Here is a 64594-nt window from a genome sequence, read left to right on the forward strand (position 1 = left end):
GATACTTGGTGGTTTGCCCCATCTGTCTAAATGAAATTGGACTAAGGTTGAAACATGTCGGCGTTCATGATCAAGTGTTTGAAAGTACTAATCTCATACCTAGTATGGGATGGGGAAGCCTGGTACCTGATTGAACTGGGACGTGGTTTATACTCCTGCTTAGTCCTTGGAACGTCGTTCCCATGGTGCATCATGTGGGTGCAATGGCGGTCACAGTACGACAGAGACTGGGACTGTGGAGCATTGCATGCTAAAGGCAGTTTGGCCCTGACACGTGCCTAAGGGATTGATGGGGACGGCTGACAAATGAAGCAACCCTCCGTGGTGCGTGGATGTCGTGAGATTAGGTTCGCCATGCATGGTTAATAAATTCGAATCGATTCGTCTGCCTCTCACAGTTTGGGACTACTTGATCGCTATTCTACACTGAGTAACGATGAAACATGATTACGAGATGAAGTTGATGCTTGTTATTTAACTGCTTGGAAATCATGTTTGTTTAGTATAAGTTGCTAATCTAGACTGGATAAAGAACGTAGAACCTGAGCTAAAATATTGAAAGTAAGGACTGACATTAGACGCTTTTGGCAAAGAAATCCTAGAGCCAGAAAGCCTTGCATGTCTAGGTCTTGGTCAAGCTTTTCACTCGACGGGTTAGTCTTGCTGAGTATTAGTTGCTCAGCCTTGTTGTGGCTTAATCTTTTTAGGTGATGTCAATAGTTTGGTTGCTGGTACCACTTGGCCTACCCAGCTCCCTCCGGGCTGGACAGTCTAGTGGGATCCCTCCTCGGACGGTGAGGGAAGGGACTTTTGATGTCATGATCGGCTTCGTCGTGATGTCATGTATCGACGTTTAGCTTCCGCTTGTTTTATCCGACTTTTCGAACCCTGCAACTTATTTGGATTTTAGAAACTCTGATGTAATAATTTGTGAGACTAAGTTAATGTGATGGAATGTTGTAATCTTTGTGCTACTCACCTTCGTGTGAGCGATGCTTCTCGATCCTGTTGATATGGTTTATCGGATGAAATCTGACGGTCGACCAGGTTGGCTTGCTTAAAGTGCATGATCGCGTGTCAGACGACTCCAATGCATTTTAGTCAGGTTAATTTGGGCGGTTCCGCCACAGCTGGTATCAAAGCTCGAAGCACGGTACGGAGAACAACAAACCTTAAAACATTTTTTCTAACTAAAATTTGCAAGAAACGAGTCGAGAAAATTGTAAGTTCGTTAAGGATGAGTTGAGTACGAGGAGCCCTAGGGGATTTTTGGGTCTTTTAAGGTGGCTAATAATTATTGGTTATCTTCTGACTTCCAGCACTTGTTGCCACGTCTATCATACGTGTGCTGAGGTCCGCATCGCGAGTATGCGAAGGGTGATAGGAATTCGATTCCAACGAGTCTATCATCACGGTTGTTTCGCCCACGTCTATTATACGTGCGCAGGTTCCGTATGTTAATGCATGCGAAGGATGGTATGGTTCGATTCCAACGAGCCTACCATCACGGTTGTTCGCCCACGTCTATTATACGTGTGCATGATTCCGCATCACGAGAATGCGAAGGGTTATAGGGTTCTATTCAAAGGAACCTATTTCCACGGTTGTTGCGCTGTCCATGCAGCGTTAAACGTATGGGTGCCGTTTCTATAGTGAACGGTAATGATTGTAAATGCTTTCGTGAGTGCTGGCACGGAAGGTTCAAGCTGTGATGTGTTTTTCTGCAGGTACACTAACAACGTTGCGTACGAAACGATACTAGTAACTCGACTAGTTATTATAGTGAGAGTCGTATTGTTGCCTTGCCACCGGCACTAACCACGTAAGTCCAAAGATTTTTGGAAATTATTTTTGGTTGAGAGGACGACTAGGACGTGCATGCATTAAGAAATAAAAATCGCAACCTAAGGCAATAAAACCAAGCTCGAGTGCGTCGTAAAAAGAAATGCACTGCGATAAGGATTGTCTAGCTGTCCTTTTTCCGCCATGCACGTTTAAATAAATCTTTCAGGTTGATCCGCATGATAACTCCAGAAACTTTATATAAGAAATTTGTGTTAAATCTCCCAAGTAAACTGCTAAAAAATTTTTTCACAAAGAACTACCACTTGGGTTGAGAGTTGTGACCAGTTTTGTGACCCCTGTTGGCTGTTAGCCCTAAGTGCACACCAGTTGAAATTCTGCTGTTCGACCACCTTAAGGACTTTTTCTGCTAGGAGTCCCTTAATCAAAGTTTCTCAGAACTTAATAAGTAATTGACTGGTAAAATTTCAGCTTTATTAGGTCTCTGGTTTTGAAGTTATGTTCAGTTTACTTTGACTCGGGTCTGAAAAATTTCAGCATGTACACTTAATGGGAATCTGAGATTATCACCTTGTTAGGTTCTGTTCTAGCCCTACCTTTGAATACCAAACTTGTTACACACTATCTAAAGAACATGCTGGTAAAATTTGAGAAATTTTGGATGAATATTTGCTGAGTTATGAGCTTTTCTCTAACTGCCAGAAATCTGTTTTGATTTCCAAGTGTTAACTCCGTTTCTCACTTGTCCCTTGGTTACAGATGGCTCAGCCCGTGCACGTTGCAGTCGGTACGGATGGCACCACCTACTCACGGTGCCTTCACTACGAGGGTTTCCCACCCATACTGTGGGACACCTTGCGTTCTTTTGGGTACCTGTCACTGCCGGTTTACGCGGGATGTGCGTACCAGGACCGCGGGATTCCGCGGAGTCGCGTGCACGTACGGGTGCCCCCGCCTCCAGATCAGCCACAGTGGCCGCTGTTGGAGGTGGTGGCCGAGGGACACACGCTATAGGACACCTGGGAGTTCGCAGCCTTGCAGACCCTGACACAGTTCTGCCAAGCACACCCTCTTGAGATCGTGCTGGACCCGATTGGGTTGTTCCCTGCCCGGGATACGAGGGACCAGGACTGGTTGGATCGTATGGAGCATATGGACTTGCTCGGGGTTATGGATCCACAACGCACGATTTTTGTTTCAGCTCGTTGCTTGAACGTGTTCTACAGGATGGTCGAGATGCAGAGCCGAGCGATGGCTACGATCAGGATGGCAGTGGCCAACCAGGTCGCTTTATCTGCCGTGCAGAGTGGCATGGTGGACCAGTCGCTCGAGCTAGTATAGAAGGATGTCCAGATTGTTGAGATGCAGGACAAGATCACTCATTTGGAGGAGGAGATCGTGGATATGGAGCACGATATGGAGATCTTGGCTAACTAGTTCTATGATGTGAACATGGAGCTGGCGAACGCCAATGAGCACCTGCAAGAGCATCACGATGAGCTTAATGCTATTCACGCTTTAGAGATGCAGCAGGATGAGCTGATGGCCCAGGAGGAGGAGCCCGAGGAGATCGAGGGCTTTTCGAGCATGGACTATGAGGAGGCCTCTCCGCAGCCTCCAGTTGGCAATGCTCACTCTCCGGTCCTTAGCTTTGCCTCCGTGGGCAACCTCGACGACTTCTAGTTGTGTTGACTTGTTGTTGAGCGGTTCTCTTTTGTTTTTGCTCCTCGCCGACCTATATTTTGGCCAGTGATGTAATAGGTTAGCTTGAGTTGAGTATTTGGATGTTGAAAAACTGATTCTATGTAGGATTGCCATTGCTATCTTTAGTGTAATGTCTGAAATTTATGGCAGAACTGCAGTGACTGTTTCTCCTCAGTTTTAACCCTGTCTTCACTCATTTTTGAGCCAAAGTTTGAATACCAAAGTTGTGCAGAAACTTCTGTTCCAACTACTCGTAAATTTTCAGCTCCTTAGGATGTGTCAAATGCCCGCTAGAGCCAAAACCCCACTGCTCAGCTTGCTGAAAAATCAGCCGGACAGCAACTTGCTAGAACATCTAAACGACCCCTTTCCCTTCCTTTTTGGTCAACAAGCGTAACATGAAAGTGGTGGTGTACGATATATTCTAACCCTCGCTTAAGGATGAGGACCTTGTGCACTTCGAAGAAGAGATATGCACCTACTCAATAAAAGTTTTGATTGTTGCTTTTGCACCATCGGCAAGACTAGCGTTTATCATTTCCACACATAATGTTTCCTTATGGTTAAACAAGGTTTTGGGGCTATGTGACTAATGGAAAGGTGAATCTTGTAGATGGCGCATTGCACACGCTCCGGCTCCGTTCCCAGTGGCAGCGAGGTGCCTCCCCCACCTCTGCCTCCAACCACCCTCGAGGCGATCTTGGCGGCTCAAACCGAGCTACTGAGGCACATCGCTCAGGGGCAGCAGCAGCAGCCCCAGGGAGGAAGGGCCCATCAGCAGCCTCATGTTGCTCGCTACGAGGACTTTCTGGGGACCCAGCCTCCTCTGTTCCACAAGACGGAGGACCCGCTTGACGCCGATGCCTAGATTCGTTCTATCGAGTCCAAGTTCTCCCTTCTCACCGCCCATTGCCTGGATGAGAATAAGGTTCAGTTCGCCGCGCAGCAGTTGCATGGTTCTGCTCTCCTGTGGTGGGATCACTACCACGCCATGCAGCCGGCCGACCACGTCGTCGGCTGGGAGGAATTCAAGACGGCGTTCAGGGGCCATCACATCCCTGAGGGTCTTCTGGAGCGCAAGCTCAATGAGTTCCTGGCTCTCACCCAGGGAGGCCGCGATGTCCTGCACTATGTGCAGGCTTCAGGCTTTCAATGACCTGTGTCGCTATGCAGGCTACCATGCGGACTCCGATGAGAAGAAGAGGGACCGCTTCCGCAGAGGCTTGAGCCTGGAGCTCAAGGAAAGGCTGAATCCCATCAAGGTGGATTCCTACAATGAACTGGTGAACCTGGCAATTTCCTAGGAAGATTGCATGAGGGCCCTCAAGGCCGACATGAAGCAGAAGGATCCAATGCCGGCACCCGGCCCACCTGCCCAGAAATACAGAATGGTTCCCCCACAGGTGCCTCGCAGGCCCGCCCAGCCTGGGAGATGGGTTGCTCAACCTCCACCGCAGGCAGCACCTCGTTTCCCCGGATTCCAGCCACAAGGGCCCCGACCTGCTCTCCCTATGCCGCCGCGCCCAGTCACTAGAAACCGCTGTTTCACCTGCAGGAACCCAGGACACTTTGCCAAGGACTGCCCCCACAACAAGAATCAACGACCCGGTCAGAGCAATGCACTGGGCAACAAGGGGAAGAAGCCGAGGGTTCAGGTCCGACAAGGCAGGCTGAACTTCACCACCCTTGCTGAACTTCCAGAGGGCGCACCAGTGATGACGGGTATCTTCTCTGTCCATAATCAACCTGTCCTTATTCTGTTTGATTTGGGAGCATCTCATAGTTTTATTGGGTCCAAAACCTGTGCTAAGTGTGGCCTAGGGTTCTGTCATACAAAAGGGCCTTATATAATCACTACACCCGGTGGGAAAGTATCCTCATACCAGTTGACCCGCCAGGTACCTATAACTCTAGGAAAGAGCCTTTTTAAGGAAAACCTTCTTATCCTGGGGATGGAAGGAATAGATATTATCTTGGGTATGGATTGGATGACTCGGCATCGAGTGGCACTAGACATCCCTGCCAGAGCCGTCCATATAAATTCACCCATTTATGGTAGCTCAATCATACACTTACCCCACCGAGAGTGCCAAACTTCTTGTGCCTATCCCGTGACTGAAGCTCGTTTGGAAGACATCCCAGTGGTGTGCGAGTACCCCGATGTGTTTCCAGATGATTTGCCGAGTATGCCGCCTGATAGAGATATGGAGTTTGCTATTGAGTTGCAGCCAGGTACTGCCCCAATTTCGAAGAGACCGTATCGGATGCCACCAGCCGAGCTGACAGAAATGAAAACTCAGTTGCATGATTTGTTGGAAAAGGGTTTTATTCGTCCAAGCACATCACCTTGGGGTTGCCCCGCCTTGTTCGTGAAAAAGAAGGACGATAGTCTACGTATGTGTGTGGACTACCGACCTCTCAATGCGGTGATGATAAAGAACAAGTACCCACTACCCCGCATTGATGTTCTGTTCGATCAGTTAGCTGGAGCTAGAGTGTTTTCCAAAATTGACCTCCGTTCTGGCTACCATCAAATCAAGATCCGCTCGTGCGACATTCCTAAGACTGCCTCCTCTACACGGTATGGACTCTATGAGTACTTAGTCATGTCATTTGGGCAACGCTTAAGAGATCACCAACTCTATGCCAAATTCTCTAAGTGTGACTTCTGGCTGGACAGTGTTAAATTCTTGGGGCACACCATATCTAGAGATGGTATAGCAGTAGACCCAAGCAAAGTGCAAGAAGTAATGGACTGGAAGCTGCCCACTTCAGTTCATCAGATTCAAAGTTTTCTCGGGTTAGCAGGTTACTACCGTCGCTTCATTCCTGACTTCTCAAAAATAGCTAAGCCAATGACGGAACTGCTGAAGAAGGAAATTAAGTTTGTGTGGAGCGACAAATGTGAAGAAGCCTTCCACACCCTGAGACAATTGCTGACCTCTGCGCCGGTTTTAGCTCAACCCGACACCACCAGGCCGTTTGACGTATATTGCGATGCCTCTGGCACTGGACTTGGTTGTGTTCTTATGCAAGACAGCCGAGCCATTGCCTATGCCTCGCGAGCGCTACGGCCACATGAGTTGAATTACCCTACCCATGATCTCGAGTTAGCAGCAGTCGTTCATGCTCTGAAAAAATGGAGGCATTATCTTATGGGAACTCGATGCAACATCTATACAGATCACAAGAGTCTTAAGTATATCTTCACTCAAGCAGACCTCAACATGCGTCAGAGAAGATGGTTAGAATGAATCAAAGATTATGACCTAGAAGTGCATTATCACCCAGGCAAGGCCAACGTGGTTGCGGATGCTCTCAGCCGCAAGATCCATTGTAACTGCTTATCGGCGATTAATTATGCTGAGACCCTATGTCATGAAATGGCTAAGCTCAACTTGGAAATTGTTCCCCACGGTACCTTAAGTCATATTTCTCTGGAGCCTACCCTGCTTGACCAAATAATTCTAGCACAACTAGAGGATGAAGAGATAAACCTTATCAAAGAGAAACTCGCATAGGAGGATGAGGGATATAAGCATTTCCAACAGGATTGGAAAGGAGTGGTACATTATGAAGCTCGACTTGTAGTTCCAAATGATCCCGATCTTAAGAAATAAATTCTGGACGAAGCACACCTTTCCAAGTTCTCGATCCACCCTGGTAGTACCAAGATGTACCACGACCTCCGACAAAATTTCTAGTGGAGTAGGATGAAACCTGACATTGCACGATATGTTTCAGAGTGTGATACCTGTCAGCGAGTCAAAGCAAGCCACTTGAGGGTAGCTGGCCCCTTGCAGCCGCTGCCTATTCCCTCATGGAAGTGGGAGGACATAAGGATGGACTTTATAGTCGGACTACCCAATACCTCTCGCAAGCATGATTCCATATGGGTTATAGTAGACCGACTTACCAAAACAACGCATTTCCTTCCAGTACACACCACGCACGCCATACAGAAATATGCAGAACTGTACCTTGACCGGATTGTTTCCTTGCGTGGTGTACCTAAGATGATCATCTCTGATCGAGGTAGTTAGTTCGTAGCATGCTTTTGGGAGCAGTTGCAGTTATCACTTGGCACTAAATTGATTCGTAGTTCCACATATCATCCTCAAACCGATGGACAAACTGAAAGGGTTAACCAGATTTTGGAAGATATGCTACGCACCTATGCTATTCATTATGACAAGAACTGGGATAAGTGTTTGCCATAGGCGGAGTTCTCATACAACAATAGTTATCAAGCTAGCCTGAAAATGGCGCCTTTTGAAGCCTTGTATGGACGTAGATGCCGAACCCCGCTAAGTTGGTCGCAACCCGGTGAGCGAACAGTGTATGGACCTGACCTGGTCATGGAGGCCGAAGAAAAAGTAAGAGTTATCCGCGAAAATCTCAAGGCCGCCCAGTCTCGACAAAAGAGCTATTCCAATCAAAGAAGAAGACCTATCCAATTTGAGGTTGGGGATTTTGTATACCTACGGGTCTCACCGACCAAAGGCGTACAACGTTTTGGAGTAAAAGGAAAGTTGGCTCCGCGCTATATTGGTCCCTATGAGATTGTAGAAGTTTGTGGACTCGAAGCGTATCGAGTTAAACTTCCAGAGAAGATTGCAGCGATACACGATGTTTTCCATGTCTCACAACTCAAAAAGTGCATTCAGGTTCCAACTGAAATCATCTCCTCGAAAGAATTGGAGATCGAACCCGATTTAACATACAAGGAGTATCCTGTTAAGATCCTTGACCGGAAGGAAAGACATACTCGTAGGCAAATGGTAAAAATGTACAAAATTTAGTAGAGTAACCATATGGAAGACGAAGCGACATGGGAGACGGAAGAGTATCTCAACACTAACTTCCGCGGTTTTCTTTTCGACCAGGGAGGTACGTTGCACCGGCCACACTAATTCCTTTCTGCACTTGAATCTCAGGGCGAGATTTCTTTAAGGGGGGTAGGCTGTAACAAATCTACCTAAATTAAGTGATTTGAAAAGTAAACCAGTGGTTAATCCCTAATTAAAGAGGTGAAATGACCATTTTAACCCTAAGAAGCTCTTTTTGGAGTTTGAAATAAAACATGGAATTTTATATGCAAACTTAAAATTCTGCCCAAATAAGAGTTGTAAACTTTTAATTTCAAACAACTTTTGTTAAAGGCACTTTGACTAATTCGGAGTGCAAGGAAGTCAAAAACAGCAATCAAAACTGGATTACTAAGGAACCCTATAAACCTCCCAAGTCGTGGAATTCAAGTTTTCCTCCAACTTTGCAAGCCTTTATCTCACGATTTCCTATCTAAAATCAAGTCAGGCCCTAAATAAAAGTTGTAGTCCCCCGAGTTTGTTCCAACTTTGTTACACTAACCCAGGTCCAAATCGGGGCAGAACCTGTTCAAAACCTTGGTCAAAGTGAGGCAAAACAGTCAACTCACCCCTCATGCCCCAAAATGCTAAGTCTGAAAAACTGCGCAGAGTGCACCTCTTGGCGAGGGCGTTCCTCCAAATTTCTGAACTAAACTCAAGAAATACCCTAAATAAAAGTTGAATTACTCAGTCTGGAGAGCAACTCATTCAATAACACTTTGATATAATTCAACATGGAAGCTGCCCAAAAATTGACTCAAACATAGCTAAGTTCCTGAAATTCCACCTCTCTGGCCAAATTTGGCTAAGTCTGGATTTCCAGATTTTTAGCAAACTTTGGCACGAGATATCTCCAAATCCTTTCACAATCTAAACCGGCACCTTAAACCAAGTTTGAATGCATCCAGAGTTGAATAAGTTTGTTTAAAAGAGTTTTGGAAGTTGTGTTGCAAAATCTGGAGTAGGATCTCCCAAAAGCTGGTCGGGCTTGCTTCACGAAGGGGGCCTCGACGCCCGCGTGCCAGAGCACGTTCGCCCGCGCGCTGCGCGCCGCGTGGCTGCCGGCCACCGGCAGCTCGCCAGTGCCCTATCACTGGCGAGACAGCGACAGGGTGAGGGCCACGGCGCCCAACCCGCGCCTGCGACAGGACGGGGCGAACGCCGGGCTGGCCAACCGCCGGCCGCGCGCGTGTCCTTCTCCCCCTGCCGCGGCTCTGCTCCGCCAACCGCGCTCCGCCCGTCCGCTGGAGAAGCCACCACGCCAACGATGTCCCGCGCCTCCGCCCGCTCGCCCAACCCCCACGGTAGCCCTCCGTTTCGCCCGCCCGATAGACCGGAAGCCCCAGATGCGCATCGCCTAAGGCCAATCACCACCGGAGACCACCCGGAGCTCCGCCTCCTCTACCCAATGGCGCCGCTGGCCAATGGCCACCTCGCTCGCACACCCGCCGCATCCGGCCTTATCCACCTCGACCCTCCGCTCCATCGCTGCCCTATAAAAAGGTCCCCCTCACCGGCAGCGCCACCCCTTTGCCACCGCCCACAATCGCACCACCGCTTCCTCCTCTGCGCCGCCGCTAAGCTTCCGTGGAGCTCACCCCTCCGTGCCACCCTGCACTCCGGCGACTTTACCGCCCACTTCGCCACCCCTCCGCGCACGTCTCTGAGCAGCTCGTGGCCTCCCGACACCGCCGGTGCGCCGGAACGCCGCCTGCACCGCCGCCAGCCAAGCTCTGTCGCCGCTGCCACGTTCCGATCCCCGCCGGTCATCTCCGTCACCCCAACCCCGCCAAACCGAGCTCAGGTGAGCCCCCGCACCCCTCCGGCCACTTGTTGCCCCATCCTCGCCGGCGAACCGCCGGGAATTTCCCCGCCGCCGCCGCGCGCGCCCCGGGGACTACATTGCATCGTCCCTGTTCTTTCCAGGGGCCTGGGCGCAAAACTCAGGGACCCCTGCGTAGTTAAACCTTAAACCCAGGGGCTTGCTTGCAATTTGCCACGGCTTTTCTTTTATATAATAGGTAGAAATATGGTTGAACTTTGGAAATGCCTAGTAAATCGTAGAAAAATCATAAAAATACCAAACCACTTTTGTTGGAATCCTTGCTCTGTCTAGTTCCTAAGAAAAATAAGTTTGCTCATGTTACTGTGGTAAATAATATCCTATGCTTTTAATCATGGTTTAGGCCTTTTAAATCCTAATAAATAGAAGAACAGTGGGAAAAATATGAAACCAACTCTGTGATGCTTGTTTCTCTGTGTAAAAGTTTAGAAAAATGGTTAGGGCTCTTGTCTAGCACTTTAAATCACTGTTTTGACTTTAAATTGGGAATCTAAGTATAAATCTTCCTTTTTGCATAAGTTTTGATCCAGAGCTCAAAAAAATGTGGAACTAGTTGGGTTAATTTTGTTTTGCTGTGAAGTTTGCAGGAAAAATATAAATTGTTGTGCAAATCAGAAAGAAAAACACCTTCCTTGCTAAGTATGTTTTATTAAAAAGGGAAATAGAGTAAATAGTCAACCTTCTCCAAAAATTATTAAAAATTCACCAAAGCTCCTGTAACCTACCCTTAATACACTGGTTATGTTTCACCCCCTGTTGCACAGTAACTTTGAAGATAGAAAAAGTTAAGTTTATTTTACCTTTAATAGTAAAATGCATGTAACTTCTTTTTAAGTCATCATTTGGCCCCCAAGCTTTTACAGTAACCTAGTGATGGCTTAATTGAGGTGCTGTAATTTTATCAATGCCTTTAACCACTATATGGATATGAAGTCATTTCGGTTAATTAATCAACCTAAAGGAATAAAAGGAAAGCACAAATTCTAATTCGATAAATAAGTGGAAATTGAAAGAGGTACATAAAAACATTCAGAAGTAAGTAATTATTCTAATGCACCCAAACCACCCAAACACGACCTCTCACTCTCTTTATGCAACTCTAAATGCAAGAAAACTATATATGTACACAATCCTTTCCCTGAGCTGTGGAACTACGAGGAGGGGCTTAAAGTTTGAAGTTAAAAGAAAGTAAACCTCACCAAATTGTTGTGGCTGTTGTGACTCTTTGTCTTAAGCCATGCCTTGTGTCGTTGAATAAACGCATGAGTCCAACTAAACGTTTGCATGTGCATGTCGTATAGAAGCAAATCTCGCCGACGGAACCTACGAGCTCCACCCGACACCGGAGAAGACCCCGCTGCGGAGATTCACCACTTGGAAGGCGAGCCCGAACCGGAGCAAGATCCTGAGGACCCGCTAACTTTTCCTGAAGGCAAGCCCCAGTGCATGAATTCCCTGTTTTACTTTTATGCCAATTACAATGCGTATGATTGTGCATTTACGTTTGTAGGAGTTGATTGAAACCGTAGATGCATGAACTTAGTACCTTGATCTGAATACTAGTTGCTAAGGTCGAGTAGTTGCAATGCTTAATAGGTCTCGGTAAAAGTCGAGTGATTTCCTGTCACTCGTGAGTTATAGGAATTGAATGTTTTATTTATGTTGCAACTATAAGGACGACGGACGGGGTCGGGCTTATGTTCGATACTTGGTGGTTTGCCCCATCTGTCTAAATGAAATTGGACTAAGGTTGAAACGTGTCGGTGTTCATGATCAAGTGTTTGAAAGTACTAATCTCATACCTAGTATGGGATGGGGAAGCCTGGTACCTGATTGAACTTGGACGTGGCTTATACTCCTGCTTAGTCCTTCGAACGTCGTTCCCATGGTGCATCATGTGGGTGCAATGGCGGTCACAGTACGACAGAGACCGGGACTGTGGAGCATTGCATGCTAAAGGCAGTTTGGCCTTGACACGTGCCTAAGGGATTGATGGGGACGGCTGACAAATGAAGCGACCCTCTGTGGTGCGCGGATGTCGTGAGATTAGGTTCGCCATGCATGGTTAATAAATTCGAATCGATTCGTCTGCCTCTCACAGTTTGGGACTACTTGATCGCTATTCTGCACTGAGGAACGATGAAACATGATTACGAGATGAAGTTGATGCTTGTTATTTAACTGCTTGGAAATCATGTTTGTTTAGTATAAGTTGCTAATCTAGACTGGATAAAGAACGTAGAACATGAGCTAAAATATTCAAAGTAAGGACCGACTTTAGATGCTTTTGGCAAAGAAATCCTAGAGCCAGAAAGCCTTGCATGTCTAGGTCTTGGTCAAGCTTTTCACTCGACGGGTCAGTCTTGCTGAGTATTAGTTGCTCAGCCTTGTTGTGGCTTAATCTTTTCAGGTGATGTCAATAGTTTGGTTGCTGGTACCACTTGGCCTACCCAGCTCCCTCCGGGCTGGACAGTCGAGTGGGATCCCTACTCGGATGGCGAGGGAAGGGATTTTTGATGTCATGATCGGCTCCGTCGTGATGTCATGTATCGACGTTTAGCTTCCGCTTGTTTTATCAGACTTTTCGAACCCTGCAACTTATTTGAATTTCAGAAACTTTGATGTGATAATTTGTGAGACTAAGTTAATGTGATGGAATGTTGTAATCTCTGTGCTACTCACCTTCGTGTGAGCGATGCTTCTTGATCCTGTTGATGTGGTTTATCGGATGAAATCCGATGGTCGACCAGGTTGGCTTGCTTAAAGTGCATGATCGCGTGTCAGGCGACTCCAATGCATTTTAGTCACGTTAATTTGGGCGGTTCCGCCACAACCTTCCTCTTCAATAGCTTTCTTTCTAGTTCTGAGTGTGTATTAAAAACGGAGTTTATGCTACACACATCATAACTCACAGCCTATATTTACATGCTTTTTATGATAGAACTTTTCATAGCCAACCTACTTGAAAGGCCTAGCCACAAGAGTGCCTCCCCGATAAGTGGTTGTCTACTTCCTTGAAGCCCTACTTCCCTTGAGAATTTCTTTAAACAAGTATTGGCATAGGAAAAGGGGATTCTATAAAATTAGAAAAAAAAAGCATGTGCTTGACACACAACATTTACATTCATCACTGAATAAATTTTAGTAGTTTCAATATTCCACAATATGCTACATAATGTATGCATATTTTTTTTAGGTGCAGCTTTGGCGACGACTCTCCAGGACGTTCAGCGTACCTCCAATGGCTCCGCTAGCTCCCAGGCTCGGGAGCTAAACGCCAATTACTACTCGGAATATCTCCAGTGGCTTAGCTAGCTTCCAAGCTCAGGGGCTAAGTGCCAAATAACTACTCAACGTGGCTTCTACGGCTCACCTGCCGCATAAGCTCGGGTGCTAGACGCCACAATACAACTCGGATGATGTCAGTGTTTAGACCCGGCAACCTACCGAGGGGGGTGGCCGAGGTAGTGTTTTGGTTAGTGGGGCTCGTCGAGATCTAGAACTCGAAGGTAAATACAGACACACGATTTAGACAGGTTCGGGCACCTGAATAGCGTAATACCCTACATCCTGTGTGAGGATGTAGGTTCGATTGAATTGCTTTGGAGGGGGTCCCTACCTCACCATATATTACCGGGGGCACGGTTACAGGTCCGGTTACAAGAAAACTAGTCGGATTTGACTAGAGGAGTTTTATTCGCATTATTACGAGTAATTTTCCTAATCCTCGACTAGTTCTTATCTTTCCACGTAGACTACGCCGTCCTGCGCCATAGTCTCCATATCAGATACGTCTCGGTGTCCAGCTCCATATTTAGGACTGTCCAAACCTTTTGGTGGAAAAATAGGAATAAATATATTTATAAATTCAAAATATTTCTAAAAATATAACTAATAAACATATTTATACATTCAAAATATGTAAAAACAAGAAAATTAGAAGCTAATTTCTATATGGTTTGGGAAGTACAAAAGCTAAATAAAGAGTCCACTCAAAATACAACTAATAATAACTAAATTTATTTTTAAAATAATGAGAAAATGCTTTTCCAAAAGCCCTCGATATTGGTAATAAAAATCCTTAAATAAACAACCCATTTAGAATATAATAAGTAAAAATACAAGTTTCCAAATAAAATAATATAAAATATGTTCATGTAAAAGGTCAAATAATCAAATCTATTTAAACCAATCGACACAAATAATATAATAATATAAGGTAATTTATCATCATAACAAAAATTCACATTAAAAAATGTACATCTTCATAAAAATCTAAAAATAAATTATATTCCTATAAAAATGTATAAATCTTTATGTTGCTTCAATAAATACCAATAAAATATATTCCTTTATAAGGTATCTGTGTTCTCTTTAATTTATATTCATAAAGAAATTTCACAAAATATGGCAATAGAAAAATGTGATAATAATTTGATCAGTTACAATGACAGGACTAACACAACTGTATATATCCGTTTATTTTAAATAAAGCATCCGAATATTAACAATAATAAAAAGCTAGCTACCCATATTATTTGCGTGGGCATCTTGCTAGCTATCTTAATACAATAGTGTTAAAAGAAACCATCACATTCGTCGAGAGAGTTTAGAAATTTCCACGTTAATTAGAAAAAAGAGAAGAATATAGACCGTTGGATTTTATAATGATCTAATAGACCCAAAGAGTTAATGTCAATACAATGAAAGCTTTATATAAAACTAAAGAATCCGTATGATGGCCAAATCATATATATGTTTGTCTCCCTTATCCAAGCAAACGAATATCCGGCCAAATCTCCACCCAAAATAGCAGCTCAATCTTCGTCTCTTTTTACATGTAGTGGGAAACGGAAATATATGGAAAGATATAGGAACTGCCCCTTGATACATACACGACCATCATCCCTCTACATCAAGTATGCATGTCTCAACTGTCTTTCAATCTTATTTTCCTTTGAATCTTTTTATCTCTCAATTTTTCTTCAAATGTCAAGTTCGTCCCTTAACTTTCACAAGGGTATTTTAGTCCTCCAACTTCTCTTTCTTTGGTTCCATCTAGTCCCTCGTTCTTGATAGCCCATTCACGTTGGTAGGGGCGAAGCTAAAGCTTGCTGTTGGGTATAAAATTCTACTAATCCTACATAAAGTACTGTTTGTTATCGTTTATTAGCCTTGATGACCCCGGTGGCCATCATTGCTGGCTTAGCACCTGCACGTTGGCATGTTATGTCATCCAAATATGCTTAAGGAAAGACTATTCTTCTTTTGTGCATGCTTCATACTACAACTCAACGGTGGACGACGGTCGTTCCTTTTTGTTTAAAATGATGGGTGTTTTGTTCAGACAAACAATTGGTAATTGAGAATCACATTTTTTTGACAGTCACCTATATTTTCTTTTCTGTTGAAGTGAGTGATCTGGCATGTTAGAGTGGATGGTTAGTCGGGACGAGGGATGAACCTGAAAATAAAAATTGGGGAAAGAAGTTGGGCCCATTAAAGTTGAGGTACGAATGGGACACATGATATCTGACCTTGGATCAGTTATCAGTATAGAGCTACAAACTTCTTTGTAAGACAGGTACGGCGTACCCTCAAATATCCCACCTATCTCGCCCAACGTTGACACCTGTCTTCCTTCGCTTTTTCTTGACATGGGTGCGTTTGTGTGAGGCTGAAACGAAAGGAGAAACTGCATCGTGGGCACGGCCGAACCGTCTCCGCGTCTCGTTTTCAGCTCGCGGTTACGTACGAGCTCTCGATCAACACTCTACACTCTAAATATGGTTCCCTCTCCCTTTCTCCCACCAAACCCCACCACCCCAATACACAACATCCATTTCACATGCTTCCAAAAAACCCATCACAAACAACTTTTTCGCCTCCAAATACATCATGAAAATATGCTCCCGTATATGCATCTCGATAGATACACATATAAACTGCCAAGTAAAAGTTTCCAATCATTCAGCGTAATTGATCAGCGTGCGAAATCGCCGATTTGGTTCACACTCTTAACGCGAACAAACCACAAGATGATCGAGTTATAGAAATGTCAAAAAAAAAAGGCGTACCTAATGGAGAGAATATACATCATATAGTTCTTCTATCATGTCATGAGAGTGACTTGCCCTCACAAAAAAAGCACTTCTTTCGCCATGATCACAACATCGCAACTCGATCTCTTCCAAGCACAAGCTAGCTCGTGTGCTAGCTATCTCAGCCCAGCCAGGCAGCCGTTGCATTGCCTGGTTCTTCTTCCTCCTCTCGTCGAGTGTTTAGGCCGTTTGAGCAATGCACTGATAGCCAGATAACAGAGAAGCCTGTATTTATTAATTTATTATATTAATTATTATATATCGATCCATATTTATCTCGTGTCCATGGAGTCCTACGGCGGCGGGTCCCCGCGGCCGCGGTCGTCGGCGTCCTCGCGGCGACCCTGCGCGGCGGCGACGACGGCCTCCCGCGCCGGCTCCGGCGCCTTCGTCTACGACGGCATGCGCGCGACGCCGCTTTCCACGTCCGCGGCCAACTTCACGCGGTCCCTCCGCAAGGCGGCCTCCTTCGCCCACAAGAAGCCGCTGCCCAGCGCCGACGCGCCGCCGCCGCGGCGCACGCTGAGCAGCAAGGAGAATAGCGGCAGCAGCCCTGGCGACGCGGCGCTCCTGATGATGTCGCCGCGCCGGTCGATGCCCGAGCCTGGGGCCGCCGCAGCGAGGGGCCCTTGGGAGCCGACGAGGCGGAGGCGGAGCACTACCGGGACGACGACGACGGATGACGCGGGGGCCGGGAAAGGGCCGTCCGGCCCGCTGCGGGAGATGATGGCGCCGCGCAGGAAGGAGGAGCCCGAGAAGGAGGAGGCCGCGCACCGCGCGCGCATGCTGACGGCGCGGCTGCTCCAGTGGAGGTTCGCCAACGCGCGCATGGAGAAGGCCATGGCACGCGCCACCTCCGCCGCCGAGGTGAGCCATCAGCATGCCGCCTGCAGATTTCTCGATAGTTCCGTTTGATTTCTCACGGGCGCGGCGCGTGCACGCAGAACAAGCTGTTCTACACGTGGCTGCGCGTGGCGGAGCTGCGCAACATCCAGGCGGCGAAGCGGATCGTGGCGCAGCGGCGGCGGCAGAAGCTGAAGCTGGCCCGGCTGCTGCGCCCGCAGCTCCCACTGCTGGCGTCGTGGGAGCCCCTCTCTAGGCCGCACGTCGACGCCACTGCCGACCTCGGCCGCGTCCTCTCCGCGGCCTGCACCAGCGTCCCCTTGGCCGCCGGCGCGGAGGCCGACGTGGAGTCGCTGCACGAGACCGTGTTCTCCTGCGTGGGCACCGTCGACGAGATCGAGGCCATCGTCGACACCTTCTACGCCAAGGTACGCAGCGCACGCATCTACTCTTAGGACACGCATTGCGAATCCGCACGCTCATCAGCTAGATCGATCACGATTTCGTATACAACACACGTGTGCTTGCAGGCCGGCGCGACGAGCGGCGCGCTGGGCGAGCTCGCGCGGACGATCCAGCAGGAGGTGGAGTGCCTGGAGGAAGCGACGCGGCTGTCTAGCATCGTCACCGGCTTGCAGGTGGGTGCCCGGTCATTCTCGAGAGATGATGTCTCGGCATCTCGCCGTAGCCAAGGCGGTACTAAAACTACTGGATATATTGATTGCCGGATACTCCATTATTCGCTTTCCAAGCTAGTGTCTCGCAGCTTCCAGTACTTGTTCTTGACTCACGCTAAGGAGTGAAATCAACACGACACACCACCAGCTACAAGTAGGGCATTCAGCATTGTGTTGAGCTTATTTCTCTTGCCATTTTGTGCAGATGCAGGAGGTGAGCCTCAGGGCAAATCTGATCCAGGCAAAGCAGAGGCTTCGCCTGGGGCCGGCCGTCGCCGCACCGGCGTTTGCAGCTTCCGGTTGGTGTTTTTGATCGGACCGGACATGAACAGAAGCCAGAGTACAACTACTCACCCACTATAAATTAAGAAAATTGATTAAGGCGCAAGACTTGTGTTCGTTGCCATCTGATTCGACGCGTGATTACTTGTGCGTGCGTGTCTGAAAATAAGTTAAGCGGTACACAGAGAGGTGCGCCGTGCGCGTGTTCCACGTACGCCCAGGTGTGCTAGTTTATTGGGGGTATACATGCATGAGGTATTTATTCATTGCCTTCGCAGGGGCATTTGTGGTGTATTTGTGCGTGTGCAAATTTGTTTATGGTTGTAATTTGAGTTATTCATGGGATTTGTATGTATGTTCAAAATTTGTTATTTGAGTTGTCAAGTGTCTATGTAAACTGATTTATGATTCCCAGCAGAAGAATGAGCTCGGCTACTTACGTACAGCAAGGAAGTGTCTTTATTAGATTACAGAACACAAAATTTCGAAGGAAAACCATCCATTTTTTAAAATTTATTTGAATTTGACCTTGACCTGTTATAATCTGATAGTTTCGTTAAGTTGTGTTTACAACCATCCCGGTGTTGTAGAAGGCCCATGTCCATCGAATGGATGGAATTTGAGGCCCGGCAATGGCCTACGCGATGCCCAATTAGTGGGCCAATAGGCCCAAGAAGGAGGACCAATGTCTTTTTCAAAGCAATGCAAGAAACCATTTCTTTTCTTGTTTAGAGCGCCCCAATTATTCCAAGAATTTTGAAAACAAAAAAAGTAAGCATCTAGAGAGTAGGATAACAATAGGATGCTTATAGATTGCAACTTGTTGCAAATTCTTGATCCTTTGATCCTATTTAAGGTGCACTTGTGCCACTGTCGTCCTTCGTCCAGCGACCAAGAGCCCCCAAATTGCCTTCTCGAACGTATCCAACCTCCTCGCCTCCAGGAGTCTAGGTGCGGCTCCCCCGACTGGTCCGCGACCGCGAGCCAGTTGATGTGCTCCTCCTGGCTCCTGGTCGTCATAGCAAACCATCCGCAAGCATAAATAGTTTCAGTCTCAGCCACAATCGTTGAATCTAGCCTGAAAAGTGAAAACTTCCGGTTGCCCATTGATCGGCAACGTGCGTCGAGTCTTTCGGAGTTCACTGGCTTACCTACTCAAGCATGATCATGCGTGTGCGGGCATGCGGTGCTTGGGTCTCCCGGCCTCCTCCCGGCCTCCTCCATTATGCCCTCCTCGCTCGACAGTGTCGCCTGCCCCGACAGGACGGTGGCCACCCATTTAGACTCCCGCTCCGGAGGGAGCAGACAGCAGACGACACGTTGGATCTTGGGGACCAGAGTCACCATGTAGTGCCCGTTGCAGATGACGATGGCATTGAACACCTCCTCTGCCTCAGCGCCGTCCTCCCCACGCCACGCCACTCCACTGCTCCCCCTGGTCAAAGGGCGCCATGCGCAGCACCTCGACGCGGAGCCTTACGCGCACGGCGCGGCGGACTCCTCGACGAAGACGAGGTACGCACGTGTCGCCCGCGAAGGCCCGGCCAGCCATCGAGAAGCCTAAGAAGCCCATGAGCTTGCGCAGCAGGTTGGTGTGCAGCGACGCGTGCATGGCGCCGGGGGAGGCTGGGTCGCGGCCCAGGGGGTCGGTGTTCGCGCGTGGGTCGTGTTGAGATAAATGGCAGCAACAATGTACCAATTAATCACTCATCTTGGGATGAACAATGAGGAGAACATCTATACCAACAGATACAAAGCGGAATAATAGCAATCACATGCACAAAGATACATAAATTTACATGGGAAAACCTCTTCAAGGTGAGGAGTAAAAACTCTCGGGATCAATCGGTCCACTCCAAACTTCCACTATAATCAAATGATTATAAGGAGTCTTCTCTAGGACCTCTAGAGGATTACACCAGTAGCAACACATTCACCATAATGCAACTTGGCATTTGCAACAACAACCACAACCACTAACAAGAGGTGTGGCTACTGTCAAATAGAGAATATGCAGATTCTATCACCTTAGGTAATCAGATTGTATCTCACAAACTACATTTCCACTGTGCACAGATTTTGGTAGGAATGTAGTTCCACGAGTCCTCAAACTACTGACAAAGTTTTAGATCAATCGGACACCGTTTCACCATCCAAACTGATCATCTACCAAAACTGCTTAGTGCTGAAACTAGAGTCACCCGAACTGACAAAACTACTCTCAAATCTGATGCTCTGCTGAACCAAACCTCAAAGCAACTGACCAAATCAAAGTAATCTAAGTGTAGAATGAGCTCACCAAGTTTAGTGTAAATCCAAGTACGTTTGAGCCTGCAATCATGAGCTTGAGGTTGATCTGCCCGGAGCAACCAAATCTGGACATATTTGGTTCTCCTTCTTCTTCATCTCCTCTCTTGGTTGTGTTGTGTGTGTTATGCTCTCCCTCACTCTCCAAGTGATGTCTAGAACTTGGGAGAAAATGGGGGCTAGGGTTTTCTTGCTTGCTACTTCCTCTCAAGGAGCAATCTCAACTATTGATTCAAGCAACAAATCAATGGTGCACAAGAGCTAGGCTTGTAGGCTGTTTTTCTTGAACTTTGCTGGGATCAAAGTCATCCTCCATTGGGAGGAATAGCCCAATAGGTCGTATGCCCAGGTGCCCTTCGCGCGGCTGGACTGCAGGAAGATGGTCATGACATGGTCATCGCGGTCGCAGAGGAGCTCCCGTGCGGCCACCAGCCCCGCCGCGCTGGCGCCCACCACGGCCACCTCCATGCACCGTATTCTGTTCAAGCTTTCCCCCGTCTGGGTTGAGGCCTCGACCTCTTGCGGGCTAGTGTTGTGGTGCAGCAGCGCGCGGAGCATGGGATGTCCAGATGTGATGGCTGGGTCCTAGTTGCCGAAGAACGTGGTTGTTTGCGCTTGGTTAATCGGTGTGCCAGCTGATGCGACATAATCAGTGGGTGGCTAGTGAACGGAGGGATATGCAGCATACAACGCGACATGCGACGCCACAAATTTTTTGGAGTGAAGGGTTGTGAAACTTGTGAAACAAGTCCTAACTCTTCCCTTTCACCCTAGGGGCAACTCGGGCGGCGCTACCTCCCTCACCTCCAGTGCCGCTCCTTCCTCCCCTCTGACTCGCCGTCACTAGAGCTTGTCGGCGGAAGCTCGTCCATCCATGATGAGGGCGGCGGCGGGTGCATCTCCTTCCCCACAAAGCCCCCTCCTCCCCCTCTACATCCCCCCTCACCCTCACCTTTCCTACTGCTGCTATGGAAGCTGCCGGCGATGGCCGACGCCTCTGGGCTGGTGATACCCTGATCCGGCACCGACATCCCCGGATATGGCGCCACCTAGGCCGTTAGGCCTCCCATGGAGGATCCATGGGAGGGCACTAGTGGGGGGCGGAGCTCGCTTGGTCAGGCCCAGCTTTACTAACGGCTACTGCTTCTTTGTCGGCTCACCGGGTTGGGCTTCCACCTCACCAGCGCGGCCCTGCTGCTACCCTGCGTCGACCTACAGTGGTCCATGGGGTGAGTACCCCGTGGTCACCGGGGGCGCAGGGAGTGAGGGCCCTGTGGACTCTGGCATTAATATCGGCATTGCTGCATGCGTGTGGCACTGTTGACGGCTGTTAGCACGCCAATTGTGAACCGCAAGCGTACAGATCATTTGTAGCTCTTCCCTCAAAGTATTCCCCCAAGGTTTATCAATCATGGAACTTATAGCATAAGATCTATTTCAACTAGCATTGTTAGTATTAACTTTATGTTTATGACAGATTCAGATCCAATCTACTAAGCATGTACAGATAGATAATAGATAGAGCAGAGGTAACCAATCTAGAGCAACCTAGATTATGCATATGTTGTAATTCTGAGCATGGATAGCAAAGAAACAAAGATATGATCCTAGTAAAAGCATCTTCAAATCTACACCTCCGGTCCAGATCCCGAAACCCTCCACCTTACATAAGAAAGATTGTGCCATGATCACCTCTATCAGTGCAAGCAGGTTAAGAGCACAATCAAGAGAACATGTCATACTCATTGGTAGATCAGTCATGCAAATCTGGTCACCATGACCACAAGAACACCCTAAGGTTGTGATTGGTAGGGTGGCTAATCTATAGGGACGTTTGGAACCTTTACCGGAGCTTGCCTAGCCTTGATGGGCAAGAATTTAGCACAGTACATATTGTTTGGATCCTTTGCTCGCTGCCTCGATGCTTGTGAAAGCAAGTTTTTCCTTGCTTCCTTGGGCAAGCCAATCTGACTCTCCTGAGCTAGCAAGCCTAGCCTTGCTAGGCGAGGCAAGGTGAGGTGGGCGAGCAAGAAAACCAAAGGTGCCCTATATCTAGGGTTATAGAGTGCAATCTACCTATGATTGGTTGCCTACTCAGGCAACTAGCTTGGCTCCGGTAATGCAAAAGGAGCCCCCGAGCCTAGCTAGCTGGAGATGCAAATGAGCTGTGTTTCCATGTATGCAGGTTGTGCAATGGTGTCAGTGGCACAGGTGATGCTTTGGGGCTTCGGGTCGCCTCCAGTGTCTACATCGACCGTGTCCTTTTGCTAGCGCATGAAGCTCCGATCATCTCCCTCCTTGAGACAAATTCCTTGTAGGCGCTGCGCTCATGCGACTTGAGGGCTGAGGCTGCACTGCGGCAGTGCGGCGGCACATTGACGGCCTGTCTCACATCCATTTTGACTCATGCTGTGCCATAGGTCGTGAACGGCATGCGACAAGGGTGGTGTGCCGGTGCAGTGGATCCATTGCTGTCGGGGGCACCGCACTTGTGCTGACTCGAGGGCCGAGCCTCCGCTGCAGCAGCGTGCTAGCAGCCTGGCTCACCTCCCTCTTGACTCAGACAGTGATGCTGATTTGCCGTGCCGGAGGCCGTGGAAGGCGTGAACAGCGACAAGGGCGTCGTGCCAGCACAATGGACCTGCCGCTACCACGGTTCAGGTGCTAGGAGTGCCACATCCCATTGATTACGGCATAGAGGACACATCCTTGTCCTGGTCCTCATTAACATGGAGCAAGCCAAGCGCCATGGCCACAGAAGCAGGTGAATCACAAGCTTTGTGATGCAGCAACCAGGCAGCAGGGTGCGATAATTCACCCTCGATTCTTTCTCCACCAAATCTAGTGTCTTAGTACACAAATTCAACTCACAAGATATCAAATCGAGTTTTTTCCTAATCCAAATCGATCAGTTACCAATCGTGGGATCACATGACCCTCAGTTTCTGACTCCTTGGACATTATTCTTTGTTTTTTTGGCACTACTCCCATTGAATGTACTCTTCATTTATCCTCTTGCTTTGCTTGAGATTCAGGCATTTAGGTGATCATTTTTTAGATGTAAGAATGCTGAAGAGTTCAAAATTAGATCAAGCTCTGGAAATGCTGTTGGACAATCTAGTGTTTTCAAAGTTCAGAAAAATCTTTGCATGAATCTCTCTCTTAGAAGGTTCACAACAACAGCAATGGCGGTTGCAACATCCAGAGTCCGCAGTGCTGTCGCCAGCAACCGGCGAGGTCTCGGACCAAAAAATTAGTAGCCATAGATGCTGCAGCAGTCGATGGTAAAGAAGGTAGGGGATATAGATGAATGAGTGGTAACTTCACCTCCAACTAATACAAGGTCACCATATCACACTACACACCCAACCAAACACGAGCTTCTGTCGATGCAGGCTATCTTAAGCCACTAAACCAATCACAGGTAACTTGCATTGAGTTAGCCTGGTGAAGCTTGGCTGAGTTAGTCTTAGCTTGGCTAGGAACTCTAATGTAGCCAACCAATCACTACCTAAGCAATCTATCATCGATTCATAAATTGAAAAGCAAGCAAACTTGATAAAGCATAAAACCATCGAAGGAGATATTTAGATCGCTAAGAACATGAACACATCTATTACTTCACCATGAATGATTGTATATCACAAGATCACCACTGAGATCCTAGCTTGATCTTGATGACTCCTAGCTCTAGAACTCCAGTGTGATCTTCCTTGTAGGGTGATCACGTCGGCAGAGGATCAACTACGCTAACCCCTGACAACTGCACGACCATCAGCTCTTTGAAGAGGTGTCCCTCAAGGTCCTCCTCCTTCTTTGCTGCTTCACATCAAGTACATCATCTCGAATATGGGGCTCGGTGGATTTTCGGGGTATTTATAGTCTAGAGAGCACATGGCAAAAATTGGAAGACAAGGAGGCAAAGGAAACCCCGAGGCCGATCAGCATGGGAGGGTCTAGGCCAATTAGTCTGGGCCTTCCTTTTGGCCCCTCGTGTCCTGCTTCATCTCCAAGTCTCCCTTGATGCTCTGGAGTCTTTTTTCTTCTTGTATGTGGGCTTGGAACGTCAATAGCTTCGGGATGAGATTGATCTTCAACAACTTTTCAAATCTTCACTTGATCTTCTCTGATTCTTTTTTGATCCCGAAGCGATCCTTGCCATATCTTCACAAACTTAGCCCCTAAGTCTTCATGGAGGATTGCTTGCCAAAGACGAGCTCGAGGTGGGATCGGGGAGCCTCTGGGCGATCAGCCTGAGCCCCAATAGGCCGATCAGCCTGGGCCCTTTCTTGGCCTGTTGGCCTTTGTCTTCGTATGGTTCATTGCTCGTTCAGGACTTTATCCAAAAATATGCTTTTAGGTTGCAGAATATCCTTCAAAATACAAAGCACAAGTTTAAATGACCGGTTTATTAGGTGTGATCAATAGTTTAGGTATTAAATCATGTCATTATTGAAGATAAATAGGGGTAAAAGTATGTCAATAACGAGTGCCAACAATCCCCCCTGCTGAAACCTTGCTCGTCCTCGAGTAAGTCTTCACTAGAAATCAGCGTTGACTTTCGGTGTTCTATCCTGCATTTGGTTACACATAAGAAAATATAATGCTCTCATAGAATTTTTTAATTAATATTCAAGTTGCAACCAGGCTTCTATAATATGGAGGGTAGATATCATTTAAGCACATTCCACAATAAATTTATTCTTTTTCTCTCAATTTTAAACAAGCCTCAGAAGATTTTCAATAAAACTTTTTCAAAAGAAACTGAACCAAGATCAACAAATTAAACTTCATTGCAATTGCTCAGGTTCTCTAAGCTCATCAAGTCTCTCAAACCTATGCTAGAACTTCTCCAACCTTTATGTGTGAGGCTTTATCTGGATTTTTAGGAAGGTTAGTCCTGGCAAAAATATTATGATCAGGATATTATCAAAAGAAGAAAGACTTCTGATGGATCTTATAGAGACTTGTCAAAATGGTCATGGAAAATAATTGATTATGGAGAGGGACAGAATGAACACACACATTTATATAATGGACATGTGTAAGGGCAAAGAGTGATCGCGAGATACAGATGAAGTTCTCGTAATCGGATTGCACATGGTTGGAAAATGAGTATGGAATAACCCTTAATCTTGAATTCACTTGGGATCTTTATGACGCTCAAAAACTGAGAGTACTTTATTCTCATTTTGTTTTTCTTTCTTTTTTTCCTTTTTCTTTCTTTCTTTTTCCATAATATGTTTTTTTTCTTATCAGACCTCTTTGCAACATATTACTTGCTCAGCAGTAGTCAGAGATACTGCGATGGCTCTCCCCCATGCTTAGACAATGCTCGTCCCCAAGCATGAAAAGGAAGAAAGATAAATTGCTAATATAAGTACCAAAATCTTTGATTGTCTAGAAAAAATTATTTAATTCCTCTGGAGGGACTTCCACAGCAAAATTCAGGGTCAACAAAGGGGGCAACACCCCAGGCCGATCGGCCTGTGGGTGTCCAGCCCGATTGGCCTCCTTTGTTTCCTTCACTTTTTATTCCACGCACTGGTGGTTGCCTCTAGGTCTTGATTTTCTTAAAAAGGTACTGAATAATCTTCTGAATCTTCATCAAAATAATTTCCATACTCATTTGGGTTGTGGTCAAGGAGGTAGTCACAAAAATGATGTATTTGGGTTTAGGTTTGTATGCCCAACGAGGTTTGCAAGATTTCCAGTGTAGAAATCCATAATGCATGGACAGAAAAGCATGCAATAAAAGGTTACACAAAAAGGAATGGCCAGCTTCTAAGTCTCATACCACAAAATTAGATCCTGAATCAATTCACCCAAACATATATTTTGCAATCTATGGCTGCAATTGCAAGAAGGATTATTGACAAGGTCAGCATAATTTTTAACAAAAATAAAAGAGCCTTTGATCCATTTAAAAGAGAGAGGAATAAACAAATATATGGGTCCAAATTATCATAACCTCCACAAAAAGATAAGGTCATGTTTATGTCAATTTCAGGTCGTGTTAGAGAGAATATTAGTTCAATAGTGCAATAACCATATACGAAATTTAAACAAAGTGGTAACGATCATCATCTTTCAACATGACAAGAACTTAAACCATCATAATTAATAACATATCATTAGGTTCAGGTGATGCATATTTTATTAAGCATGACATGGTGAAATAAACACACAAACTTAAAATAAAGAGAAAATAAGACAGAAAATATTACGGACACCCAACACACAATGCTGAAATAAATAAATAAAAGAAAATTCAAACCACACGTGTGCGTATTTATTCGGTCCCTTCGGTATTTCATCCAGGTCATCTTGTGGAAGCTCATAATGTGGCTATCCTTGTTGCTGGTGCTAGTGATATCCCTGCTCGTAGTGTTCCTGCGCTCCACCTTGATACTGATCTTGAGGCACAATTCCCATCATGCCGAACTGATAGGTGATGCTTGTGTTTCCATCCTCAATCCTGTCGGTGGCTTGATGATGCGCGCACTTCTTTGTGGCTGTGGCAGGTGGCTGAACTGAGTAGACAATGGAGCATATGATGGGGGTCCCTGAAAAGGAGGTGGTATGTAACCATGAAAAGCATATGGTGGTGGCGGTAGTGAATGTGCCAGTTGCTAAAATTCCGGTCGTGGTTGATACGCCGGCTACTTAAAGTGTGGTGCAAACGGGCCTTGCAGCCATGCTTCTACCAATGTCTCTGGCCATTGCTCCTACTGCCATCCTTCAGAAACTCCCTCATAGCTTGGTGCATTCTGGAACTCCGTCTGCTAGTAGCTTGAGCTGGGTGGTGGTGGTGGTACTTCTGGAGCTGGTTGCGAAGATGAGCCTTCTTCAATTCCTTGCCCTCTTTTGCCTTTCTTTGCTGGGAATAATACTCCCTCTTCTAGCTAGTTGGTTTTGCCCGCATGATAAATTCCAAGTCTTCTATCGGGCAGTTTAGAATTGGTGATCCCAACTGTATAGCCATTTTCTTCATCGCCGCCGATCAAATGTGCATTCTTCATAGTCTTGGCATCGATGCTTCTAGCTTTTATAAACCAACTAGGGAGCCTTTCAATATCTGGCTTTAAGCACGCCGCTATTATAGTGAGGTAGCATCCTGACCCAACAACTCCAGTTCCATACATAGCCTCAGCGAGCCATCTTTTGATCATGATGTAGGAGGGGTCAATGACTTGCTTCTTCACAATTGCGCAATAAAGCCAGTTCATCTCTAGGTCTGTAATTTTGGTCTCCTTCATCCTCCCAGAGACATGATGACACATCCAAAAATCAAATATTTGCAGGATGGGATTGCAAATATTTTTCCTTTGCCGATTATCTTTCTTGGAAATTTTCTTCCAAAATTCTTTCAGCTCTTCTTCTTCAACTTCTCCAAGTTCTGGGGCCTGTGGATTGAAACCAAGAATATCTGTGATGCCCCCATATGTGACAATATTTTCTTCATCTCTTATCTTGAAGGATAAACATGGAATTTGCTCGGTCATCTCTTTATTCCACCTCATGACTTGTTTCATAGTCATGACATCTCGACAGCCACATCCTTTTATACGCTGACAGGACCGTTGAGAGCAAATTGCATCCAACCAATGTTGCTCAGAAGCTTGTAGATATCATTGTGGAAACCAATCTTTTGAAGAAAATCTTCATCAAAATAGCGGTTGGCAACAAGTTTTCCTTCAATATTCTTGAGCCTATCCTCTTCCTCCTTGCTCTTTATTGTGAAGCCGTATATCGACTTTTTTTCGATGTAGCCACTCTGAGAGCGAGTTGCTCTCCTTGAAGGTTGTGGTGGCTTCTGGAATTCCACGTGGTTCATCGAACCACATGGAAGAGCTTCTAGTGTTCATCCCACCGAACAGCATTCGGTCGCTGCGCGGTGCCTCCATGTCGATGTCACCGCCTCTCGGTGACTCGGAGCCCAAGTATCACCGCGAAGCACTCGATGTAGATGAAGCTTCGGTCAACGATCGCGACTTCTTCAACCTTCCAAAAAGCCTTCCAATGCTCTTCATGTCTGCACACTTCAAGAAAAACTTCTCGTCGGGGTTTCTTGCCGACGAGAATTTGCACAAGAGCAGGAACTAGCAAGAGGTGCTTGCTGAAATTTTTATTTGCTGGAATTTTGTGTGGATAGAGTTTGAAATTTTTTTGAGGCTAACCAGAGGTGTTCCTGGTGCTCTTGGTGGAAAATATGATGAACAATGAGCTGAGTGACTTACCTGGCAAAGGGCACCATGAGGGGGCTTAAAAAGACCCCAGGCCAATCAGCCTGAAGCACACCAGGCCGATCGGCCTAGCTTGGTTTTGCCTCCTCTGGTCCCCATCTTTCTTCACATAGCCACTTGATCATTATTGCCTCCTCTGGTCCCCATCTTTCTTCACATGGCCACTTGATCATTATTGCACCAAAAATTCAAGTTTTCACATAAAGGGCACCGCCAAATCAATCTCCTCCATTGCTTTGTGTTGTCACTTTGTTGAAAATCATGCACTTATGTGTCATAACCTTTGTTGTTTTCTCAATTTCACTGAATGCTTTAATCTTTAAGCTGCAACAAACAAGCATGGCAGTCCACTCTTTGTTTCTTTATGCACGTGTGGTAGGTGAGAGTGCCTCCATAATCATTGCCGTGATCACAAATCAAGCCATTAGTGCTAATGAAGCTCATAAACCCACCAAATCATATTTAGATGCTTAATCCTCCTCTATTTCGAAAATTAAAAATTAAATTAGAGCTAATAATGAGTTTAAATATATTTGAGAGGAGTTTTGAAGCATCAAAAATATTTGTAAGTCGAAAGGATTTCCTACTACATTAATTTTTGTTGCACCGGTATCGTCCATTCTTATGAATTGAGATGAAGCAATTTCGATTTCAACCGCGGGATAGTGGGTTTAGGTTCTAATTTTGGCCAAAAGTGAGACAAGAATTTTGAATGAAATAAATTAAAGATAGTTGAGAAAAATTCTAATTCTGGGAAAACTGATGAGTTTTTCAAGTTTTAGTAAACAAAAATCCTAAGGTCACACGAGTCCTAGCATGCGTCAAAATTTACAAAGTAAGAACAACGCGGGCTCTACTCGTGTGTTTATCATGAAAATAAGTTAGGCTAATCATCATGGTCAAGATGAAAAGTCTTGATAGGATGTGGATACTTGGTTATGGTTTTCCAAGAAAAATCGAATAAAAACATGGGATGGCTCATGTAATTGGTTTAAAAAAAAGAGAGGAATAGAAAATGACTGAGCGAATAAAATTTCAAAAATTGTCTTGACTGAAGCTGCCACTTATTAAATGTTTACCAAGTATGACGTAGCAAAATCTTGGCTCACTTATTTGAAAATCCAAAAGTCTTTAGGGTTGTCCTCAGAGTAGCTTATACTTGTCTCGATGGGTTGTCTCCCGCAAAGCGTTTTGTTTATAGTCTATAGCTAGACTCTTCAATTCTTCACTTCGGACCAACGCTCAGTGTCGGAGCTGCAGTCTTTGGCACCCACTTCTTCAATATATTTGGCTTCGACGTAGGCACAAGCTTGGCTATCTTTTTGGTCTTCATAGGCTGGCGTTCTTTCTTCTTCTGTATGATAGTAACTTGTGCTGGCTTCTTTTCTTCTACCTTCATGTTCTTCTTCTCCTGCTTGACACGATGGTGTGGCGGCATATACATACGAGAAATCATGTTGCATGTCTCAAAGTGTAGGTGAAACTTTTACGCGCTCATAGTGCCATTAATATCAAACTTGATCTCGCCATTCCCAACGTCTATGTTCACTCTTGTGGTCTTTAGGAACGGCTTTCCTAGGATGAGTGGGGATTTAACTCCTTCTCCCATCTTGAGTATCACAAAGTCAACAAGGACAAAGTGATTCCCGATCTTCATAGGTACATCTTCAGCAATGCCTTCGGGATGGCGAACGGTGTTGTCCGCCAACTCCAGGCACATAGCAGTTGGTTCTGGCTCTGGCAGGCGTAGCTTCTTGAACATAGCTTTAGGCATGACGCTCACACTTGTGCCAAAATTACATATTGCCCTTTCGAACATCAACGCTCCAATTGAACACGGGATGGTTGGAAATCCTAGGTCTCTTTTCTTCTCCGAAGCTTGATTAGCGATAGTAGCACTGCACTCTTCTGTCATCTTGATATGGTCTATAGTGAACTGCGGGATCTCTCGCTTGTTCATTAGTATATCCTTGAAATAGCGAGCGTAGGTTGGAACTTGTAGAGCATCCAGCAGTGACATATTGATGTTTAACCTGTGCACAACTTCAACAAATTTTTCAAATTGTTCGTCAGTTTACCTAGACAATGGCGTGGCTTTCCCGGAAGAATCTTGGTGTCATCTTGATCAACCATCTCAAACTCTAGCTCTTCTATTTCAATTTTCAGAGCTAGGGTAGGTGTCTTATCCTTTGAAGTCATCTTCGCTTCACCAGCTGGTTTTGGCTTCCTAGCTCTCGCCGGACGTTCAGGATCTTCAATTTCCCTGCCTGAGCAAGCTTGAATAGCTTTAGCTAACTCTGGATTCCTCGGTTGTCCTGGAAATTTCCCTTCATTGCTTGTAAAGTGCCTAGCTAACTATGTAACTTGAGTCTCCAGCATCTTCATCATGTTCATCACTTGGTGGTTCAAACTTCTGACCTGTGTCACCTTGCTATCAATATTTTCCAAAATCTTATCCATATCTTTGAACTTAGTGACAGTGTCTTTGTTGATCCTGCCTTGCTCCTCCATTAACTCCTTCAACTGAATGCATAGAGGCACTGTGTTCTGGATAGATGAGCTTGCATTGAATTGAGATCTATTCTATCCATACCGATAGTTGGATGGTGGAAACTACTCTCCCTTCATGTAGTCTAGAGACCTTGGTTCCTCTGGACATTTCTTCCTGACATGATCGTAGTCACCACACTCTTCACATGTTGATCTTGCTTCTGCTGCCTTAGGTCTATAGCATGAGCTTCTTTTATCTCCATCTTCTCCAGTCTTCTTATCAGCGAATCGATCTTCCCTTTGAGTAATTGATTAATCCCCACTTGCAACACACCTTGAGAATAACTGGGAACAGGCATCCAGATGATACCCATACATCGTTGTCTGCAACCTTCTTGAGTAACATGAAAGATTGAGTTGGGGTGAGGTCGATGATTGATCCTCCAGCCGATGCGTCGATTATTACCCTTGATGCCGGTGTTAGCCCTTGATAGAACTTCTGGACTAGATCCTCCTTCAGGAACTTATGATGTGGAACTGCACGGACATAGTCATTGAAGCGCTCATATGCTTCAGCAATGTTCTCAGTAGAATACTGAGCAAAGTAGCCATCCTACTTCTCTAGTTCTAAGTCTTGGCTGTTGAATAATGTTCTGCTATGTAGGCCTTCATCAACTCATCCTAATTCTGAATTGTTGCGAATGGTAGAGAATAAAACCATTGAAGCGCTCTTCCAAGTAGAGAGTAGGGAAATAACCTTGCTCTTAGTTGATCTTTGTTAACTCCATCCATATCGAAGGTGTTGCATAGCTGTGTAAACACTTGTAGATGAAGATTAGCATCCTCCTTGCCTGTGAAAGGTGAACTCTGCACCATCCTGAGTCTTGAAGTATCAATGGTGAATGGTGCCCCAATATCATTTAACTCATGGATAGGTAAATCAATGATGTTTGATATGCATTGTCCCGATCATATGCTCTTCTTCAGGTTGATCTCCCACTGCAGGTGCTTCTGCTACTTCTGGCGCAACTGGCACAACTGGCGCCCCTCTTGGACTTGCTGGTGGTGTCAACTTTGAAGAAGATGATGATGACGATGATATTTCTAGCACTTCCAATTCTCGTTAACAGCTGAAGCCTTGATCTCCAGCTTTCTTGCTTGTGCTTCCTTGTCTTAAAAGTTTTCCTGGATCATCCACAAAAAATTTTAGTTTGTTAGAGAGGTAGTTGTCCATCTCTTGTTAGCGTTAGTGAAAGAAAACACATATATACAAGAACTAGATCTGAAATTTTGATTGAGATTGCACAAAAATAAAAATATTAAAAAGAAATGACTGAAAAATTATGAACAAAAAGTTATATCTATAGATGCATAGTTAAACTGGAACTTGACTATTAGTTCCGTGGCAACGGCGCTAGAAAAGCTTGTTGATGGCTGTTAGCATGCCAATTGTGAACCGCAAGCATACGGATCAGTTGTAGCTCTTCCCTCAGAGTATTCCCCCAAGGTTTATCCATTTGTGGAACCTATAGCACAAGATCTATTTCAACTAGTATTGTTAGTATTATCTTGGTGTTTATGAGAGATTTAGATCCAATCTACTAAGCATGTACAGACAGATAACAGATAAGCAGAGGTAATCAATCTAGAGAAACACATATATGATCCTAGTAAAAGCATATTTAAATCTACACCTCCGGTCCAGATCCTAAACCCCCCACCTTACACAAGAAAGCCTGTCATGATCACCTCTATCAACGCAAGAAGGTTAAGGGCACGATCAAGAGAACATTTCATACTCATCAGTAGATCAGGCATGCAAATCTGGTCACCACGACTACAAGAACACCCTAAGCAATCTATCATCAATTAATAGATTGAAAAGCAAGCAAACCCGATAAAGTATAAAACCATCAAAGGAGATACTTAAATCACTAAGAATACAAACACATATATTACTTTGCCAGGAATGATTGTACATCACAAGATCACCATCGGGATCCTACCTTGATCTTGATGACTCCAAGCTCCAGAACTCCAGTGTGATCTTCCTTGCAAGGTGATCACGCTGGTAGAGGTTCAGCTACGCTAACCCCCGACAACTGCACGACCCTCGGCTCTCCGAAGAGGTGTCCCTCAAGCTCATTCTGCTTCTCTGCTGCTTCACATCGAGTACGTCATCTTGGATATGGGGCTCGATGGATTTTTGGGATATTTATAGTCCAGAGAGCGCGTGGCAAAAATTGAAAGGTGAGGGGGCAAAGGAAACCCCCAGGCCGATCAGCATAGGAGGGTCCAGGCCGATTGGCCTAGGCCTTCCTTTTGGCCCCTCGTGTCCTACTTCGTCTCCAAGTCTCCCTCGATGCTCTCGAGTCTTCTTTTTACTTGTATGTGGACCTAGCACGTCGATAGCTTTGAGATGATATTGATCTTCAATAACTTTCCAAATCTCCACTTGATCTTCTCTAATTTCTTTTTGATCCCAAAGTGATCCTTGTCATATCTTCATAAACTTAGCCCCTAAGTCTACTCGGAGGATTGCTTGCCAAAAACGAGCTCGAGGTGGGACCAGGGAGCATTAGGCTGATCGACTTAGGCCCTTTCTATGCCCGCTAGTCTTCATCTTCATCTTGTTCGTTGCTCATTCAGGGCTTTATACAAAAGTATGCTTTTAGGTCTAATTTCCTGCAAAAATAGAATATCCTCCAAAATACAAAGCACAATTGAAAATGACCGATTTATTAGGTGTGATCAATAGTTTAGGTATTCAATTCACTTCATTATTGAAGATAAACAGGGGTAAAAGTGTGTCAATAACGAGCATCAATAAGTGCCCCTGGAGTGCCATGGGTCCTAGTCAGGATTTTCCGGTTCCATTCCCATCACCATTTGTGGACGACTGTGGTGGTGGCGCGGGTACTTCCATTTTCTGGACGTACATCGTCTTCCGTATTGGTGACCAGCTGGAGATTCACCATTCTTGCTGTGCAACAAAAGTGCCACGCTTGGTGCGTGGGAGGTGCCCTACCTCTGCCTATAGGTTTGCTGAATCCCTAAGTGTCCATTGCTCCACTCGCTGCGTTGCATCATTTTGTCTTGTTGGTAATCCTACAGTGAAAGCGTCGTGCCCGGTGCGCAGGGGAGGTCGCTAATGTAACATCCCACTTTTTAGAGTATTTAAAAATAAATACTTTTTAAAATTTTTCTTTAAATACATACTAAACTCCTTTCCCCGAAATATATAAAACCTATTTTGCAAAATAAACTATGCATTTAAAACTACATATGTGTTGCACTTGATTGTTTCCTTAGAACCTCCCTTCTAAAACGTAGATATATGATTTCCAAATCCTTCTTCCTCCAAACCCTAGAAATAATATTTAAAATCCATTTGAGTATTATTTACATCCAAAACCCTATAAAATTTCCACCTCATCATAGCCAAACATTCCTAAGTCAAGGATCCTTCCAAAAGCCCCATTTTTATATCCTATCCAAGCCCACACCTTATCTTCTATTTAAATTTGAAACCATTTCAAATTTGAATACAAACCCCTTAAAAAATCCTTCAAATAAACAACCAAACCCTTTATTCCCCATCCAGGCCGCCAACTTCGTTTTTGGCCCCCCTTCCATCTCGGCCCAGCTCACAACCCACCTTTCCCCACTGCACGCCTCTCCTCTTCCTGCTCCCCTGGCCCGACCCAGCCTAGCCCAGCAGTGCACGCCTCTCCTCTTCCTCCTCCTGCACGCAGCGTCGCCACCGCAGGTGATCCGCTCCCCCGACACCGTCGTGCCGCACTTATTGCGCGGTCGCTAGGTTTACTGCAATGTCGCACCCATCACCACCACGTGGGGCCATGCTGCTCTGCCCCATCCACCGCGCCAGAGTGCCTCCCCTTCCCTTCCTCCCTCTTCTTTGCGTGCCAAGCCACCGCACCCGAATGTTGCTGCACCCGCACCGGTGCCACACATCGCGCTGCACTGCATGCCGCCACGCGGACGTCTTTCCCTGCCAGGCTTAGCCATCAAGCTAACCACCCCTCTGCAACCCTACTCCACTGCCAACTACCATCAATGCCGCCGCCAGTTCCTTCCCCCTCTTCAGCCGGACTGATCCACCAGAGCCCCTATCCTCCCCTCCCTCCTCCGTGGCCACCATGTAAGCTCGGCGACGTGGTCGCCTCCCACTAGTCGCTCCGAACTATAAATAGTCCCCTCCGCCCCTCTCCAAAGCTCACACCAAGCCAACCATCCCCTTCCTTCATTTCTTCATGGTTGAGCTCCCTCCCTTCCTTTCTCCACCCCCACGACACCACCAGGAGGATCCCTGCGATCCTCGCTTCCTCCTGGTGCTGTCTCCATTGCTTCCTCCTGGTGTTGGCCCCGGCGCAGCCCCGGCGTGCCTCTGCATCCGTCAGCCCCCTCCGTCTCCTCCCTCTCTATGTAATTTTGATGGGTGGGCCTACCCGGCTAACGCCGCTTCCCTCCGCCGTCCACCCCCTCTCCCTCCGTCCCACGCACCCAGGTCTCATACACCCATGACTCAAACCATGCCCCAGTCCATAGCCCTTGGTCCATGGACCACAGCATAGTACCCGCGGCCCTGCCCCCTCGCGTGAGCACCTTCAAAAATGCTACGTGCACCTGGCCGTGTGTACACACAAACCTATTTCAAGCCCTTCCACACCTTAAAAAATCCCCAAATATTTGCAAAAAATCCCATAAAATCGCAAAAGACTATCCATGCCTTTCTTTTCTATAGTTCACCTCATATGAGTCCCTTTTCTATCTTTTACTATGATCTTAGAGCCCAACCTCATTAGGAGAGATGTCGCACCACCTCCACCCGCTGTAAGGTCGAAGGCCTCGGGTCAAAGCCGAGTGTGCCGTGCGTCCTCTAGCCACTATTACCCGTGTTGCTAACAGCACCCAACTGGCTGTTCCTCGCTACCCTATTGTCACCGCTAACCCCTATCGTTGTTGCGCATCTGCCTGATCTTGTATTGGCCTATTTGTCGCCATGTGTGCTATCCCCTAGCATCGGGATAAAGTGGTGTCCGTCGTACAAGCTCTCTAGTTTCAATCCTACTTGATCTTGCCCTACTGCGTCTGTCGCTATGTGTGCTATCCCATAGTGCCGGGACAGACCAACTGTCGCACAAACTCTCACGTTCTAGTTTTTAGGATCGTTCCATAATTCCCTAGTGACCCCAACCCCTTAAGGATCTGTCCAAGCCTCTGGTCCATTCCAACTGTTATGCTGCCTGTTGATGGCAGTTAGCATGCCAATTTGTGAACCGCAAGCGCACGGATCATCACAGCTTTTCCCTTAGTATTCCATCCAACATTTATCAATCAGTGGATCAGCAGTGAACTGACTAGGGTTTTCTAGCTAGCTCAACGGATCTAATCCTAGCATGAAGCATAGATTGCACATAAAGGGTAACCTTGATGTAAAGATGAATATCATGAGTAAAGGTAGATCACATCCATAGATATATATGATAACACCACAAAGGTAGCAAGAGCCTATCATCTTCTAGTTGTAGTTCTAGCCAACGAGCAAGCAAATCATACATCTGATCTAAAGTAATCTTTAAACTACTACCACCGGTCAACCTCCCGAAAAGCCCCACCCTACACGGAAGTAGACCCCATCTCGATCCCCCTTATCGGTGTAGGTAGTTTAAGGGCATGAACACAAGTGAACATGTCTAGCTATCAAGGAGGGTCAACATACTAGATCTAATCACCATGATTACATAAAGCATGCTATGTAGTCTAACCTTACATTAGACTAAGGAACAAGCATATTTAGGTCCAAATCCAACTTGTAGAAAAACCCTTCATTTATATCTTCCTGTGATTTTGCAATATGGTCCAAAACAATACACATATGTGAATATGGGGTTATTTCAGGTGCCAAGTGGTGCGTTAGTATAATAATATGCGTGCAAATACTATTTAAATGGCACTAAAAGTGTGTCAATAATGAGCATCAACAATCCCCCCATGCTTAAACCTTACTCGTCCTCGAGTAAGTCCAGGATACTTGCTTAATCAAGAAATCAGCATTGCTCTTCGATGCCATCCCTACACTCAGTTATACATAACAAGATACATTGCTCTCTCAAGTATTTAGCATTTAAAGTTCAAGTTGTGACCAGCTATTTTTTGTCATGGAAGATGGACTAGCAGTAAAGACTATGCCATAATAAATATATACAATGCTCTTGAATTTAAGTGAACTTCAGAACTTTACCTTGTTCCATCATGAAGAGTTTTTCAAAAAGATGCAAATCCAACATAAGTGAGATTCTCTTACAAAAGCTCATGTAAACACTCATCTCATCAAGTCACTCAAATCTATGCTAGATTATTTTCAACCTATTCTACTCATATATGAAGGTGGAAGGCTTATGTAGAGCTTGGTAGGTAAAAACAATCCTAGCAAAACATTATATCTGAAATATTATCAAACTAAGAGAGAGATCTATTGGGATTACTAAGACTTGTCAAAAAGGCCATGGAAAATAAACGTTAGAAAGGGAGAGGGATGGAACACACACCTTTAGATAGTGGACATGTGCACGGGTAAAGGGTGATCGCGAGACACAAGTGAAGTTCTCGTAATTGGATTTCACATGGTTGGAAAATGAGTATGGATCAATCTTTAATCTTGAGAGCACTGGGAACTTTAATGAGGCTCAAAGAACTGAGGAACATTTATTTCTTTTCTCCTTTATATTTTTTTATTTTTCATTCTTTTTTCTCTTCCTTCTTCTTTCTTTCTTTTTCCTCATATTTTTTTCTTTTTCTCCTCAAAACTTCTTGAAACATAGTACTACTCAACAGTACTTCGAGATAAAGCGATCACTTCTCCCCTCGTGCTTAGATGATGCTTGTCCTTGAGCATGTAAGAGAAAGAAAGATAAACTGCTGAGGTAAGTACTAAAATCGTCAATCTTCATCAGAAAATTATTTTATTCTTGTCGAGGATAATCCACCCCAAAATTCAGAGGGTCCAGGGGGGAAAACAACCCAGGCCGATCAGCCTGGCCCCTCCTAGCCTCTATTTCCTTCGATTTTTAGTTTTCACACTAGTGGACGCCTCCAAATATTATTTTTTATGAAAAGGTACTGATATATCTTCTGGATCCTTATCGAAACATTTTTGCATACTCAATAATAGGTTGTGGTCAAGGAGGTAGTCACAAAAACGATAATTTGGGTTTAGGTTGGAAGCCCAGCAAGGTTTATGAACTTTCCAGTGTAGAAACTCACAATGCATGGAAATAAAAGCTAGCAAGAAAAAGGTTTATACAAAGGAGATGACTAGCTTCTAAGTCTCATACCACATAAATCAATCTTAATCCAACTCATCAAAATATAAGCTTGCAATCTAAAGGTTTTATCATGAAATAAAGATCATGCATGAATATAGGCTCTGGTAGGTAGAACTTTGCAAGAGACTCACAAATGTAGATAGCATATGAATTCAGTTTAAATAAAAATAAATCAAGTTATCATGTCATCTGCAAACTTAAATCAAAGAGCAAAATAGAGTTTGTGGGTCTAGAATTTAGTCATTTAACCTCCATAATTAAAAGAGTCGGTATTTAATCAATTTAGGTTCATTAAATAGAGAGCAATTAGTTAAGTAATATACAACATTGTATAGGTAAAACAAAGCGGCAACCTTCATTATTTTTTTGTAAGCAAGATTATACCAAAATTATTAACATTGTGGTGAGCACAAGGTGATGGTAATCATGATTTATTGAAAACAAAACTAGGTTGTACTCCTAGTAGCCATGTTATTATCGAGAGATATACAAAGGTTGCATCGAGTCTATGGTTGAAGACTTAAACACGTGGACATTTATAAAGAGATGGACAAAGAGAAGGTTGAGGAAGAATTTACCGTCCTTTCGATGCTTGTATTAAAGTGTAGCGCAGCCTCCCCCATGCTTAAGCATTGTGCTTATCATGGAAGAAGAAAAATGAGCATCTTCTGGCAACCATGATTCTTGTATTGCATATAGCATTTTTATCTTCGTCTGCCAAGTCCTCCCCTATGCTTAGCATTGTACTAGACATGGAAGAAGAAGATGAAGAATTTTAGTGATTGTTCTTCATTTTTGTCGCATTTATTATCCTTCAATTTCTTCTCTTTTCCTTTCACAAAAATGCTTTGTCATGCCTGCAAAGCAATTCAAGTGCACATATTGCCCCCAGGGTGACTGTTGGGAGTAGAAGCAATTGCCAACAAACCAAAGACTTCCCTAAGACCTTAACTTGTGGCATAGCTAATTCAGTGAAATAAGAACAAAAACCTAATGAGTGTACATGTGTGCAAGCGTGAATGCAAATGATAGGAAGGAATATAAACAAAGACAATGTTTACACCAAGTTCTAAACACCATGCTTACAACTAGGTTGCTGAAATTCTCCATAGCCATACAAAATTATTAATCAATGTCAAACACCATGTTTATCCCTAAGATCAATAACTCTTTATAGCACAAGAAAAATAGAGCGCAATGTAAAGCTTATAAACCAACCAATGCAATATGGAGATGACATGAAAAGTTAGCAAGGTTTATTAAACTGAATGATGATGGTCTACAATCATGTCTAAACATCATGCTTACACAAGTTTGCAAAGGAAAATGACCTAGCAGCATTAACATGGATATAAATCATTCATCAAAAAGTTTTAGGAGAAAGCCAAGCTAACAAATGAATGATGGAATAAATGCAAATGCACATTCAAAAAGGTTAGCAAAAGCAGGGGGCTTGCAAGGTTGAAAAGACTATCGATATTGTTCCTCAATTAGTTAAGTCAAAAAGAATTGCTTAGTAATGACAAAGCAAGGCTGGCCACTTCATAAAAAGTCAAGCAATGTCAACAAGAAAATCATTCATCAAAAATCCCCAACAAACAAACTAACAGGGCTAAGGGTAGGTTCATAGGTACCCTATATTTTTAGCTTGAAATAAGAATTTTGGAGAAATCAAGCATATAAATTCTAACTAAGGAGGTTTTTTTAAAAAAGAAAAAGAAAAGAAAAGCCTTATTTTTGGATGAAAAGAAAAAACCTATGGTTTTAGGATGGCTCTAGGTAAGGGTGTAGTGTAAATGGTTTTGGGATTACGAAGAGTGGCTTTGGTAAAAGGCCTAGTTAGAACAGAGGAAAAAACAAGTCATGTCGATCTGAATGGTGCAGCAAGCCAATCAACACAAGTTAAACCTAGCTCTGTTGGCTCTGGTTTTCGGCGGGGCTGATAGGAAGGCTTAGGTGGAAAAAGGTTTTGATAAAAAACAACATGAAAACGCAATGCAGCATGAGGTGGAAGAACAAAGTGGCATGATATGGAGGTGGTCTAAAACAAAATAAAAGTCATCCTAAATTAACTAGCCACAAGTTTAGAATTGAAGGGTGGCGCCATACTTCATATTTCTCTCTAAAAAAGACACAAAGAAAAAGACTCTAAATACTAACAGCACAAAAAAAAGGTCTATAAGTTTTCCAAGATCAGATAATAATCCCTTAATATTATTTAAAGAATACAACATGTGGTTGCAGTATTTATTAGAGCAAAGGTACAATGTTACTTGATGTTTTTGATTGAAGAGCACAATATAAATAGTCATCTTATGAAAATAAAAATAAATAAAAAGATGGATTGCCTCTCGCAAACCTAGTCATATAGCTAGACGCCTCACCTTTCTCACATTCATGCAAAGCCATGGTCCTATGCGTGAGAATCCAAAGTGTCCATGCAGCTTGATGTCATCTTTTGTAATCCATCGTGGTTTGCTTCTAACATCTTCATGTATTGAATGTAGTCTGCTTGTGTCTTCATGTGTCAATGCTCCGGAGGTTTTTATTTTGTTCTAATATTCTGAAATTGATTATGTACACTTGATGAAAGCATTGCTCAAGCTCCTCTTCATTGTTGTCATCTCCATCTCCTTCACCTTGTTCTTCATCGCCTTGTTGCTGCCTCTTCTTCATGGATTTTCCCTTACGCCCAGAATAGAACATATAACAAAATATAGATTTATTAAAAAATTTAGAAATTACCTTTCCAATGAGTGGTCATTCATCTAAAATGGAGTTCAAATGAGAGAGTTATGCCCATTTTATTTCAACACTGCGTGCTGTCCAGAATTGATTTTAGGACGCGCAACGTTCAATGATTTTTCCATAACCGCTTGTAGGATCCTCTGATTACCTTGATTCTTGATTCGTTGGAATGTAGACTGCATGGAGCTTCTGAATATCTAAAAATATTCTATTGTTTTCTTCTGAGGTCGTGCAAAATTTGATGACAACAGTAGCTTTTTATGAATTGATCCGGAGATGTTGATGATCTTGATCTTGTGGTCTTTGGGGCATTGTGTCACACATCCTTTGGCATCAAGGGCATCACCATTGCTGCACCAGCGAGTAGCATGGCGACAATGATGCCTTGTATCCATAATTCTTTCTTTAGACAAGGTGCTAGGATTAGAGGAGGCTCTTGCTCTTTGTGTCGATGATCTAAGTAGTTTTCTTCCTTAGTTGCATCACTCAATTAGAAACTCTTGAGCATCCCACCGGAGAAGATTGGTAGTATCTTCTAATCTTGTTGCCTCCAGCATTGATCCTCTCCAAATCATTGCCTTCTATGTAGAGAGGTCCTCCAATCGTATCTCTTTGCTTAACACGGTTACTTCCAACACTTGTCACTTGAACAAACAAATCTCCAAGAACCATTAGTCTTATAAAAATAATTGACACATTGGCATATCTCGCTTATCATTATTTGTATTATATTCATTGGTGTGTGTTGGAGGTATGCCCTAGAGGCAATCATAGAGATGATGATATTCCATTTGTATCCATGATTTGTATATTGTGTTCATTGAATATCCATTAAAGGCTACTTGAATTGATTTGCAATTATGTGAATTGTATGTGAAACTCTTTACTTGTATGGTTATTCTAAAGTTGTCCCTGGTCGGAGTTCATGTGAGGACACACATGAATATTAGACTAGCACATGTATTAGTTGATGACTATGTTTCACAAGTCATGGACATGGAGATGTTGAACTAATAATGTGGACACATGTGGAGACATGTGTTAGGACTGACCCAACACGAGAAGTAGTTCTCTCTTTAAACAACATATACGCTTTGTCCTTAGACCTGAGATTGTCGCATGTATTCTAGATGTGGATTGACCTACTTAGGGGCTATCAAACGCTACACCGTAACAGGGTAGTTATAAAGGTAGTTTTCGGGTTGGTCAAGAAGCATGCTATGAGACATGGTCAATCAAGATGGGATTTGCCCCTCTCTGATTGAGAGTGATATCTCTGGGCCCCTCGAGTGATCGGATCCGAAAATGCATGGCCATGCTACGTACGGTTAAGAGTTAACCTACAAAGGGATTCCGAATCACAGGATCGAGAAAGAGCGGTCGGCTTGAAGCTAGACCAAATATCGTGAGGCAAAAGGAATAGCATGTATATTATGTTGTGATGGTTCGTCTGATATGATCTTCGTATGCGTATAGGAGTTGGCACGTCTTGCTAGAGGCCGCTACCGACTATTGGGCCGAGTAGGAGTACTCGGGCCATGTCTATACGTATCCGAACCCATAGGGTCACACACTTAAGGGGCTGGAAGCCCAATTCGGATCTGATCCGAGTTGGATTAGGTTTAGGAGTACTAATGGGCCTCGGATCCAGAGGCCCATCAGGAACCCCTATAAATAGTGGGGTGGGGGCGCCCTAGGGTTGGACACCTTTTGGCTGAACACACCTGCCGCGCCTCCCACGCCCTCGCTTGTTGCAACTCGCGGATCTAGCAGTCCGGCTTGCGACGCTTCCTCCCTGCACGTGTGGATACCTTGGAGGTGTTGCGCTTGCAGCACTTGGACGAGCCATCGACGAGCCGCCGACGAGCCACGACGAGCCGACGACGAGCCGCGGTACCGGAGGCGACCTTGCTGCACGTGGACGAGCTGCTGAGGAGCTGCTGGACGTGATCGACTACGTACGACTACGTTGATCGACTACGTACGACTATGTGATCGTCTTCTCTGCACCGACGCATATCTACATCTTCCGCACCAGTAGTGCGTCGAGTGGTAATCCCGTAATCCTTATACGGCAGTTCTTCCTGGTTATACGCGGTAGAAAATTTTGATTTGCACTAGCGTAGCCTACCTCGTAACCTAACAGTGGTATCAGAGCCTTAGCTGCTTAGTTTTGGATTCGGGATGTGTGCATATGGAGATATGCGAGTTCTCTGTTTGATCTATGTCCTGATTTCGTGCCCTTGCTGCAATGGTAGTGTAACGACATACTCCTACCGGTCGGTTTCCGCCATCGGAGTTAAGTGATACACGTAAACCCAGTTGCAGTGAGGGAAGATCAATATGATTGGTCGAATCGAGATCCAGGGTCATACGCCAGGCGCATTAGATGTGCTATAGTAGATGGGATCTACTGCCGGGGTCGGGATTTTGCCGTATGCGCATGCTGCGGTAAATCAGCCGTAACTTTTCGGTACGATCTCGGATCGGGGCGATTTCTATACGAAAATTGATCTACAGAAAAAGTTACACGTGAATTTCAACCGCTTTGCCGTTTTCGGCGAAATTAGATTTGCCAAATTCGGCTTGGAAGATGGAGTTTCGGGCCTCCGAAGTTTGGAACGTTAGGACGCCTAACTCTCTTTTGCAGGATGTATGTATATATCTTGTGATCAGTATGGCCCCCTTGTGTATGTGATGCATGTGTGTAACTCATTCGTGACCTGCGTGTCACGCGTACGGCAACACGGCAGGAGCCATATGTGTTGTCACTTTAATGTATTTAATGGTCTGCGTACCAATCTGTGATGATCCAAGCAACTGTGTAATCTTCATTACTAGATTCTTTACTAGCTATTAGGCGTAATAGCATGCTCTAGTTCTTGGAGGACTCATCACTAGAAGGATGGCGCACATGGAACATGGAGATGGAGATCACCATGGTGAACAGGTTCTATGGAGATGGAGATCACCATATGAAAACGGGCCATACTGTGTCACAAGCTGTGTGAATGCTATTCTATTTATGTTTTACTTTCTGCATGCTGTGATGTTAGAAGTAGAACGATCCCTCGCAAAGTTTAAGTTAGTATGCCCTCCCAACTAAAACTTGCACCGTCCCATGTCTTGTACAATTAGTGGTGGGTCTATGAAATTAGGGTGCCACTAGTTTTCCTTGACTAGACGGGTTTGTGTCGGACACTTACACGCATAAGGGTTGGTTAGCTTAACGAGGTCATCTTAACGGTTAAGGACCTTGGGGCATAAAGGTTGGGCGCCGAGACATAGAGATGTCACCCAACAACAGGAGTCATATGTTGATATGATTAGCAAAAGTTGCTTACCGATCTACCTCGTTTGCTAGCGGTGATGCTAAAGCTCACTAGTGAACTTGTTAGTTGTGGATCCTGAATCACTAAGTTTCAATAGAGGGATATTGATTTTAGTGGGAGTAGATTCTGTTAAAATAGTTTAAAGTAATTTGCTCTATCATGGATACGTTTGTCTTAGTGTATTTTGCATTACTTTTGTTGTAGATTAAATGGCACCTAGCAACACCACCGCATCGTTTGCTTTGCGTTCGGTCCTTGAGAAGGACAAGTTGAATGGAACAAACTACTCGGATTGGATCCGTAACCTGAGAATTGTTCTCAGGGCTGAGAAAAAGGAAGATGTTCTAGACACCCCACTACCACCAGTACCTGCTGATGATGCATCTGCTGCCGTTAAGGCTGCTTACAAGAAGGCATTTGATGCTAATCTTGAGGTAAGCTGCCTTATGCTTGCTTGCATGGAACCCGAGCTGCAGATGCAGTTCGAAACAAATCATGAGGCTTACGATATGATCGTGGCGCTCAAGGACATGTTCCAGACACAGGCTAGGACCGAAAGGTTCAATGTGTCCAAAGCCTTTCTGGAGTGCAAGTTAGCAGAAGGCGCAGCAGTAGGACCACATGTAATCAAGATGGTTGGTTACACTCAGCGATTGGAGAAGCTGGGCTTCCCAATGGGCAAAGAGTTGGCCACTGACTTCATTCTCTCATCTCTTCCGCCTAGCTATGGGAACTTCATCTCGAACTACCATATGCATGGGACGGAGAAGGGTCTGAATGAGCTGTGTGGTATGCTCAAGACAGCAGAGGTAGACATTAAGAAAAGCGCTAGTACCAGCCATGTGATGGCTGTACAGAACAAGCCTACTTTTAAGAAGAAGGGCCATTCTTGGAAGAAGAAGGGCAAGGCTGGAACGTCCAAGCCAAACCCACCGCCCAAGGCTAAAGCTGGACCTGCTCCAGATAAAGAGTGCTTTTACTGTCATGAACTTGGTCACTGGAAGAGAAACTGCAAGCAGTACCTAGCTTCGTTGAAGAACGGCGGAAGTAAGAGTACTTCTACCTCAGGTACGCTTGTTGTTTATGTTATAGACAACATATTTCTCGCTGATACAGTTATTAATTCTTGGGTATTTGATACCGGATCGGTTGCTCATATTTGCAATTCGATGCAGGGAATGATAAGAAGTAGAAGCGTGGAAAGAGGAGAAGTTGATTTCCGCGTGGGCAATAATGCAAGAGTTGCTGCTTTGACCGTCGGGACGATGCAACTCCACCTCCCGTCAGGATTTATTATGGAGTTGAATAATTGTTATTTTGTTCCTAGTTTAAGTCGAAACATTTTGTCTCCTTCATGTTTGATGAGGGATGGTTATTCATTTGCGAGTGAAAACAATGGTTGTGTGATCTCTAAGAATAATATGTTTATGGCTTTTGCACCCATTGTGAATGGATTATTTGTTTTAAATCTTGATGGTTCACCTGTCTGTAATGTAAGTGCTAAAAGGCCTCGGCCAAATGATTTGAGTCCTACCTACTTGTGGCATTGTCGTTTGGGTCATATAAGTGATAAGCGCATGAAGAAGCTCCATTCTGATGGACTTCTAACTTCGTTTGATTTTGAATCATACGAGACATGTGAGGCTTGCTTGCTAGGCAAGATGACCAAGACGCCTTTCACAGGATTTCCTGAGAGAGCAGTAGACTTGTTGGAACTCGTACATAGTGATGTATGCGGACCAATGAGCACGACGGCTAGAGGAGGATTCCAATACGTCATAACTTTTACTGATGATTTTAGTAGATATGGCTATGTCTACTTAATGAGGCACAAGTCCGAAACCTTTGAAAAGTTCAAGGAATTTCAGAATGAAGTTGAAAATCAGCGTGGCAAGAAAATTAAGGCCTTACGATCTGATCGTGGAGGCGAGTATTTGAGCCACGATTTTAGCAATCATCTAAAGAGTTGCGGAATTGTTCCACAACTTACGCCGCCTGGAACACCTCAGAGAAACGGTGTGTCCGAGCGACGTAATCGAACTTTGTTAGACATGGTTCGATCAATGATGAGCCAGTCGGACCTACCGTTGTCATTTTGGGGATACGCTCTAGAAACAGCAGCTTTCACACTAAATAGGGTACCATCTAAATCCGTAGTTAAGACACCATATGAGATATGGACTGGAAAGGTTCCTAGTCTGTCTTTTCTAAAGATTTGGGGATGTGAAGTGTTTGTCAAGCGACTTCAGTCGGACAAGATCACACCCAAATCGGATAAGTGCATTTTCGTGGGATATCCAAAGGAAACTTTGGGATATTATTTCTACAACCGATCAGAAGGCAAAGTGTTTGTCGCTCGGAACGGGGTTTTCCTAGAGAAAGAGTTTCTCAAAGGAGAAAAGAGTGGAAAGACAGTGCATCTTGAAGAAGTTCAAGATGAGCCAATCGGGCAAGAATCAATGAGTGATGCTAACGTAGCAGAACAAGTTGAGATACCCATGGCAAGAGAAGCACCGCCACAACCACGAAGGTCGGCAAGGCTCCGCGAAATGCGAGAAATATTATTGTTGGACAATGATGAGCCTGCGACATATGCAGAAGCAATGATGGACCCAGACTCCGAAAAATGGCAGAGTGCCATGCAATCCGAAATAGAGTCCATGGGAGACAATCAAGTTTGGAACTTGGTTGACCCGCCTGATGGTGTTAAAGCCATAGAGTGCAAGTGGATCTATAAGAAGAAAAAGGACATGGATGGAAATGTTCACATCTATAAAGCACGACTTGTCGCAAAAGGTTTTCGACAAGTTCAAGGAGTTGACTACGACGAGACCTTCTCGCCCGTAGTGATGCTTAAGTCCATTCGGATTATTCTAGCTATAGCTGCATATTTCGATTATGAGATATGGCAGATGGATGTCAAGACAGCTTTCCTGAATGGAAACTTAGCTGAGGACGTGTATATGATACAGCCCGAGGGTTTTGTCGATCCGAAAAATGCTGGAAAGGTATGCAAGCTTCAGAGATCCATTTATGGATTGAAGCAAGCATCTAGGAGTTGGAACATTCGTTTTGATGAAGTGGTCAAAGGGTTTGACTTCACCAAGAACGAAGAAGAATCTTGTGTTTACAAGAAGGTTAGTGGGAGCTCTGTAGTATTTCTAATCTTATATGTGGATGACATATTACTGATTGGAAATAACATTCCTATGCTTGAGTCCGTAAAGACTTCACTGAAAAATAGTTTTTCGATGAAGGACTTAGGGGAAGCGGCATATATTCTGGGTATTAAGATCTATAGAGATAGATCGAGAAGGCTTATAGGTTTAAGCCAAGATACTTACATTGACAAAGTGTTGAAGCGGTTCAGCATGGAAGAGGCAAAGAAAGGGTTCTTGCCTATGTCACATGGCATACATCTCAGCAAGACTCAGTGTCCTTCGACTGCTGATGAGCGGGATCGCATGAGTAGAGTGCCATATGCCTCGGCTATTGGATCTATCATGTATGCAATGATAAGTACTCGCCCAGATGTTTCATATGCGCTAAGTATGACAAGCAGACACCAATCTGATCCAGGTGAGAGTCACTGGACAGCGGTGAAAAACATTCTTAAGTACTTGAGAAGGACTAAAGATATGTTCCTCGTTTATGGAGGTCAGGAGGAGCTCGTTGTAACAGGTTACACCGATGCTAGTTTCCAAACCGACAGAGATGATTCAAAGTCACAATCAGGATTTGTGTTCACGCTGAATGGTGGTGCTGTTAGTTGGAAGAGTTCCAAGCAGGAGACGGTGGCCGATTCTACGACAGAAGCCGAGTACATCGCGGCTTCGGAAGCCGCGAAGGAAGGTGTTTGGATAAGGAATTTCCTCATTGAGCTTGGTGTGTTCCCGAATGCGTCCAGCCCATTGAAGGGCAATTGCGCAAGCAAAGGAGCCAAGGAACCACCAGAAGAACAAACACGTAATGCGGCGATTTCATCTCATTCGAGACTTCGTTAACCGGGGTGAGATCAAGATATGCAAAATACACACAGATCTGAACATTTCTGATCCGTTGACAAAACCACTCCCGCAAGCTAAGCATGATGCGCATGTAAGAGCTATGGGTATTAGGTACCTTCTAGATTGACTCTAGTGCAAGTGGGAGACTGTTGGAGGTATGCCCTAGAGGCAATCATAGAGATGATGATATTCCATTTGTATCCATGATTTGTATATTGTGTTCATTGAATATCCATTAAAGGCTACTTGAATTGATTTGCAATTATGTGAATTGTATGTGAAACTCTTTACTTGTATGGTTATTCTAAAGTTGTCCCTGGTCGGAGTTCATGTGAGGACACACATGAATATTAGACTAGCACATGTATTAGTTGATGACTATGTTTCACAAGTCATGGACATGGAGATGTTGAACTAATAATGTGGACACATGTGGAGACATGTGTTAGGACTGACCCAACACGAGAAGTAGTTCTCTCTTTAAACAACATATACGCTTTGTCCTTAGACCTGAGATTGTCGCATGTATTCTAGATGTGGATTGACCTACTTAGGGGCTATCAAACACTACACCGTAACAGGGTAGTTATAAAGGTAGTTTTCGGGTTGGTCAAGAAGCATGCTATGAGACATGGTCAATCAAGATGGGATTTGCCCCTCTCTGATTGAGAGTGATATCTCTGGGCCCCTCGAGTGATCGGATCCGAAAATGCATGGCCATGCTACGTACGGTTAAGAGTTAACCTACAAAGGGATTCCGAATCACAGGATCGAGAAAGAGCGGTCGGCTTGAAGCTAGACCAAATATCGTGAGGCAAAAGGAATAGCATGTATATTATGTTGTGATGGTTCGTCTGATATGATCTTCGTATGCGTATAGGAGTTGGCACGTCTTGCTAGAGGCCGCTACCGACTATTGGGCCGAGTAGGAGTACTCGGGCCATGTCTATACGTATCCGAACCCATAGGGTCACACACTTAAGGGGCTGGAAGCCCAATTCGGATCTGATCCGAGTTGGATTAGGTTTAGGAGTACTAATGGGCCTCGGATCCAGAGGCCCATCAGGAACCCCTATAAATAGTGGGGTGGGGGCGCCCTAGGGTTGGACACCTTTTGGCTGAACACACCTGCCGCGCCTCCCACGCCCTCGCTTGTTGCAACTCGCGGATCTAGCAGTCCGGCTTGCGACGCTTCCTCCCTGCACGTGTGGATACCTTGGAGGTGTTGCGCCTGCAGCACTTGGACGAGCCATCGACGAGCCGCCGACGAGCCACGACGAGCCGACGACGAGCCGCGGTACCGGAGGCGATCTTGCTGCACGTGGACGAGCTGCTGAGGAGCTGCTGGACGTGATCGACTACGTACGACTACGTTGATCGACTACGTACGACTACGTGATCGTCTTCTCTGCACCGACGCATATCTACATCTTCCGCACCAGTAGTGCGTTGAGTGGTAATCCCGTAATCCTTATACGGCAGTTCTTCCTGGTTATACGCGGTAGAAAATTTTGATTTGCGCTAGCGTAGCCTACCTCGTAACCTAACAGTGTGAACTCAATAGTAGATGCTGGGCCACTAACAAAGTTAACACCTACTACTAAAGAGTTGGGCTTGATGTTGTTATCATCTTATCAAGGTGAATTGAGACTTAATGAAGTCCATGTTCGATCATCTGGCATCTAGTATTTACGTGCTTTCAAGGATGCAAAGAAGAAAAATAGAGTATATGCAATAAAAAGAATTAAGGTTAGTCTGAAAAATTAGATAGATCGCCCCAGGGTTTGAGTTGCCGATCCCTGGCAACGGTGCCAGAAAAGCTTTTCTACGGCAGTTAGCACGCCAATTTGTGAACCGCAAGTGCACGGATCATTGCAGCTTTTTCCTGAGTATTCCATCCAAGGTTTATCAATCCGTGGATCGGCAGCGAACTGACTAGGGTTTTCTATCTAGCTCAACGGATCTAATCCTAGCATGAGGCATAGATTGCATATAAAGGGTAACCTTGATGTAAAGATGAATATCGTGAATGAAGGTAGATCACATCCACAGATATATATGATAACACCACCAATGGTAGCAAAAGCCTCTCAACTTCTAGTTGTAGTTCTAACCAATGAGCAAGCAAATCATGCATCTGATCTACAGCAACCTTTAAACTGCTACCCCCGATCAACCTCCCGAAAACCCCCGCCCTATACGGAAGCAGACCCCATCACGATCCCCCTTATCGGCGCAGGTAGTTTAAGGGCACGAACACAGGTGAACATGTCTAGCTATCAAGAAGGGTCAACATACTAGATCTAATCACCATGATTACATAAAGCATGCTATCTAGTCTAACCTTGCATTAGAATAAGGAACAAGCATATGCAATTTAGACACCAAATTCGCCCTAATCAGAGTCGGGATGAGGGAGATATGCTTCATGCAAGATCTGCTGCTTCTGCGGGCCTTCTGACCTTCCAATCTTGGGTTTCCCTTAGCTTGACCATGAGATCGACTTGCCAAATCTCCACATACTTCGCCTATATGTAATCTAGAATGATAGTTCATCGAATGTGGATGCATTTGGATAGTGAATTGGTCCAGGCTGATCGGCCTATGGGTCCTAGGCCAATCGGCCTACCCTCTTTTGGTCTTCGCTTGTCCTCGTCTTTCTCATGTAGACTTCTTGTGTTGTCCAAAGTCCAGGTTAAAATCTAACTTGTAGAAAAACCCTTCATTTATGTCGTATTTCCTGTGATTTTGCAATATGGTCCAAAACACAACACATATGCAAATATGGGGTTATTTCATGTGCCAAGTGGCAGGTTAGTATAAGAATATGCGTGAAAATACTATTCAAATGGCACTAAAAGTGTGTTAATAACGAGCGTCAATATTGCCCAAACCAAACCCCAAATATCGTCCAGGCATAGCCATTATGCTGCTTGCCCAAAACCTCAAGTCTCATCTAGACCTAGCCGTTATACTGCTCGACTAAAACCCTAAGTATCAACCGAGCCTAGCCATATTGCCGCTCAACCTAAATCTCAAATATCGTCCAAACCTAGCCGTTGTGCCACCCGACCAAAACCTTAAACAACCCAAGGGAATTAATCATAAAAATTCCCAAGAATTTTCTGAATATCCAGCCACCCAACCCATTAATTATTTAGAAACCGATCTCCAAATAATTAATGAATTAACCCTCCTTTACCTAGGAATTCACCTTTCATTATCAGGTAATTCCCAGAATACTCATCCTTTTTCTTTCTTTTCATTTTTTAGGAATTGCTTGGTGTATTGTTTTATTGATTGTCGTTTTGTATGCTTTCGCCAGTCGGTAGACGACTAGGCTCTGCCCAAACCTGAGGATCCAGAAGGCATGAATCCAAGAACCCTGGTCACCCTAGGAGACATTAAGGATTTTCGATGAAGGCAAGTCCCGACTCCTAGTTTATGTTTTATCCTACTGAGCGCGAGAGCAATAAATATTGCCAACCTAATACGGATTGCATTGTTTTCTTTTAAGAACTATTTCTTTAGAAATACATGCTTACTAGATCAACCCTTTTTGCTATTGAAATGCCACAGGCCAAACTATCCTAGGAAAACTACCTTCCCTCCAACCCTCCCTATAATAGATATGCTAGACAAGTTGAGTCATGCCCCGTAAATAGGGATAAAACATGGTTGGATCCTCTACGGGGAGGATCTAGCACCCCACCATAAAATTTGTATTTCTATAAAAGACTTAGGCAGGGTTTTCCTTTTGGGGAAAGCGTGAGTTAATTATAAAATGATAGTAACTGAACCCCTAGGGTCTATTTTGGGCCTGCAGGTAAGAGGATAACTCCTTGGAGGACATATTGCCCTGGCACTTACCCTGGTCATGTAAAGGACCGGTTCATTGGGAGAATCGTTCTTGTGACACATACAGCCATATATGCTAAAAAGGTACAGCCTTCAATAGTACCTGTTCATGTGAGGCCTTGATTCAAACCTGGTAGCTGAACCTAGTCATCCATCCCAAGGGGCCAAGGTGGGCAACAGATATGCTAGAGCAGGACTTTCGCATAATCCCGGGTCCAGTCAGCACGGGTCAACTACTTAGAGGGTCAGAGACCCTGAGGGCTAGAGGCCCTATGTATATATTTGTGCACATTTCTCGGGATGTATGGGCTGACGAATGTATGAATGTGTACACCTCTGCGCAGAGTTTTGATCTATCGATAGCCGATGCTCGCGGTTATGAGCCCACTTTGTTGAAGCCCCCATGATTAGTCTTTGGGTGGGAATTAGTGTGATAAAAATGCCGGATGAAGGTCGTGGATCGGATTCCAGAATTAAAACCTGGGGACTGGTAGGGGAGGTAGTTTTCCCCCTTTAGGACCACAACTTTCATAATATAATAATAACCTTATTAGAGAGTCTTTACACTCCTCACCTTTTAATCCACTTTGCAAATGTGAGATGCTTTAGGCATAGGTTTTGCCCCCTCAACCATATTCCTTGACTACCTCCCATATTGCATTTAATATACTAGTTAAGGTTGGGATTTGCTGAGTACCAACTATAAGTGTACTCAGCCTTGCTTTCATCATACAGGTTTCTACGTGTTCTTGACCATTTTGATAGTGGATGGGTACCTGCGCTTCGCTAAGGTGAAAACCTTCCTTTTATTAAATTATATGCCTTTTATTGCTTAAAATACTAAACTGTGATGGTAACTATATTAGCCTACTGATCCAGGGACTAATACATGTGATCAATGGGACTCCCGGAGTGAGGTCTCCACAGCTGACCTCCGCATGGTCCATCACCAAGGAAGCTTGTGGGTTCGCCCTAATAAGCTACAACGTCTTCTTCTTCTCTTGGTCATGGGCCTTGACTTTGGTTGGTGTTCTCCTTCCACTTTTAGTACCCTTTCTGTTGTGGTGTCTCTCATCTCTTCAAGGCTTCCACCCCTTGTTGGACGTGGCAACGGCGAGGTGTAGCTACGAGGGGTGGTGGGTAGCACATTGACATTTGTGAAGTTAACAAGCATGTTGCTTTGTCTTGGTGCTTTGTGGAGAATGGTTGATCGTTTTCAACCTGTACAAATCGTGGCCTTTGCCCTTCTTTTGAGAGCTGTGCTTCCTGTTTCTTTCTTTTGTCCTCCTTTGTTTTTGTTGCAATGTGCTTGCAACTCAGGATATAATCCTTTTGTACTCTTCCTTGTTTCAGCTGCGCTACCAGTTGCTAATGTAATCTGTGGTTTGCCACATCCTTAATGACAAGTTCAGGGTGGCATCTTGTCCGTCGTAGTTCCCTTAAAAAAACACTTGTGAAACACGACCCGGTCAATCACGTGCTGCCAGCTCCCTTGTGAACCATCCAATCAATTAATCAATATGACAACAATATGGTATTTGGAATTTGGCTTTTGGATTTTCATTCGGAATCCGCACTTCCGCAGCATGTCTTAACCTTCCGATCACTGTATGGTTGTAAAATCACTACTTGGAGAGTATTATCTTGGATGAAAATATAGGAATTTACCGCTCTATTGTCACCAACACAAAAGCAGGTTACGAAATGCCGATAAATAATTTCAGAAAAAAATGATTTAAATTTCTGAATAACTGGACGTCGGCGGTTCGTTTCCTGTTGCATGATGGACCTGTTATGATTAAGCTAAGCTGGTTATCCCAGCCTTTTATACTGTGATCTGAAAATTTGCTTTCAATAAAAGAAGAGTTGATCTCGTTTTTAGAAAAAAGATGTTGGATGTATGCGGAATGATCGATTTAGAGGGAGAACACACTCTGGTGTTTCCGGATCAAAACATGCCAGTACATTTTAGTAGTCAGACTCCAGAGACACGGACACATTTGTAGTCAGCCTCCAGAGACACAGACACTTGGAAGCAAACACAGAGAAAGAATAGGAGCAGCCGTGCACGTTTTTAAATTCAAATCTGAAAAGGTGAATTCAAATACGAAACGGAGAAGTACAAGTAACCATGAACTTTACCTGGACACCATGTACCCTCCGAATCTGAAATGCAAAGACACTACATGCTACACTGACAACTTAATAATGCTAGCTGAAACTGAAACGAAACTAACAATGCATTGACAACTTAGCAATGACAATGACACGCTTATTACCAATCCCTCATGCAGGTACGTTGGCACGCAGACAAATTTGTCACGTGCTAACGCGTGCTTTTGCACTTGGATTCTACGACGTGCGCACGCATGAGCATGCATGGTCGTTAGGCGCACTTGAAGCCCGTGGGGACGCCCTTGCCGCAGAAGTTGAGGACGAGGCTGAGGTTGACGGGGATGTTGAGGTTCAGCCCCAGCACGTTGGCCTTGATGGCGGTGCACAGGCACACGGCGGCGTCCAGCTCCACCAGCCCGTTCAGCAGCGGGCAGCACTTCTCGTCGACGGGGACGCCGGCCTTCGCCTTGATCAGGTCCAGGACGTTGGCGCACACGCCCAGCTTCAGCGCGTTCGTCGGGCAGTGGCCGTACCACCCGCTCGTGCCGTCGTTGCCGCTGCCGCCGCCGCCGCTGCCTCCACCACCGATGGGGCCGTACCCACCACCGCTGCCGCCGCCGATGGGTACGATGCCGCCGCCGCTGCCGCCTCCGATGGGTCCGATCCCACCGCTGCCACCGCCAATCGGCCCTACCCCGCCGCCGTTGCCGCCGCCGCCGATCGGGCCGTACCCACCGCCGTTGCCGCCGCTGCCACCACCGCCATTGTTGCCTCCCCAGCCGCCGCCGCTGCTGCCGCTACCCGGCCCGCTGCCACCCCCGTAGCCGCCGCTGCCCCCGCCGCCATGATGGCCCCCGCTGCCACCGTGACCATTGTTGCCCCCGCCGCAGTAAGGGCAGGCGTTGGTTACCACGAAGAGCACGAGGTTGAGGGCAAGGAAGAGGGCCGCCTTGGACGCCATTGGTGACCCCAAGCAGCTAAGCCAATACGCGGCGGCGGCTGCAAGTGTGTGAGTCTCCCACTGGTGAAGAAGCTCGCGTTATATAAAGACGAGGTCACCACTGCTAGCTCATCCAGCTGACCAAAGGGTGCGCAAGAATCGGCAGAACAGAACAAGGTGGAGCAGAAATCAATAGGGCACGGCGCTGCTTCTTCGGGAGACGGGCCGCGTCGGACAAGAAGCCGTGACTGGATAAACACATGCAGGCATGCGCGCACGGGCAGAAATGGCCCATGGCCGGCGGCTGGTGTCAACCCGTGGGCTGGCCGGAGACCTTGGCAGGCGCTGCGGATCGTGGGTGACAGCGGTGGCAAATTTGGAGTTTTACCGAGCTGCGGCGCACGGCCGGATTATCTCTAAAACTAATCCGTGTTTAGCAATTAATGTAGCTTCGCGTGAAGCGGCCTCGTGTTTAGCGGAATCCCTAGGCCCTAATGGACAGTTTTCTCTGGGGTGTGATAATATATGTACATGGCTACACGCCCTCTCTGTATCCGTAGAGTAAAGACTGATCAGATCCATGCATGAGATCGGCGCCGTCTTGGCAGGTAATAAGGTCACGGGATGGCTATAGGTTTCCGGTGATCTGCTGTATGTGTTCACAAGGACGGTGCTGCTGTCTTCCGCAGCTCGCACGCTAGATGCTGACAGAGAGTACGCAGGATGCAGATGAGGTAGGTCCAAGTAACCCTTATGCTTATGCTACTCGTCACTTTGCATTTCTTTCACTGGCCTCTTGTGTGCCGAAATAACTAGTAGCAAGTGATTATTGATGTGAGATGCTGGCCAATAGCTACCTTGCTAAGGCAGGACAGCACAAAACGTGAAAAAGGGGTCCCACTCCCATTGCTCCTAAGCTGAAGCATCGGCTGAATGAGCCCAGTATTGTAACGGATGTACGCCTCAGAAATCATTGATATGACACTGCAATAGTGGATGCTTCATCGACCAAAATCATGGGGGATTCTAAACCCGAACAAGCAAAAATAAATTCGGGTTCCCAGGTTTGTCACCCGAGATATGTTCGGGGTTTTTGGGTATTCCGGGTTCGGGCTCGGGTTTTTCGGGTTCAGGGTTTTGGTATCGGGTTTTGTGCCCATCCCTAGGGACTTGGCGCTCACAAAGGTGTGTGGGACAATTTCTTGAAGGTGATATGTAGGGATGGCGTATTGATGCCTACCACAAGGGGCGGATCTGGAGCCCGGGCTGGGGGAGTGCAGCACGGTCCGGCTCACCTACTCTCCTATATATAATATGGTATTCACTAGTTCAACTAAAGAAAAAGAAGGCCAGGAGGAGGCTAAATTTAACCCAAATTTTCTGATATCAACGCTTTCAGTTCAAGATCTATGCCTATTCTGGATCCACCCCTGCGTGCCACCGAGACTAAAATTGCACACTCAATTCAATACTCAGCTTGGCTTGGAGACAAGGAGATCAATGTCGTGCTGGGTGTCAGCGATGGACTTGAGGCGTGTGCAATACTAGGTGGTTGGCCTACACCGCACTTCCGCACACTGTAGTAGCACTATTCACGGGAGTAATTTTTCTCTCACCTCTTCCTCCCCCTCACAAACCCCAAGGAATTGTGGCTCCACCGACTCCGACTCCTTGGGGCTACAGTGCAGGTACAGCGGAGGAGCCAGAGCCTCAAGGAACCACCCAGCCAAAGGGGCTCTAAGGCCACTCTCAATGGCCAATTTCATGGCACTACTACCAAGACTTCCACCTCATATAGAGTGAAAATTGTGAATGAAACATCCCCTACAATGCAAAATTTCATTTCACTTTTTCCTAAACTAGTCATAGCATTTAATTCATGAATGATGTGGAAGCATCGAATTGGATATGGAATGGGATGAAATGAAACTCCAACTCTCAATGCATACATAGAAGAGTTTCAAATGAAGACGTCTGGTTCATCATGCCTGGCCCTTGACCTTACCGTTTTTCTGGTGATCCAGCCCCATCCAAAGAGGGCATAGGGAGTTGCTCAAGTCTCGACTCAAGGACATATTCGAAGAAATTCTGACCGTCGGTTGGGATGGTTTGTGGATTACGAACAGCTATGATAACTGAACCTAGCAAGATAGTAATTACGACCCAAGAAGTGATGAGTACTTGGGCATGGATTTCGGTCGAGACGGGGCGCTATCACTCTTTTCCAAGAAGTCAAACGTTGGCTTACAGTCAATAGAGTCATAAAAGCAGATATCAAAAGCAAAAGCTGTCAACTAGGCAAGGGCGGGCTATAACATAGTATGCCTGCCTTGTGGAGCTTTGGAAAGGAGAGAATTTGAATAAAGTAACTCTCCTCTTATTGGACGAAAGAGAGTCAATATGATATTGGCGTGGTAGTATTTTGGTAACTGTGTGAACTGAGTTTTACCCCATAAAACTTATTTCATCTATCTCTTCATAACTTAAATATCATGTCACCATATTTGCTTATGCGGCATATCATTTATGGAGAATGAAACTCCCGGCTTAAGATATGCTGCGGAAGTGCGGATTCCCGAATGAAAATCAAAAGCCAAATTCCAAATACTACCATGTTGTTGTCTTTTTTTTGAAATAATAATACCATATTGTTCATATTGATTGGATGGTTCACAAGGGAGCTGGCAACACGTCATCGACCTGTTCGTGTTTCACAACCCTTGGCGCCGAAAATTTCCTGGCGCGCGTGTCGCATTGTAGGCTGCACAGCCCTTCCGTTCACCAGCCACCCACTGATTACGTCGCGTCAGCTAGCACACCGATTAACCAAGCGCAAACAGCCACGTTCTCCGGCAACTTGGACCCAGCCATCACATCCTGACACCCCACGCCTCGCGCGCCGCCACAGCGCGCCGACGCACCACGGCACTAGCCCGCGAGGGGCCGAGGCCTCAACCGGAAGCTGGAATAGAATGCGGCGCGCGGAGGTGGCCGTGGTGGGCGCCGGCGCGGCGGGGCTGGTGGCCGCGCGGGAGCTCCTCCGCGAGGGCCACGCTGTGGCCTTCTTCGAGAAGTCCGGCCGCACGGGGGGCACCTGGGCGTACGACCCGCGCGCGGACGCCGACCCGCTGGGCCGCGACCCGGCCTCCCCCGGCGCCGTGCACGGCAGCCTCTACGCGTCGCTGCGCACCAACCTGCCGCGCGAGCTCATGGGCTTCTCGGGCTTCCCGATGGCTGGCCGGGTCTTCGCGGGCGACCCGCGCGCGTTCCCGGGCCACCGGGAGGTGCTCGCCTTCCTCGACGCCTTCGCTGAGGAGTCCGGCGTCGCCGCGCGCGTCAGGCTCCGCGCCGAGGTGCTGCGCGTGGCGCCCCTAGGCCAGGGAGAGCGGTGGGCGGTGGCGTGGCGCGGGGAGGACGGCGAGGTCGCTGAGGAGGTGTTCGACGCCGTCGTCGTCTGCAATGGCCACTGCACGGCGCCTCTGGTGCCCAAGATCCGAGGTACTCCTTTCACTTTTCTTCTCAATCTCAGGTAAGAAGAAAGAAAATATCTAGCGATTCTTGTGTGTTAAAGGAATTGACAAGTGGCGGGGAAAGCAAATTCACAGCCACAACTATCGCGTCCCAGAACCATTTCGAGATCAGGTACTTCTCCTTCTGCCTTCTACTTCTTGCAGTCTGGCTCGATCAGTTCCAGACTTCCAGTCTGTGACACTCTCTACAGAGTGTTGTTGTGGTAGGATTCGCAGCCAGCGGAATTGACATTGCTGCAGAAATCTCGCGTGTTGCCAAGGAAGTGCACATCGCGGCAAGATACTCGGAAGACAGGCTTGGGAAGATCGAACTCTACCAGAATGTCTGGATGCACGCAGAGGTTCAAAATTCTGGACTTTGTTAGCTCTCTTGAACATCTTAGCCTCCAAGCTAACATGTATGAGTATATGAAACTATGCACCGTTATGAATATTTGTTGACCAGATAGATGGCATCCAAGACGATGGCCGAGTGCATTTTGCTGAAGGTTCAGCAGTAGCTGCAGATACCATTCTTTACTGCACAGGGTAGGATTTCTCTCAAAATCGTTTCTTGTACCCTCCTTATCACGCATGCTTGAAAGGAAACGCGTGAAATTGCCTTCAGGTATCGCTACCATTTCCCATTCCTCGACCTGGACGGGCTCACTGTCGACGACAACCGCGTCGGACCATTGTACAGGCACGTCTTCCCGCCCAAGTACGCACCCAACCTCTCCTTCGTCGGGCTACCATTCAAGGTACGGCACTACGGCGGAGCCTCAGCTGAGATGAAAAACCAGAGTTTTCTTACAAAAATTCATTGCTCGGACAGCACAATGCTATGTTTGTGTTGTGTCTACCAAAGCTTGACGTGCTTTTGCAGACCATCATCTTCCAGGCACTGGAGCTGGAATCCAAGTGGGTCGCCGCCGTCCTGTCGGGGCACACCGCGCTGCCGAGCGAGGAGGGCATGATGACCGCCGTGCGGGAGGACTACCGGCGGATGGAGGAGGCCGGCAGGCCCAAGCGCCACACGCACGCGCTGTGGCCTGAATGGGTAAGCGAATCGGCTTCTGAAATGTAATTCGCAGTGGTGGGTACTGAAACTGAAAGTTCCGAGGCTGTTCTTGCATTTGCTACGCTGCAAGCAGGTGGAGTACATGAACTGGCTGGCGGACCAGGTGGGGGAGCCGCACCTGGAGGCGCGGCGGCGCGACGTGTACGACAGGGTGCTCAAGTGCATCTGGTCTCTGGACGACAGGTACAGAGATCGATGGGAAGAGGAGGAAGAAAGCGCGACGGTGGCGACTCTGCAACGCAAGGGATCAATCTGCCAAGCGTCGTATCGTGATTCCTCTAGATGATGATTGAGCAGTAAGCCAGTAATCTTCTGGCAAACAAGTTGTCGTTAAACTGGAATGGAACCAATACTGCGTCCCCTTTTTATAGACGAGAACATTGGAACAGGAATTTTTTTAGTGTGCGAACCGATTGTATGGGGTTCCTGTACGTATTCCGGAAGGTGGATAAGCGTTGCATCGCATAACCTGCTCACGGCCCATTGATCCATAAAATCAGGCAGCCTGCTTTTTTTTTTTTGCGTTAACTTTGAAACCAGCCACCAGCTTCTGATATGCGCCATGAAGATTCGAAGAAAAAAATCCGTAGTTTGCAAGCCAAGTGTCCAAATCAAATTTGGATTGAATCATGGTGTGTCAAGATCTACAAAACAAGAGCACACTTAACCATATTTTGAACCAAATTATTTTTGAATATTTTTCGAATATACCAACATTTTATTGATGTTGACCAATATTTTTTTAATTATTTTTTACATTCACCAATATTTCTTTATATTCATCAACATTTTCTTTAAACTGAGCTTAATTATGACCATAACGTTGATCAATTTTTTATAGGCACCAACATTTTTCTTCAACTTTTTTACATTCACTAATATTATGGCTCAAAACTTTTTTTTACTCACACTAACATTTTTCTTCAACTTTTTTTTTACATTCACCTCAACAAATTTTTGAAAAATGTTGATTTTTTAAATAAATCAAAATATATTCATGTCGAATCTTATTTTGTTGCATAAATTCTCAATAGCACTAAGGTTCAAATAGAATCCAAAACTCATTTACAGTTTGAAATAAAAATGAAGTTAAAGTTTAAAATCTAAAAGGAATCTCCCTATCCCACCATGCACAGATCATCTGATACGTGTACAGGTCCACAACTAAAAGCCATTGTGCGATCACGCATACCATCAGCATTGATCTAGTACATTAGTTAGAGCATCTCTCTCCAACCATCCTCCTTTCCCTAATCCAAATGTGTTCCAGCAGATCACCTTTACCTTTTTCTTTTCCCAATAATAATGGGGACATATCAATAACTCACCCTAACTCTCCCAATATTTTGGGAGAGTTGTGACTCTCCCAATATGGTCGTTGGAATTGAATGAGATCATTGGGGAACTGCAAAAGCAACTCTCCCAAAAAATGAATAAGATATTAGGATATCTCAATCAACTAATTGTTAGGAAAGATTTATTGGAAAACTGCTAGAGATGCTCTTAGATTCGCACCAATCTCAAACAGTGGAAAATGAATAGAATAATTTCGTGAACGGCCTTGTGATCGGGTTGGTCATTAGGACCTCAGTAGCACCCTGGTCCAAGAGGTCGCAGGTTCGATCCCCGATGGGGACGAACTCCGGTGGATCATTAGGACCTCAGTAGCACCCTGGCCCAAGAGGTCGCAGGATCGATCCCCGATGGGGACGAACTCCGGTGGATTTTCTAGGATTTATTCCTCGGTTGCTATAGGTACACACGTGCGCGTCCAATGGTACTACACGTTTCCCCTGCATAAGGGTAGTAATCTCTCCAATCTTTTCTCTAACGTGTGTATGGACATGCACGCGTATGTGTGTATGTGGTGTGAGTGTAGTGTGCGTGGTTGTGTGCTTACTATGTATGTATAAAAAAAGTAGAATATTTTTTTCTGGGAATCTCGAATTATATGGCCTTCCTCTTTGGTCTTTGGTCCTGCAAACCATATGCGCCATCAGCCCATCGCCCGCCGCAAGTCGGTGGGCCCCTGATCAATCTGTGGGTTGCTACAATTTCCATCACTAGCGGGCCGTTCCCTATCTCTCTCTCTCGACAGGCTGCACAGCAAGCACAACAAAGCAGCAGCCGGCAATCCTAGCTTCCCGAAGCCCATGTGTTATATGGCTTCCATGGCTTCCAGTATTTGAGATTTATGCAAATATTTTTGTTCATTTGCTGCTGCCGTGCCCGCGCCGCCACGCCCGCATTGCGCGCTGCCGCCACCACCGCTGATGCCGGCGCCCGCCGATGCCCGCCCCGTCACTACTGCACCATTGCTGCCGGTGATGCGTCGTCGACGAAGAAGATGCTACTAGATATTATTTTTTCGAAATGTTAAGTTAGGTTTAAAAAATGTTGAATCTAGTTTTTGAAAATGTTGAATCCATTCTATTGAAATGTTGGAATAGTTCAAAAAAAATGTTGAAAGTAGTTATTTTTAAAAAAATATTGAATGTAGTATTTCTAAATGTTGAACTATTGCTCAGAAAATGTTGAATATAATCTTCCAAAAATGTTAAATTTATTTATCTATAAATTGACCTTATCAGTTAGATCTAATGGACTTTAAAGCCATATTGCTTGTCAGCGTACGGAAGCTAGTAGGAGCCCCCAGCAGCAGCAACAGGGTGGGCGATCTGCAGTCAATTTCTTCTTGCAGACTCTGGTGGGCCTCATGGGCTCCGTTGCGCTGGTGCGCCCAGGCCCAGAAATCCAGCATCGTCAAACGGGGTTATTATATATTTGGACGGCAATTCGATATCCAGAAATGAATAAACGCACAATAGAGAGGTTGACTTCTTCGTCTCACAATAAAGGCTCTCTTCCTCCCCGTATTCCTTTTTTTCATCAGGGACGGCAGCACGAGAACCATGCATGCTTCTGACTATCTATATTTTACAACGATGATTATCCATATTTCATAACATCCGGCCAATACCAACTCAGAAACTCCATGATAAAGTTGAATATAGGTCAAAACATAAAATTTATTATCTGAATTTGGAGCTCTCTCCCTCACAAATCATGTCGCTTATCAAAGCAAAATACACCATTATCGTGTGTCCAATCAAACACCAGCTCCTCTCGAGAAGAATGTGCATTGCACCATGTGCCGATCGAGAGCCGGCCGGCTTCACTGGCGAGCTCAGCTATTTGACCTAATTCGTGGTAGGTCGGTCCCCATCTTGCCAAAGCTCTAAGACAGTTCGAAAACTAAGACCTAACGGCCGACACCCGGCCCCATCTCCATCGATATCGATCGATCGTCGGCAATAAAATTTTATCCGATCCCGTGCTCGAATTGACATTCAACGATAATGGATTGTACACATTTGTTTTGCTGGGGCCTTACCACGTCACCACTCGGCCGCCACACAATCACGTCCGCGAGCTTCTACGCGTGGGCTGGTACGGCGAGGCACGGCCGGGCATACTGCCGGCCTCAGCGCGCCGGCCACACAGCCGCCAGCGCCGCGGCCTCAGAAGTCAGAGCTCTAGAAGCGCGGCGCGCGGAGGAACCGGGGAAAAATCGTGCGCTATCGTAGGCTGGTGGAACCTGCAGTGGAACTGGGCTCCTTGGGCCTGGTTAGGCCAGTTTTCCACCAGGCAGGCCGGCTCTGAACTCTCTCCATTTATGCCCTAGGAAAAACAGAGAAAAGAGATCTCAAAAAAAAAAACAGAGAAAAGAAAGGGAACTTTGTGAATCCTGCTCCTCCACGATGCTCTTTTCCGTTCCAGCACGAGAACCACGCTTAGTTTACAAAACCTAATGTTCAATCAATACGAGCACCGACTGTCGCAAGCATTACTTAGGGGGCGTTTGGATGTCAGGGGCTAAACTTTAGCCCTGTCACATCACACGTTCAGATGCTAATTAGGAGGACTAAATATGAGCTAATTAAAAAACCAATAGCAGAACCCATAGGCTAAATCGCGAGAGGAATCTACCTGGCCTCATAACTCCACCTCTCCCTAAGGGGCCTCCGCGCGGCCTCCTTCCCGCGCCCGCGCCCCGGCCAGCGCTCCCGGCGCCCCAGGATCCGCAGGCGCTACCTGCTCCTCCGGTGGCCGCCCAAATCGGCAGTATAGAGGGCAACCTTAGGCTCCTTACCCCGGACGAGATGGCGGAACGGCGCCGTCTGGGCCTCTGTTTTTATTGCGATGAAGAATATACCTGGGGCCATAACCGGTTTTGCCGGCGCCTCTTCTTCATTGCAAGCGTGGAGCTCGAGGACACCTTGGACGCCGCTGACGACGAGGAGTGCGACACCGAGGTGCTGTGTTTTTCCTTGCAGGCCGTGGCTGGGGTGCCCATGGCGAGCACCATGCTGATCGCCGTGGTCCTCGACGCCGCGTCCCTCGTCGCCCTCCTCGACTCCGGCAGCACGCATAACTTCATCTCGGAGGAGGCGGCGCGGAGCTCTGGTCTACCCTCCCGCTCACGTCCCC

At 45.8% G+C, this 64594-nt stretch overlaps 3 protein-coding genes across 3 annotated transcripts; 2 read left to right on the forward strand and 1 right to left on the reverse strand.

The window, feature by feature from the left end:
• The first annotated feature begins 16338 nt into the window (after positions 1-16338).
• On the forward strand, positions 16339-18566 carry LOC101763784 (QWRF motif-containing protein 7). Its single transcript, XM_004983642.3, has 4 exons — positions 16339-17186; positions 17264-17590; positions 17693-17800; positions 18045-18566. The coding sequence occupies exons 1-4, from the start codon at positions 16605-16607 to the stop codon at positions 18150-18152; spliced, it is 1125 nt and encodes a 374-aa protein (XP_004983699.1). The 5' UTR covers positions 16339-16604; the 3' UTR covers positions 18153-18566.
• Positions 18567-54509: 35943 nt separating this feature from the next.
• Positions 54510-55641, reverse strand: LOC101764178 (glycine-rich protein 5-like). The gene has a single exon (XM_004983643.3). The coding sequence runs from the start codon at positions 55532-55534 to the stop codon at positions 54845-54847; it is 690 nt and encodes a 229-aa protein (XP_004983700.1). The 5' UTR covers positions 55535-55641; the 3' UTR covers positions 54510-54844.
• Positions 55642-58370: 2729 nt separating this feature from the next.
• On the forward strand, positions 58371-60568 carry LOC101764589 (flavin-containing monooxygenase FMO GS-OX-like 2). Its single transcript, XM_004983644.4, has 7 exons — positions 58371-59011; positions 59085-59155; positions 59235-59384; positions 59489-59571; positions 59651-59783; positions 59909-60082; positions 60177-60568. The coding sequence occupies exons 1-7, from the start codon at positions 58486-58488 to the stop codon at positions 60387-60389; spliced, it is 1350 nt and encodes a 449-aa protein (XP_004983701.1). The 5' UTR covers positions 58371-58485; the 3' UTR covers positions 60390-60568.
• Positions 60569-64594: the final 4026 nt, after the last annotated feature.

The sequence above is a fragment of the Setaria italica genome, chromosome IX, assembly GCF_000263155.2.
Source record: "Setaria italica strain Yugu1 chromosome IX, Setaria_italica_v2.0, whole genome shotgun sequence".
Classification (NCBI taxonomy): Eukaryota; Viridiplantae; Streptophyta; class Magnoliopsida; order Poales; family Poaceae; genus Setaria; species Setaria italica.

Coding starts and splice junctions, on each gene's coding strand:
- LOC101763784 (XM_004983642.3), top strand. CDS start 16,605: ATGGAGTCCTACGGCGGCGGGTCCCCGCGGCCGCGGTCGTCGGCGTCC. Junction 17,187..17,263: donor GCGCCACCTCCGCCGCCGAG/GTGAGCCATCAG, acceptor GCGTGCACGCAG/AACAAGCTGTTCTACACGTG. Junction 17,801..18,044: donor GCATCGTCACCGGCTTGCAG/GTGGGTGCCCGG, acceptor CATTTTGTGCAG/ATGCAGGAGGTGAGCCTCAG.
- LOC101764178 (XM_004983643.3), bottom strand. CDS start 55,534: ATGGCGTCCAAGGCGGCCCTCTTCCTTGCCCTCAACCTCGTGCTCTTC.
- LOC101764589 (XM_004983644.4), top strand. CDS start 58,486: ATGCGGCGCGCGGAGGTGGCCGTGGTGGGCGCCGGCGCGGCGGGGCTG. Junction 59,156..59,234: donor CAGAACCATTTCGAGATCAG/GTACTTCTCCTT, acceptor CACTCTCTACAG/AGTGTTGTTGTGGTAGGATT. Junction 59,572..59,650: donor ACCATTCTTTACTGCACAGG/GTAGGATTTCTC, acceptor AATTGCCTTCAG/GTATCGCTACCATTTCCCAT.